This window comes from Chenopodium quinoa, unplaced genomic scaffold, assembly GCF_001683475.1.
Source record: "Chenopodium quinoa cultivar QQ74 unplaced genomic scaffold, ASM168347v1, whole genome shotgun sequence".
Lineage (NCBI taxonomy): Eukaryota > Viridiplantae > Streptophyta > Magnoliopsida > Caryophyllales > Amaranthaceae > Chenopodium > Chenopodium quinoa.
Window position 1 is genome coordinate 461,484 of NW_018743283.1, and position 71,695 is coordinate 533,178.

At 34.7% G+C, this 71,695-nt stretch overlaps 6 protein-coding genes and 1 long non-coding RNA gene across 9 annotated transcripts; 3 read left to right on the forward strand and 4 right to left on the reverse strand.

The window, feature by feature from the left end:
• The first annotated feature begins 345 nt into the window (after positions 1-345).
• LOC110735435 (zinc finger MYM-type protein 1-like) lies at positions 346-2,813 on the forward strand. The gene is made up of 2 exons (XM_021915627.1): positions 346-988; positions 1,141-2,813. The coding sequence occupies exons 1-2, from the start codon at positions 346-348 to the stop codon at positions 2,811-2,813; spliced, it is 2,316 nt and encodes a 771-aa protein (XP_021771319.1).
• A 5,212-nt stretch (positions 2,814-8,025) lies between these two features.
• On the forward strand, positions 8,026-13,027 carry LOC110735385 (ELL-associated factor 1-like). The gene is made up of 4 exons (XM_021915569.1): positions 8,026-8,344; positions 8,459-8,871; positions 11,907-11,949; positions 12,380-13,027. Exons 1-4 carry the CDS (start codon positions 8,224-8,226, stop codon positions 12,814-12,816), a joined length of 1,014 nt encoding a protein of 337 aa, XP_021771261.1. The 5' UTR covers positions 8,026-8,223; the 3' UTR covers positions 12,817-13,027.
• A 4,411-nt stretch (positions 13,028-17,438) lies between these two features.
• Positions 17,439-19,970, forward strand: LOC110735387 (33 kDa ribonucleoprotein, chloroplastic-like). Its single transcript, XM_021915571.1, has 4 exons — positions 17,439-17,969; positions 18,064-18,165; positions 19,175-19,483; positions 19,601-19,970. Exons 1-4 carry the CDS (start codon positions 17,520-17,522, stop codon positions 19,685-19,687), a joined length of 948 nt encoding a protein of 315 aa, XP_021771263.1. The 5' UTR covers positions 17,439-17,519; the 3' UTR covers positions 19,688-19,970.
• A 483-nt stretch (positions 19,971-20,453) lies between these two features.
• Positions 20,454-27,679, reverse strand: LOC110735386 (putative deoxyribonuclease TATDN1). The gene is made up of 12 exons (XM_021915570.1): positions 27,555-27,679; positions 27,447-27,467; positions 27,252-27,352; positions 27,005-27,062; positions 26,863-26,906; positions 26,644-26,724; positions 25,770-25,840; positions 25,534-25,644; positions 23,482-23,564; positions 22,518-22,734; positions 21,116-21,199; positions 20,454-20,912 (listed from the first exon to the last, which is right to left on the reverse strand). The coding sequence occupies exons 1-12, from the start codon at positions 27,580-27,582 to the stop codon at positions 20,846-20,848; spliced, it is 966 nt and encodes a 321-aa protein (XP_021771262.1). The 5' UTR covers positions 27,583-27,679; the 3' UTR covers positions 20,454-20,845.
• A 2,660-nt stretch (positions 27,680-30,339) lies between these two features.
• LOC110735437 lies at positions 30,340-32,402 on the reverse strand. The gene is made up of 3 exons (XM_021915628.1): positions 32,004-32,402; positions 31,728-31,881; positions 30,340-31,592 (listed from the first exon to the last, which is right to left on the reverse strand). The coding sequence occupies exons 1-3, from the start codon at positions 32,400-32,402 to the stop codon at positions 30,340-30,342; spliced, it is 1,806 nt and encodes a 601-aa protein (XP_021771320.1).
• Positions 32,403-43,441: 11,039 nt separating this feature from the next.
• LOC110735388 lies at positions 43,442-47,598 on the reverse strand. Of its 3 annotated transcripts, none has more exons than XR_002514090.1 (6): positions 47,274-47,598; positions 46,708-46,785; positions 44,332-44,395; positions 43,962-44,219; positions 43,738-43,866; positions 43,442-43,625 (listed from the first exon to the last, which is right to left on the reverse strand). It is a non-coding gene; the product is annotated as an uncharacterized LOC110735388 (long non-coding RNA). The 3 variants fall into 3 exon arrangements; XR_002514089.1 differs by having other exon boundaries at positions 46,708-46,753; positions 47,274-47,592; XR_002514088.1 differs by lacking the exon at positions 46,708-46,785 and having other exon boundaries at positions 47,274-47,507.
• Positions 47,599-58,545: 10,947 nt separating this feature from the next.
• On the reverse strand, positions 58,546-59,530 carry LOC110735438 (protein FAR1-RELATED SEQUENCE 5-like). Its single transcript, XM_021915629.1, has 2 exons — positions 58,993-59,530; positions 58,546-58,613 (listed from the first exon to the last, which is right to left on the reverse strand). Exons 1-2 carry the CDS (start codon positions 59,528-59,530, stop codon positions 58,546-58,548), a joined length of 606 nt encoding a protein of 201 aa, XP_021771321.1.
• Between the last annotated feature and the right edge of the window lie 12,165 nt (positions 59,531-71,695).

The window sequence follows — 71,695 nt, forward strand, 5'->3', positions numbered from 1 at the left end:
CAGGCGTCACTGGCTCGCTGCTCCACCGACCACCGCCTTGGCCCCTGGGTTCCTCACCACTCACTGAGTCGCTGCTAAACTTATGGTATGTCTTGCTAAGTTGCTAACCCTAATTCGAATTTCGAAATTCCCAATTTGTTAATTTGAAATCCCCAATTCACCAATTGTTAACCCTAATTTCCAGATTTTTGTTGAATTATTTTAATTTTAATTGCAATATTTGTTGAATTTTAATTTTAATTGCAATTTTAATGTTAGGTTTTATAGTATGCATTTATGCAATGATGTGAATTGTGGAAATTCCGAAATTGAATAATTGATATATATTTTTAATGTAATTAGGAAATGTCAAATGATTCACCTAATTCAAACAAATCCAAGGCTACTAGAAAACAACCCGATCTTCGACAATTCTTGTCTAAAAGAAAGAAACTCCATGAAAATGAGTCCAATAACTCCCCTTCATTAAGCCCCCCTCAAAGTCAAGAAGATGATATGGAAATGGGTGGTTCAAGTACTTGTAATGTACCATTGGAGGAAAATTTGGTATACGATGTTGAACTTCTTCCTCATGATCCGGGAAAAAGAATAAACATAATGGATTACCCCGCAAATGAACGAAATGCAGTTAGGAGGGGTTATATTCTTAAAAAACCTTTCCAACCAAAAACTCATGACTTTCCTCAAAGACAAGTGTCTGGTTTACGTCGCTTTAGTGTTCATTGGTTCAAGAAATGGGATTGGCTTGAGTATAGTATTGAAAAAGATGCTGCATTTTGTTTTGTATGTTACTTGTTCAAGAATGAAGTTGATAGTTATTCGGGGGGTGATGCATTTGTTGATGGAGGGTTTAGGGCATGGAATAAACCGGAAAGATTTGAGAAGCATGTTGGTGGAATTAACAGTGCTCATAATCTTGCTTATGAGAAATATGTGAATTTAAGAGATGGAAAAAAAAAATCAATCTTGAATGTGTTTGACAATGCAAGTGAGGTGATTAAAAGTGAATATTTTATCCGCTTGAATGCATCTTTAACTTGTTTAAGGTTTCTTTTGGGGCAAGGTTTGGCATTTCGTGGACATGATGAAAGCGGGGAGTCTAAAATAGGGGTAATTTCCTTGAGCTTTTGAAATGGTTAGGAGAAAAGGTTGAGGGAGTAAGACAACATACTCTTGAAAATGCACCTAAAAATTGTCAAATGATTTCCCCTTCTATTCAAAAGGACATTATTAATTGTTGTGCCAAAGAAACAACTAGGTGCATAATAGAAGAAGTTGGTGATGATTACTTTGCCATATTAGCCGATGAGTCAAGTGATGTGTCCCAAAAAGAACAACTAGCTCTTGTTTTGCGCTTTGTTAATAGAGATAGTGGAAAGGTAATGGAGCGATTTTTAGTCATTGTTCATGTTGGTAATACTACCGCTTTAACTCTTAAAGATGCAATCATGTCTTTACTTGTTGAACATTCATTGAGTCCATCTATGATAAGGGGGCAAGGGTACGATGGAGCTAGCAACATGAAAGGTGAAATAAATGGTCTTAAGACTTTGATTATGAATGATACTCCAAGTGCCTACTACGTACATTGTTTTGCTCATCAACTTCAACTAACACTAGTTGCCGTTGCTAAAAAGAATGATAGTTGTGGTTGGCTTTTTGAGATACTTGCAAATTTATTGAATGTGGTTGGAGTTTCTTGCAAGAGAAGAGAAATGATTCGACAAGATCAAGCTCAAGAAGTTGCTCGAGCATTGGATGTAGGGGATATTGTGAGTGGATCGGGTTTAAATCAAGAACTTGGTTTGAAAAGGCCCGGGGATACTCGTTGGAGTTCTCATTACAAGTCTATTTCAAACATCATCCTCTTATTTCCTACAATTGTTAAGGTACTTGTACACATTGGGAAGCATGGTGTATCGGAAGATAAGTTCAAAGCTCAAATTGTTTTAGGACAATTAGAGTCATTTGACTTTGTTTTTATTGCTCACTTGATGTTGACTATTTTTGGTTACACTAATGATTTGTGTGTTGCTTTGCAAAGAAAGGAGCAAGATATTGTAAATGCCATGGAACTTGTCACTTACACAAAATTGGTGTTGCAAAAAATGAGGGAGCAAGGATGGGATACTCTCTTAAACAAGGTAACTTCATTTTGTGCTAAACATGGTATTGTTGTTCCCACTATGGATTCTCCTTATGTTCCTCAAGGAAGATCAAGACGTTTTGTTGAAGAAGCAACAAATGAACATCATTTTCGGGTTGGAATTTTTGTAAGAGTGATTGATTTGCATCTTCAAGAACTTGATGATCGATTTAATGAGAGGAATATGGAGATACTAATATGTATGGCTTGTTTAAGTCCTAAAGATAACTTCTCATCCTTTGATAAAGATAAGGTACTTAAACTTGCCTCTTTTTATCCCGAAGAATTTTCAAGCTTTGATTTGATGGCTCTTGAATGTCAACTTGATATATTCATGGAGAATATGCTAAATGATGATAGATTTCAAGGTTTAAATGACCTTAACTCTCTTTCTATGATGCTTGTTAAAACTAATAAGCATAAGACTTTTCCTCTTATTCATTTGCTTATCAAGTTGATGTTGATTCTTCCGGTTGCCACGGCAAGTGTTGAAAGAGTCTTTTCCGCAATGACATGTGTCAAAAATAAGTTGCGAAATAGCATGGGTGATCAACTTATGAATGATTGTTTGGTCACTTTTATTGAGAAGGATGTCTTCCTAAGAGTTTCCGATGAAAAAATTGTTGATCGCTTCCAAAATATGAAGACTCGAAGGATGAAAGTGTAATTTTAATGTAATGTTTATGTAATTTTTTTCATCATTTGAATTGTATGACTAAGTATGTTTTTTATTTTGAAATTTTAATATTAAGTATTAACCAATTTGTGTGTTTGAGTTTTTTTTTGTTTTTATTTTTTGTTAAGCTTTTTGTAAGTTAAGCATTTTGTCCCCCCGAATTGAAAATCCTGGATCCGCCACTGGGCGAATTCAGTGTTGTTTGTAAGAGGTCAGGCTAGGGTTTCGTAAGGTTAGCTCACATCATCTGGGTTGAGGGCTCCAAAGTCAAAACATGAATTGCGTAACTCACTGTCTCAAACTCCGCCAAATTTTAAAGTGTTGCAAATGAGGATCGCAGGACCAAATTGATTTCTAGGAGCAAATGAGGATCGTGTTCTCAAATTCAACGGGGTGGGAAAGAGCATGTGATTTCTAGAAAACGGGGTGTTCAGACTTACCGTTAACCTTGTTCTAACGTTAAGTTAACTGCCATGTCAGCTACAACACATAAAAATATTAAAATAATTGAAGATGCTTCAAAATTGCGAAATTGCCATCAATATTGACAACTTTGTCAATATGGAATGTTAACTGGGGCGCGCTCATCACGATGTGATGATGGTTAAGTTTGCTTGGCACTAAATCCTGTAACGTACGATGTATGCAGCTTAGATATTAGTATCATACCAAGCATATAGCTTGATTTATTTTATACGTCTATCCTTTAACACATTTTGGGCACCACAACATCAATTTGTGCAAATCCCAAAAGGTTTCAAAAAACCAAAAACTTTGATACTCCGTATGTTTTTTGTTTTAACCCTATTATGTACTGTAAATCTTAGTTATTACCCAAGCAATTTCTAGTGTAAATCTTTAGTCAAGCAATTTGTAAAATGCATGTAATATAAAAGACAAATAAAATTAAAATAGAAGGAAAAATAAACCATTAACCAAACACCCTAACAAAAGGATTTGCTGATTTGGGCATCCATAGTACTTGAGTACTCACTCCGTCCCACAATGCTTGGGACGTCGGGGTGGACACGTAGTATAAGAAAATTACAAGTGGATCTATTTAAAATATTTATTTATTATATAAAAGATTTTCTTTTGTATTTTTATAATCTGTATTATAAGAAAACAACAAGTGAGGTGGGAGTGGGATAGGTGATGAGAGAGAAAATGTGGAAAAATATTTTTTTATTAGTGGTCCCATTCCATAGTAACATGTCAAGTTTTATGGGACGGATAAAAATAGAAATTGTGTCAAACATTATGAAACGAAGGGAGTAAGCAATGTTGACTTAAATTTTAGGTCAAATATCATCTATTAAGGTAGTTTTCAATTGATTTTCAATTGCATTTCAGAATTCAAGCATTTTCTAGAGTATCCGGTGAAAACTATTTTAACCTTTTGGATTACAAATTTACGATTCAAATTACATCTTTTGTATCTCAAATTCTACGATCAATCCTTGACTTTGCTTATATTTTTCCTCTTTTCTTTTATTCTGTAGAGTAAAAATGAGTATAACAAGTGCACACTCATTAGAAAAAAAAAATGTTATATATTTCCAATGCAAAAATTATAGGTTAATTTCACTTTTGCTACCACTCAAACACCCCTACTTCACTTTTGCTACTCATTAAACGTTTTATTTTATTTTGCTACCACACAAAATCACATAATTTTAATTTTGCTACCACTTAACACTTTCAGTTACAATTTCCGTTAGTGAGATCAACAACCCTCACTGCCACCCCTCCCTCTGCGAACACCCCTAACTGCCTCCCCGTCAGTCACCTTCAACCCACCATGAATTCTTTTTTTTTAGAAAAAAAACACCCAGCCACCATCGCTGCCCAGGAACCCCGGCCCCCTGTTGGCGCCGGCGACAGCCCACCCTCCTTATCCCCTTCTCGCTTCCCAAACCCCCAGCTCGAAACCAGAAAACAAACCCCTCCCTACCCCCCACCGGAATCGGCCCCCTTCCCCTTCCCTCACCCAAAACAGCCATCCCTAACCCATAAACACCAGCCCAAAACCACCATAAACGAAACCTAAATCCCGTTTAGGGTGGTTTCGGGCGGGTGTTTAAGGGTTAAGGGTGGTGATTTTGGGTGGGGGAAGGGGGGGATCGATCTAGGGTGGGGGAAGGGGAGGGGGGCCGATTCTGGTGGGGAGATGGGGAGGGGGTTGTTTTTCGGTTTCGGGGTGGGGGTTGGGGCAACGAGAAGGGGTAAGGGAGGGGTGGGCTGTGTAGGTGGAAGAGGGGGAGTGGAGTCATCGGCCGCCGATCGACGCTTTGGGCACCGTTCACCTGCAGGGGGGAAAGGGGAGGGTGGCTACCGGGAGGGGGCTGACTGTTGAAGGTGGTGGGATGGTGGCTGGGTTTTTCTTTATTTAAAAAAATTATTTTTTTTTTTAATTTTTTGAATAAACTTAATGGAACCTTAACGGATTCCGTTAAGTGGTAGCAATTTTTACCAAACTTGTTTTTGTATGGTAGTATAATAAAATTAAAATTTTCTTGTATTTATCTTTATATAACCCATATAATTAAAATTAAATTGTCGTTAACTTAATATAGCAATATAAGTGAGACGATAAGTTTTGAACCTAATGACATATTGATAGATTACTATCTATATTAAACAAAAGATAAAACTGATACAAGAACTAATCTAATGAGAAAACTAACAAGCGTTACGATATGAAAAATGACTTATGAATGATCTGATAGTGACAAAAATAAGTTAAAAACTCAATTATTACTCTGGTTTTAAAATGACCTTTTCTGAATATTGAATTTGGTCAACTTGACCCAAATTCATCCAAGTTGACCAATTTATCCAAACCTGAAAAGGATTTAAATTAGAATTGATCTAAAACTAAATTGGACTTAATCGAACTGAAATTAGCCAAATCAAAATCAACCTAACCCAAGGTCTTCCTACTCATAATTAACCCAATCAAATCCGTTTTGGACCCAATATGAATTTATTCAAACCGTATATAAAGTTGTCCTAATCCAAACGACACTAACGCAATAGATCTTGACCTAAAATTACCCAACTCAAACCGAGATAGATAGGTTAAAAGAGTAATCTTAACCAAACATGCATACCCGAATTAAACAGACTAGATTTGTCGTTGTCAACCCAAACTTCATATGGTTACTCAAATTGACACCCTATGAATATATTGTACTTCCTCCATTCTTTTTTTATTGCACCATGAGGGATTTCACGCTTGACAATGCATTATTTTAGCTGTTAATATCTTTAATTATACTTTTGTAAAAATTATAAACATTTGATATTTGAAAAGAAGATTTCAAGACGAATCTAACTAGATCCCACATGACTATATTTTTTCTAATGGATAAATCACAAATGATGGTCATAGAAGATTAAGTGAATAGTGTAAAAGTCTTAATGGTGCAATAAAATAAAAACGGAGGAAGTACTAGTTATTACTCCCTTCGTTTTTAAATGCTTGATCTATCTTTTGTGGGTACGTATGCTGATGCTAATTTTTGGTCAATAATATCTTTAATTATCAATAAGTATAAATTCTAACAATTGAAAATTAATAATCTATTCATTGAGATGAGTGAAACAAATACCCACAAGACTATATTTTTTCTTACTTATATATCACAAACTTTAGTCAAAGTAGCACAAATGAATAGTGCAAAAAATAGAAATGACAAGTATTTAAAAAAAGGAGGGAGTATATGTTTCATACAAAATAAAACAACCGTCGATGTACCCACAATGAATACAACCCAATATAACTGACGTGCCCGGACTAGGGGTGAGCAAAAAATCAGAGTACTCTGAATCTGAACCTAAACCTGTACAAGAAGATTTTGGTTTTGGTTTCGGTTTCAGGTAGCAAAATGAAGAACCTAATGCAACATGTTCCAATTCTCAATTTTTTGGAACCGGAATATGTAGGGTACCCTGTAACCTGATAAAAGTATCACTAAATTTCAAATTATACACCAATTCCAACAAACATCAAAATTACAATTATAAATATGTATTAAATTTGTTAGACAACTACTATTAGTTTGTTTTATTTGCGAGTTGTAAACATTATAAATTAGTGGTCAACCAATTTTTTTGTCAAAAAGATTTGCAAAAAATTAGTAAGTATATTACAAGTTAGGGTACCCTGAATCGGAACCGAAACCGGAACCTACATGGTTACATTGGTTCTGGTTCCCAATTTCTAAAAACTTGTTCAACAAGTTTCGATTTTAGGAATTTTAACGGGGTATCTTGTTATGCTCATAGCTAGCCCGGCCCTAAGGGCTTTTTCTGATTGACTGAATTGAGCTGAATAGAATTGAACTTATCAGAGCTGAATCGAACAAAATATTTTATGAGAGAAGGAAATCTATTAACTGTTACTAAAACAAAACATACTGACATCATTAGAGGACACTTGTCAATTTCTTATGAAATTTTTTCCCGCCAAATCTATTTTTGACATCGTCATTTTTTTCTCTATTTTTTTCTCCCAAGTTCTAAAACTAAATAATTACAATATGTCTTTCAAAATTAATAAATAAGATAATGATTACACTATATCGAATAAAGAATATTGACAACTATTTTAAACAAATAAAATCTATTTAAACCGTGCAACGCATGGAATTAATCTAGTTAAGAACTAAACTTAGGGCCTGTTCATATTTACTGAACTGAGTTGAACTGAACTGAACTGAACTGATTAGAACTGAACTGAAAAATTAAAATGCATAAAAATATATGAAAATGTTTATGAAAATTAATGATAATATATATAGTGGATTGTGAAAAATATAAAAGTGTTTTAAAAGAAACTCTGTATTTTAAATTATTATATTTTAAATTATTAAATTATTAAATTTTTGTGTATTATATTTTAAATATATATATATTTTAAATTATTATTATTATTATTATTTTATTATTATTATTGTTATTATTATTATTTTTATTATTATTATTATTATTATTATTGTTGTTATTATTATCATTATTATTATTATTATTATTATTATTATTGTCGTTGTTGTAATATGCTAAAACATCTAAATCAAAAAAATTAAGAACAGAACTGAACTGAACTGAAAATAAGTAAATATGAACAAGCTCTTAAATTATTGGAGTTGAATTGAACTAAACTGAAATTATTAAAACTGAACTGAATTAAACTGAAAATTAGATGAAGAGTCTTTCAGAAAAAAAAAAAAAAAAAAAATTAGATGAAGAGAACATGTCCTAACTCAAAACCGCTGAATTCTGTAGCAGCTCAGCTCTATTTCCACTCCAAGCAATTTCTGCAAATCTCAAACAAATAAAATTATCAAGAACTTGTACTAAAATCGCAAAAATTATTGGTTGAAATAATTAAAATTCAATGTCGATGAACAAAATAGAAGAACCAAGCACAGCCCCAAATCCAGATCAATGGTATACGTTAACCCTAGGTTCTTCCTTCAAAGATCAACAACCTTCTTCCAAATTCTGCACTTTACGATGTAATCTTCTTCTTCTTCAATTTTCTCTCTCTTCAATTTTTATTCTGCAATTTTATTCTTCAAATTTCATTTTCCATTACTGATTCAATCAAATTAATTTGTTTGATTTTTCAGATGACTTTAAGCCGGCATCGATCGATAAAACTCAACCAGGAGCATTGCACAAGACGAAGGACAACAAAGTTAGTGTAGAATTCAACAACAATCAACCTGGTAAACCTAAGGTTACCTTCGAAGGTAATGCTGGCGAAGATTACAAGGAAAACGACGGCGTTTTGTTCTTTGACGGTCATAGTTTCCGCCTTGAACGCCTTCATCATGCTGTCCAGCGTTTGCGCCATAATCGCTTGCCTGGCGAATCCTCCGCCGCGTCGTTGGCCGCATCTTCCGCCGCGGACGGTGGTTCGTCGCCGGTAGTTAGAGGAGGTAAACCTCAGGCTCAGCCTCAGCCTCAGCATCAGCCTCAAGCGTATAATAGCCGGCCTGCGTTTACGCCTCCTCGGCCGCCTCCGGCACCGCCTGTTGCGGTCAGTTTTCTGTCTCATAACATCCATTTTCAGCTTAATTATGTTGTGAATTATTATAAAGTGAATTATTATATTGTGTGTGGTGATAATGTGTTTAATTAGCGCGAATATGATGGTGGAGGCGTATGCATAGTGCTTGTTGGGGGATATGTATGGTTAATTGATAATTGCATTGTATAAAAGAATGCCAGTTATATTTTAATTAGCTTCATCCATCAAGGAATGGTGTTTAGTGATTAGTAATGTAGAGGATGATAATGTTGAGTACAAGTATGATGGTGGAGGCATATGCAAAGTGCTTGTTGGGGGATAATTATGGTTAATTGATAATTGCAGTGTATAAAAGAATGCCAACTCTATTTTAATCAGCTTTATTCACCAAGGAATGGTGTTTAGTGCTTAGTATTTCAGAAGTTACTCTTATGCAGTAATTTAGAGGATGATTTATATACTGAATCATAAGGCTTTATGAGCATGTTTGATTGGGGTATGTATTTGAAGTGCACTTTCAATTAGGTGCTGGTTTTGGTTCTTCTCATTTTGGAGTAATTTGTATGGGACTTTGCAAGTTTAGTAATGCTGATAGCCCAAACACCTTTCTTGCCATTTGCTGATTGATTAGTGGTTGTTTGATGTGTTACATTGGTGAATTGCTGCTGATCATACGTTGCTGGAGATAATGACTTATTAACTATAAAGTGCACTTAGGATCAATTTCTAAGGACATGCATTAGTAATTTAGTATAATTGGTAGCTTCCAGACATTTATACGCCAAAATTATTGTTAAATTACTATGGTACTAGTTAGTAATCAAGGTTAAGTGGAACCAATGGAGGATTCCGGATTATCAATTGTCAAACGTTGTTGCCCTTGTATGATCATTCCGTCCTCGTCAAACTATTTTCCTAGGAGGCAACCATAATCCTTTTATTCACCAGAATACTATGTTATTTTCCATTCTAATTCATAGCTACCACATTTCCAAAACATTGTAGGACAAATATGGTACTCCATAGAGTGAAGTTCCTCCCTTAGGATGTATTGGTGTTAATACATTACAGATGTAAATAAGGTTGTGGGATGTAACACTCATAATTTTGAAGCATCAACTGATTAAGTGGAAGGGTATTAGCATATCCCCCCCCCCCCCCCCCCCCCCCGGTACACCTCCTTCTCCTGAAGGCCATGATAAGGGAAGAAAATTTCTCTGATTCATTTCTCTCTAATTTAGTGACTACTATATGTTAATTATGGCTTTATTGTATGATAAACCTCAACAACACTAGAATTATCCTATCAATCATCAATAATATCCCATTGAATTGAAATCTTAAAAAACAATAGGGCTGCATAACCAAGCTGCAAATTTCATTTTTTTGAATAAAAACTGCAATTTTTTTTTATGAACCCAAACATAGCATAGATGATGCAACCATGGCGGATTGACCTAAAGAATAGAAGCAGTAAGGAAGTATACTGATCTACTTGTATGGGAAAAAGTTTTATTCTGTATCTGTGTTCATCGGTCTCGTGCATAAAAAATTATTCCTGATGGGAAAAAACCTCTATGTTATCACTATATTAATGTTGCTGACACCCTTCCATTCTTCCCTGTATCCTGGGTGAGAGCCTCTTTTAGGTAGTTGGGCTAGTGCCTGTAGAATTGTTGTCGAAACATTTCTAGGTCATGCCTGATCCATTTCCTCTGTCTGTTGGCTATCATGTTGTCTACCTTTCTTTCCCATTCATGGCTAGGATTTGAAGGGAGATGGGGACTAAGGGTCTGTTTGGCCTAGCTTTTAGAAAACAGTTTCTGTTTCTTTGAAATAGTTTTCTAGAAACTGGTTTTTTGGAGAAACACTTCTGAGAAATAAAATTGTTTGGCCACATAATCTAGAAGTGATTCTGAATAATAGAAATTAGAAACCTTGTTTGGCCCATTTTTGTTAATAGCAATTTTACTTTTTCGCCTATTTTTTATTCTTTTTAATATCTTTGCACTTGAAATCTTCATTTACAATCCCCTCAAAAAAACAAAAAACAAAAAATGGTTCATTCACTATTGAAGGAACCCAGCCATGACGCCATTACCACTTCCGTCTCTCTCCTCCAACAATGTTCTGCCATCGACAATCTTGATCTATTACAACGCTGAATACATGCATGACCACCAAAAGGAGTTTAATCAAATATCTAGCTTGTAATTCAATTAAATTGCTTGTGGCTTTACCAAAGAGCGGTTTCTTTCGGTGAATGATAAAGACTGTAGATCTGTGTTTCCTTCTCTTATGTTTAATTTGGTTTTGGGTTAGCAAGTCTGTGCTTTTGTGAATTTAGTGAGTTTTCCTTTTTCTTATCACTAAAAGAAGTAATTGGGAATTTGGGAGTGTTTACACTTGAGGAAGAAGATGAGAGAGGACATGGGGTGATTGTAATTTGGGCAATTGAGGATTTCATGAATTGTTTGAGGGTAGAATTGACCCTGTAAAAGTTTCATTAAATGAGCAAAACTGCTCCCTGGGAATTTGTTTTGAGAAGCTCCAATTTGGAGCTTCTACTTCTAAGCCTCCTAGAAACTATTTTGAGTTTCTGAACAAGTAGAAACTACCTCCCTAAAACATGGTGTTTGGCCTAGTTTTAGCTTTTGGGTCCTAGAAACTGCCTTAGAAGCTTGGTCAAACACCCTGAGGATTGGGCTTTCAGGAGTCATTGATTTAGTGGGTGTTCTTTTGGCTGCATTGTGAAAAGGAGTTTGCTGCTGTAGTGGCCATAGACCCATAGTGAACTACATAACAGTTTTTATGTCTAGGGTCATAAGCTCCTGATATTTGGTAATGTCTCTGCAAAGATAGGCTCTGCTTGAGGATTACCTAGAGTTTATAAAATTATTCTTTCACTATACGAAGTGTTTTTATATTATCTACAATTATTTAAAATTTCACAAAAAGATTTAAGTGTTCATCTTTCTGCATTTATGAATGCCTTTAAGAGGTTCTGACTTCTTCTTTTATGTGTTTGTCTATCAATGCTTCAGGTTGAAGTTGAGCGAATTGATATTGGTGATGCTGGAAATTCAGGTAAGAAGAAATAGTCTCTCTCTCTCTTTCTCTCTCTTCCTACCATCTTTCTCTACTACTTACCTCCATTTTTTTTAGTTGACGTGTATTCCCTTTTAGGAAGTTTTTTTTAGTTGACGTGTAGTCCCTTTTAGGAAGTTTTTTTTAGTTGACACATTTCCTTTTTGGGTAAGTTTTATACCTTGCATTTACTAGCTACCCCACTTGCTTTATCATGCTCTCACTCCCTCTCCTCTCCTTAATATGTGTGTCTAAATTGAACGTGTCAACTAAATTGAAATAGAAGTATTGTACAAAACTGAAATTAGGGCATCAAAGTTTAGATGCATTGCAGGCTTTTCCCAGCTTCACTTTTCTGTGCATTGGGACACGTGTATGCTACATTTTTGCCAATGTCCAACCATATGTATTTTCTGGTGTCTTGGTGCAGGGGGAAAACCTGGAGTTGACAAGTCAGCCACTACCCCTCCTCAACAATCAAATGTTATGGCATCGCCGGACTCAAAGGACTTTGATCTGGAAGAGCATTTAGACATAATGAATGATGATGATGACGATGATGCATTAGGGCCTGTCAAAGATAGTGCTGAAGAAAAAGCAGTACCCCATACTGGCATTGATATCAACATCCCGCAGCAAAGTGACATGGATGTCGAGATTGCTGATGTGGACGTCAATGATGACGACGGGGTAGATGCTGCTGCGGTCTTAAGAGCCCAAGTAAATGCAGTGGAAAGGGTAGACCACACCTCCAGCTCAAGTGGCAGCAGTGGGAGTGGTAGTAGCGGAAGCAGCAGTGGAAGTGGTAGCGGCAGTAGCAGCAGTGAAAGTGATAGCAGTGATGGTGACTCGGTCAATTCTATCTGAGATCTGCATTGCGGAATTGGTTATGTAACTATGGACGGTGCACAAAATGTGGTGCTTCTCCTATTGTTATGAGAGATGAGGGAATTTAATGTATTTTTAAATTTTTTTGCTTATTTGACAGGAATCTGAAATGTATAATAGTTACAGAGTATTTGTTAAGCTCTAATACAGTAATACCACTAATACTACGGGAGTAATAGAGTTTTTTTTTTTTTTTTTTTTTTTCTTTGAGCTGAAATTCAATTATACTTTGTAATTTCTTACGTTCTCAATATTTTTTTTAGCCACTTATATCAGGGTGTGTATTAATAGCATGTTTGTTTGTAGGGATTATTGATGGGATAAGGATTTAAAATCTCTAATGTCCCATTATCCCTTTTTTGTTTGAGGGGATACAAGTTATTCCATAGAAAAAGGAATGGGGATTAAATAGAGGTTTATCCCTCTATTTCTATAACAAGGGGGGCAAGTATAAGGGTTGGGGATAAAAATTAAACGGTAAAAGACAATTGTACCCCTAATGAAGGGGAAGGAAAAGGAGAGAGGAGAAAAGTTTGTAAGGATAGTTAAGTAAATTTGCTACTTATTCCAATTTAATTCCCAACTCATTCCAAACAATGGATAGCATAGTTTTTATTCTTATCCCACCTAATAATTCCTTATCTCACCTAATAATTCCTTATCCTTATCCTACCATCTTATTCTCATTATCCCTATCCCTGTTGCCAAACGTCCCGTAAGTTTTTATGCACCCAACTTAAGCTCCTATTTTAAATTAGAGTTTAAAACATTAATGTCAAGGCCTATTTTATTCACCTTATTTTCACTTATAAGTCTAATAAGTTTAAAATACAACTAAAATAAATTTTAATAAGCTTATATAAGTTTTGATAAGTGAAAATCAATCAAATATTATAGTGATAAAATATATATAACCGTTCGAGGTGAAAACTTAAAACTAAAATTTGAGGATCAAATAATCCATTTATCTACAATTCGAAACTCAAAACTTAGGCAGTGTTAACAAGTATATATGTTGATTTCCGGAATATAAATGAATCCCACATCGGCTAGGAAAATAAGATGGAGAAGTTGTCAGACTATAAAAAAAGAAGTGAACAATTGTAGAAAGCATACCTTTCTCGGCCTTTTGGCTAAGATCAAGTGTAGTATCTGTTCTTATCAGTTTAATATCTGATACGTGGGCCAATGGCCCACAACGATATTAAATTTATTTTTTAAGGGGGTAGTCCCATCACAATAGCTTGCTATTGGGGTCTTCGAGCGTTGCCCATGCGTTGCACTACTGTACGGGCCTGGCGCACCCCACCAATCCTCAGTTAAGTTTATGTTAATCAAGCTTGAAAAGAACTTAACAATAGCTTAATTGTTAACTTAGGTTTTAAAGAGGTACTCTAACAAATAGTGAAAATCATTATCCATGGCAAATATGTGGTTGGCCGCACTGTATGACAGGCGTTACTTACGTTAATCGGTTAGGTATTACATAAGTTACTCAGTCAATTTTTATATGTGGTTGGCCACACCGTATGACAGACATTAATCAAGTTAATCGGTTAGGTGTTACATAAGTTACTCAGTCAGGGGTTACTCAAGATCTCCGATTTAGGATTACTAGAATTTTTTTTTTTTGGTCAGAGGTTACTTGGGGGGTATGATCAGGGGTTGCTCGAGGGGTATGGTTAGGGGTTACACAATCAGGGTTACTCAAGGGTTGAGGGTTTACTCGGTCAGGGGTAATTTGAGATTTACTCAGTCAGGGGTTACTCGAGTTACTCGGCCAGGGGTTATTCGAGTTATTCGGTCAGGGGCTACTTGAGTTACTCAGTTATGGGTTACTCGGTCAGGATGTGGCCAACAACACACGATGGTAATAACTCGTAATCGAGTACTCGAGTAACCATGGTTATACGATGTGGCCAACAACATAAAAAAAAAATCCCCTTTTACCTCTAAGTAATAGTAATTGTTACCTAAACCTTCTAACCAAACACTTAATAATGGTTATGTTTTGATTGAAAACATTTCCACCTTAAAAAATACTCAAACCACACATGCTCTTAGATTATACTAACTGTGGCAAATAACAATGACTTAAGTCATTCAGATTGATTTTGGATATGATCAATTTGGGTCAGGTCATTTTCTAACAAGATGTTCAGTTTAGGCTGGGTCGTGTAATTTTCCATTTAATTACCAATACAACGCTTATTTTATTGAAACAATCATAATTAAATTTTTTTTATTATCAAGCCGAATTTGATAGTTTAAATTGAACTAGATGTAAGCCCGTGTGATGCACGGTTTTTAAATATTTGTATATTTTTTTTTGTTTTTATTTGCTATTCTATTATTTTAACATTAATTTAAGGTAAAATATTTTGTTAAGTTTCAAATTTAACGTATATAGAACTTGAAGTTATAAATTGAAACAAATATTATCTCATTCATCGGATAGTTAGATAAAATCATTAAATCAAAAAATATTTTTTAATTTCTAATTATTTGTTAAAATAATATAAATCCTAATGTAAAAGATTATATAAAAGATAATTTTTGTTTTTTTTTTCATAATTTAAATCTTAAATTACTATTTTTTGTTTTCAATTCTCAAATTTCATTTGTTATTTTTTTCTTAAATGGCAACTGAAAATTAAAATTCTAAATTAATATATAAATCTAATTTTTCATTGGTCGAAATATTACTTTTTCTTATGTAGCGTGCGATGCACAAATTTTTATATACGTTTTGTATATAATTTTTTTTTTTTTTGTGATCTCTTAATTTTTTTCTTGCATTATAAGTTTTAAAATTTTGTATGAAAGTATCATATCATCAGATATTTACATAAAACCATTAACATCAAATGATAATTTATATTTTTTAAATATCAAAATATAATTTTTAGTTTTTTAAATAATATAAATCCTAATATCTAAAGATATTTTTTAGTTTTGTAACAAATAAAAATGATAAAATTTAGTGTTCTTAAATAATTAAAATCCTAATAAATTAATATTCGTCGTTTTTACCTACGTGGCAAAAATTTAAAATTTCATTCGTCGCTTTTGTTTAGGTGGCGAGTGATATTTTTAATTCTAAAATAAAATAGAATTCTAATTTTTAATTGGTCGAAAATATACATTTTCTTATATGGCGCTCTCAATGCTCTCCAAAATGTCTACTTTATTTATATATATTAGATTAGATGATTTCAAGTTTAATGATGAATATTTGAAATTTGATATGAGTTTGCTTTTCTAGGTCTATAAATTAGTAAATCACAAATTTTTATATGTGGCATGTTGTATTGTGCGGTAGGGGTTATTTGAGCTTCTCTGTCAGGGCTTACTTGAGTTTAATGGGGTTACTTGTTTTCTCAGTAAGGGGTTACTCAAGTTTTCGGGGTTACTTGAGTTTCTCGGTCAGGGTTATTTGAGTATAGTTTCCCGGTCACGGCTTACTCGAGTTTCTCGTTCAGGGGTTACTCAAGTCACAATACCTAACTGAGAACATCGAGTAACCCCTAACTGAGAAACTCGATTAAACCTTGACTGAGTAACCCTTAACCGAGTGAACCCCTCGAGTAACCCCTGTCCAATCATCTCAAGTAATCCACTAACCCCTGACCGAATAACCCCTGACTGAAAAACTCAGGTAATCCCTGATTGAAAAACTCAGGTAACCCCTAGTAAAAAAAACCAAGTTAACCCCTCGTGCATGATGTGACTTGCTGCATGAAAAAGTTGCTGTTAGTAAATGGAGTTATCTCTCTTATTTGTAATAGAATTAACTCCATGAAACTACTTCAATCCTCTATTGTTTCCTCTGTAACCACATTAAATTTTAAATGACTAAAATTGATAAGAAACAAAAGTTATGATATGACTAAGGCTGACAATTTCACCCGAACTCATGGATAACAAAACCACTCGATCTGATTAAATGGATGATAACCGATAAAACACAAATTTTATACGGATGGTGGATGGACCGGGTGACAGATGAGGTCGGATTCGGGTGGAGTGTCATCCTCCTGACCCATCCATTCATCCGCTTATAATTTTTAAAATTTTACAAATATTTTTTTTACCTATTTATAATTCTACATTAACATATACTTTATATATAGTAGTAATATTACTTAAACTTTGTATAATAAAGTGAATAATGGAAAATTTAAAGACTTTGTCAACTATATATATCAAAATTCTTAGTTTATGTATATTAGTATTATAAATAAACGATTGTGTATTTTATTTCACCCATTATTCACCCGTTTCACCCGATTCATCCGCGGATGATGGAAGGGTTGGATGTGGATGAAAAGTTAAACGGTGATAGATGGGTTGGATGACGAATGAATCGTTGGCGGATCCCTATCCACCTCCAATCCATTGCCAGCTCTATGTGTGACCATATGAGACAGTGTTTAACGAACACCTCTATATTATAAATGAAGCAAATAAGACCCCATTCTTTTGAGGTTCTAGGCAAAACAGAGTAATAGAACAGATTTGAGAAGAGTAGCTCAAAAGAACAGGGCCTAAATAGGAAGGAAAGGAGTAATTGTTAAATGAAGAGCATATATGAACAACCTTATCCATAAACAAAACAAAAGTTGGGAGGGAAACAATCACAACCAACAGCCAATTTCTCAAGCCACTTCCCCTGCATAGCAATGGCGGCAGCAGCATCTCTTTCCACCATTGTAACACCTGCAACCTCCTCTTCTTCTGTCTCTTTCATCCCTTCTGAAAACTCCTTCACCTATTTTTCACCTAAACCAAAACTTCTCCACAAAACCCTCACTCTTAAATCCCAGAATTTCACTCTATCTCCTCTCCCTCTTCTCTTTCCTCTCCACTTCTGCCACTCTTCCTCCGCTTTCAACGATACCGAAGACTCCATAACTGATGAATCAGAAGAGAACCCAATTGAACTAGAGCAAGAACAAGAGCTACAACAAATTCAAGAGCAAGATGAATTAGAAGAAATTATAAATTCAGAAAATAAAGGGGTTGATTCAGTTGACGATTGCAGGCTATTTGTTGGAAATTTGCCTTATTCTATGACTTCTGATCAATTGTCTGAAGTTTTTGCTGAAGCCGGTCAAGTACGGTTCATTGAGGTATAATAATCTCTTTCTAATTTTTATTTTTATTTTTAAAATTTTTGGAAAATCTGATTTTTAAATTATTTTTTGTCATTGCACAAATTTTCAGATAATATATGATAAGGTAACTGATAGGAGCAGAGGGTTTGGATTTGTAACCATGGGAAGCGTTGACGAGGCGAAAGAGGCCATTCGATTGTTTGATGGTTCTGTAAGTTCTTCTATATGTTCTCTTTTGTGGCGCCTATATTTTACAAGTTTCTGTCTGTTAATTAGCTTGCTAATAGAGTTACACAGAACTCAAAGTTTTTCGCAATTTATATTATACACTCGGGAGAATATGTATTTGTCTGTTTAATTGTCGAACTACTTCACTAGAAGGCTTAGCTTTGAACTATTACACCTTGATACACAGTTTTCGAATTAGTCTAAGGATATTAGGGCCTGTTCTGATTGACTAAATGAAACTGAATTGAACTTATCTCATTGGAGCTGAACGGAAGGAAATTAAGAACTGAACTGAACTTATTGGAGCTGAACTGAAGAGAACAGGCCGTAAGACAAACCAAACTTCCTGAAAACAATCATATCCAATCAATCCTTGAATTCACACCTGTTCTCGTGGTCTATGTTCTAGAGCCTGGTAGCACTAACACAGCTGTAAAACAGATTATCCTAATTGAAAGTCTGCGTATTCAGAATGAATATTTGAGACAGGGCAAACTGGTTATCTAGATTAGTACAGTATATGATCCTTATCATATGCTCTGTGAAGTTTGTTTGTTCTCAATAACTGATTTTATGCAAAGTGCTTGATGATTTTGAAATATAAATTGATAGTGCTGATTTGGAAACAATTAGAACTGATTTAGGTGAGACTGGAGACTGACCGAGGACCATCACATAAGTTAAGCCAACTATGGCTTCTTCTTGGTCTTCATGAGTATCGGAACCTCTTCTGTTGTGATGATCTTAATGTTGGCCGACAACTTCTGAATCATAACTGATGAACTAAGCATTGGCTTGGTGTATTGGCTAAGAGGTTGCAAAACTAGATTTGCAGATGCTAAGTTTACAAAAAATGTATAGATTAGTCCAATCATCAATCTGTAAACTGTACTAAGGCTTCAGTCAAATGAGCTATACCTTGTTTTAATGGAAGTACAAAATTAACATATGTGATTAATTTTCCCGCTGAGTAATTGAGAAATATTTGGCAGCAAGTTGGAGGCCGAACTGTGAGGGTGAACTTTCCAGAAGTGCCAAGAGGTGGTGAGAGGAAAGTAATGGGGCCAAAACTTCAAAGCAGCAACGTAGGTTATGTGGATACTCCTCACAAGCTCTATGCTGGTAATCTCGGATGGGGCGTTACATCACAAGGACTACGAGAAGCCTTTGCAAACCAAGAAGGTTTTCTTAGTGCTAAGGTGATATATGAGAGAGCAAGTGGAAGATCTCGAGGTTTTGGCTTTATCACTTTCTCAACTGCTGAGGCTGCAGAGTCTGCTCTCACTACTATGAATGGAGTGGTAAGAACTCTTTGAAATTGTCTTTCGGATCCTTGATATTAATATCATGAATTTGAAACGTACAATTTATTAGTTTTCAGTTGGGTATGCTCTGATTTTGCATCTTTTTTGCTCTAGGAACTGGAAGGACGACCTTTACGATTGAATATGGCATCTGACAGAGCTCGCTCTAATACTGAAGCTTATGCTGAGCAGAGTGCATAAATTTCATCTGTTATCCCTTAAAAAAAAAAAAAAAAGAGTAATGCTGAAATGCTATTTGACTGATTTACCACAATTATAAAGAGGAATAATTTCTAGAGGAATTACTCAATCAGGCTTCTTCCATTTTGATCTCATTAAGTTGTAGTTCATATATTCTTGTACGCCGTAGAGTATGGTCCTAAGGTGTAAATGCAGCTAAATTTTTTTCGTGTAATACTTATTGTACTTTGTATAATTGTATGATTCAAATTCTCAAGATTAATGTATATCCAGTTTACTGTTATCCGATTGAGCTTTATAATAAGGAAAATTTACAAATTGTAGCCATTAAAAAAATAATTGCAAATTGCAGCCCAAAAGTTGTTATAAATTGCAACCTAATTAAATTGTTTCATCGGTTTACGTGTCGAAAAATATTCGGTTAAGGTTTTAACGGTCATTTTAGTTCTTTAGGGTCCAAATTGAGCTCGAAATTGACAAAAAAAATTAACGCAAGTGTCTAGATTTTACAGCAAAAAAAAAAAAATTGCCCACAAATCAATATATGTTTGGTACGCAAAACGAGACACTTATGTTATTTTTTTGCTAATTTCGAGCTCAATTCGAGCCCTTACGAGCTAAAATGGCCCCTAGAATCTAAACTGAATATTTTTCGACACTGAAAGCGATAAAAAAAATTGAATTGAGTTGTAATTTACGATTTATAAGAAGTTTTGGGTTGCAATTTACAATTTTTTTTAAATGGCTGTAATTTACAAAATAAAAATTTTAAATGGTGCAGTTAGCAAATTTTCCTTATCATATTTTTGAATGTACAAGTCCACAATGCCCTTGTTTTTACAGCACATACAATTTTTTTTTTTTTTTTTTTTTTTTTTGTGCATGGCAAAATGCTGATTCCTTTTCCAAATTTATTGCAAATAAAAAGATATATTGGAGCGTTTAACAACAAAGGAATTTTAACTTCCAAGATCCAATATGACCATCAAAATAACAATCTTGGTTTCACTACTTAAGCAATAAGCCCCAGAGTTTGATTCATGGTGTGAAACCTTCAGTCATAAGCCCACACGGATTTGCTTCTTCATATGCAGCAAGAAGGTTAATCCTCGATGCCAACATGCCACTTGGTATGTTAAGTGGGTCGATCAAGGTTCTTCACTGGCTCTTGTAACCAGTGAGTAGGGCATCAGCAGCAGAGTCTAAATCATGAGGAAAAAAGACCCTGTACCATACAGTAGAGCAGATTTAGTACTACAGTATAATACTATAATGCATCTACAAGTAGGGTATCCGCACTGTTATGTGTAATAATGCATATGGTCTTGTGGAAGATGATAGATTTAATCATGAATGCAACATAGTGTTGATTTAAATTGTTGCCATAAAAGAAGCACAAATATATAATTCAACGCCCACAAAATTTACCTGCAAGTGTTGTGGTACACATTCTGACTCAGCTGATTTATGTCGGCAATACCCTTGCAGCCAGCAACCACCTCGAGGACTTGCCTACGATACAGGTGGATCACACTTATAGACCGACAACAATATCAAGAAAAAAAGCCACAATAAAGAACAATAATCATAAGCAAAAAAAGAATGATTTCAAATATATGATCCATCACAAGTGCAGAGTACAATAAGAGAGTCCCCGAAACTGATGCTTAAACAGCCCTGAGAATTCAAACATAAATTTGTGATAGACCCAACTGGTGCACCCAAACAATCACTAAAGGTGTATGAGAGAAGAAGAAAGGGGAAAGCAGGGAGTGTCCAAAGGGAAGGGAGCAAATACCAGCCATCAAGTGGGAGCATGGCAGAAACAGACAAAACAAATTAATGTTCCACTATAGCATTGAGCAATTGTGAATGGGACAAGCTGATTCTCTGATGTAGTAGAAGAAAAAGTTTATTAAGTCCAGTTTATTGTAGTAGCTTAAGTATAAATAGCTAATAGAACAGTAGTAGCATGTTATGTGAGAATTTGAATGTTATTGACGAGAGAATTGTAGCCTCAAGCTGCTAAGAGAGACAGCCTCAAGCTACTAAAGCCTTTGTCTTCTAAATTTCTTGCATTACCGAACTTACAATCTAACAAACTCCAGTCCATAACAAAATTCTACAGAACTCACTCAGCAAAGGGTGCTAATAAGAAACACATATAACAAACTTGAAAGCTAGGATGTTTCCAAGATGCATAGAAAGCAACCAGACAAATAATAATATAAAATATAGAAGCAGTATCTGGACACTGAAACAGCATTAAACTAGTGCTACATGCTGCTTTAGATTAATTTTCTTGTGAGTGATAATAGAAGAGAAGAAAATTCTAACACTAGAATTATGTTTACATTACAAGCCAGGGTTACCTGATTATCTAACTATACAACCAACACTCTTTCCTATTTTGCGATTGGCAGCTAGATCATATTTGCAACATGCTAATAATAGCTCAGGACACATCAACATGCTACTGTTTATCTACACAATTTTATCTTACGAAATACGAACACCTATGATTAAGAAAACAAAAAACTGCACGACAATAATGTATCAACAGCACATCATTACATTGTACAAACCAGTCTGAAGCAAGAGTTGCTTGAGAGCAATTGAAAAAAAGTGCATAAAAATCTATCTAGATAACCAATATAGCAAACACCAAAGACAAAGAACTAGGTATGTTTTAATAAAAATTAAAATTGAGATACTGAATAAAAGGATATTGAATGCTTGTAACAAATTCAGCATAGTGAACATAGATCACTCAAAGTAAAACGCAGCACGACCACCTGAAATTGTAACTTAAGAATTGAATTACACTAACCGAACCAAGCAGGGTTCATTTCGCCCTTTGACAAGGCACTCCGAATCATATTTCTCTTTCTTTTTCGATGGCCATGTCGACTTAATCATTTTAATTCCTGCATGAGTGTTCTTAATATCACAGTATGGCGAGTCAGTCTCAATCATCATTCTCTCAACAGGTATTCCCTTCACCACCTCCAGATTCTCAGTTGTCTTCAGTGAGCAACCATTGACCCCTGTTTGTAAATGTCAAAAGTGAAGAATCACAGGTCAAGTTTTGATACTGCTTGAAGCAACAGTCATGCATGAAAGGAACTGACAATATTCATTAGCAAAGTCTGACTTTCATATTAAACAACATATGAATTTTTAAGCAATATTTACAATAATTTCCATAGCTTCAAGATGTTCTAAAAATTAAGCAACTTCAACCACATTACATGAAGATAGTAACAGGAAATGGATTTTGGATTTCAAACACAAACAATGGAAAAAGAAAACTAGCTTTGGAACTTTGGGAAAGCAAAGTGGACAATACAGGAGAAACAATGCAGAATCCTTCACTGCAAGGGAAATGTTAAGTACAAGTTTGGGTTAGCCTACTTAGTGTTTCCGTAGTTGAGAGTCAGTTAGGTGTAGAAGTACTAGAGGCCTTATCAATTATTCTCCCATTCCCCAACAGGCTACCCCTAAAGTTATCAAGAGTCAATTAATATTCTTCAAGAAACTAGAATGCGCATGAGTGTACAGGATTTCCTGAAAAGGCCCAAAAGATATAAAATATAAACTGCCATGCCTTATTTAATTTTCCAAATTGGTCAATAACTGCAAATCCACAATGTATGTCAAATTTTCAATTATCAATTACTTTTCTCACTGTGTATTAATATACTATTGATCAAATCTAAAGTTTGCTCAACTAGTGTCTAAAACCCAAAGAATGAAACATAGTAGAAGCTTGCTCTGGAAGTTAGTGTATTCACCAATGTACAAATTACTGAAAGAAAGTAGTTTATCACGATCTTCTGCACTTCCAGTGAAAGAATGAGCAACTCCAGATAAGAACCTACAAGCAAAAAAGGTGACAATGACATCAAATTCTGCATCTATAGAGAGTATACACAGCCGAAATCCATCAGTAACTAAATACAAGTTGCATGCTATATTTCATAAACATTTCAATACAGAAAACAACAAATCCCCTGCCAGCATCTTATCATTCGTGCAAGTATTCTTCTCTCAACTATATGACTCGTAATCAAGTTTCAGCAACACTTACAATCAAGAATCAGTAAGATTGATGTTATCCAGTTTAGGATATGAATTGTCACAAGTATATAGACATCTTGTAAGTTGTAATATTACAAATTTTTTTTATCACCGGGTTGATGATTACAGCCAAAGAAAGTTTGTAAGTACTCAGTAAGAGTGCAAACCAGCTGACTTGAGTATTATTGCTGTATTGACATGTTCAGGTTCACATACTGAATATTGTTCTCAACTTAGACAAAATCTTAACTAGCTTTACCACTCTGTATTCAGCTCAATTTATAGATTATAGTGAACTAGATTTCTCTTACAAATTCGACTAATAATTCCAAACCATAATATAGAAATGGAAAGTCTGAACTGCAAACAATAGGAACTAAAGCATAAAATCCATATATCATCTGCTGAGAGCATCACAGGGGCAACTAACATCTTGAGTTTATAGGACAAGAGCTACACATAAAGACACATGTATTCCAACTTCTTTAGATCTTTTCCACAATTGTCATTTATATTTTGATCATCATTACTTCCACAGCCCATTTGATCAATATATGAATGTGGAAGTACTCATATCTTAGTTATAAAAGGCGCAAGGTCGCACCAAGGCGCAAATGATCCTTGCAGCCTAGGCGCGAGGCGAAGGCGAAGGAGCGCACCTTTTGTATGCAAGTCGGCAAAGGTGCATGTATTTATATATTTATTTCAAATTATTTTTTACTTTGATTGTACATAATACCAATTAAAAAGATTCATAATAAATTAAATAATGATATATGTAAAGCTAAGGTAGTCTGAATTTGAAAAAATGTCGATCATTCTTCAATTTATAACTTAAATCTTAGTTATTTTCCTTGAGGCGCAAAGGCGCGCCTTACCAAAGGCGCTTTGAGGCGCGCAACTTTTGTAGGTGACTGAGCCTCGCCTAGCTAAAGCCCATTTTCCAGGAAGCGAGGCGCCCTTTTTAAAACCAAGACTCATATATTAGTAATGAGAGTTGAATGACAATGTCTATAGTAATGCTTGTCTACCCTGAAGTTTTGATTTTTCATCATAAAATTTTATTACTATATTATAACCCCTCTAAAGGGCAGTGGCTGAGACCTTTCACACAAAATTACATACAGATTCATTACCATTGTTAGGAAGATAAAGTATTTAGATTAATGTCTTTAATTTTCATACTCGGGAGATATTTTCTCATAGACTCATAGTTAATTAATAATTATATCAGAATCTTTTAAAATGATTATATTTGCGGTGATGCATAATCTTGGATGTTCTTTATCACTGAATTTTATCCCTTGAAATTTACTATAAAGTTCTTAGTTTAGTTTAATCTTCCTTTTGTTAATTTTTGGCACTTGATTGAGTCATATAATTGGAGTCATATAACTGGTTTAATTCATTGGTCTATCGGGATTCGACCCTTACTTTCCCATCTATATAGTAGAAGGTCCACTAAGGTTATTTTTGTTAGGAACGTGAGATGCATATTAACCATTGCCACCAAATTAATAATATTGCCTTTCAAACGGGGTGTCAAAGTTCAGGTATTCCCTTATAATACTTCACTTACGGTTGACGAGTGCGGTCCGGGAACACTTTGGGGTGACTTACGGTTCTCAGGATCATAAATAATTGTGGCTTATACTAGGTCCAGCACAACAATCACTTATATGTTACGGGTTTATAAGATAGATGTAATAACATTAAGTAAGATCATACTCTAATAAGACAACAAAGACACAAAGATAATAATGTACCTGCTTTTATTGCGATCAAGAATATCACAGAAATCTGCTGCAGCTTCACGCATATGCAGGAACATTGGCAGCTTCATAGCATTTGCCAATTCGAATTGTTTCTCAAAATACCTAGGACCAACCAAAGAAAAATAAATAACTAGCTCATTTTCACATGACAAAAAGTAAGCAGTTAGAACACACACCCAAAGAAAGAAAAAAAAAAAGCCACCAAGGATTATATAGAAGTAACATACTTCTTTTGGATATCAGCTTGACAAAACTGAAGTCTGTCATAGTCCAGTCCACATTCACCTATCGCCACAACCTTAAATAGTAAATCATAAATATCAAGCACAAAATCAATACAAGTCAATAAAAGAACCATCATCATTCATCCCCAAGTATCTAAGGGAAGAAGAATAAAGTATAAATTAATCAAGGCCCAAATTGAATTCAAAGTTTCTAACACAACATACTCTCCTTAAGAGATCCATGTGGCAGCAGATGGATGCAAACAGTCTTAATTGTCACTGAAATCACCCCCCTCCCCCACGCCACCCCAACAAAAAAAGGGAAAAACCTCTAGCCAGTTTACATAGCAAAGAAAGTGATGCTCCAACAGTCTAATGTGAAAAACAGACAATGAGTAAGATAAATTACAAAGTCACAAAATGGAGGTTAGAGAGAATATATGGTACACAATAACTTTGAATAAAATGGAGCAATTTTACACAATTAAGTCAAACAAGCAGTTTTACGATTATATAGAAGTACACATGATGAAACTTGATCGATTGAGTTATATGTTTCAGATTAGTAAGCTTTCATATATTACTGACTACTGGCATCAAGAGTTCAAGACAAAAAAGAAAGCTTTGTTTACATTAGATGAGATTCTTCAACATAAATAATGATCAGATTGCTTTTGAGAGGACTGGTGAAAAATAGCATTATTATGTGGACAGAATGATATAGTTACGCACAATTTGAATGCTGATAAAAAAGCAAACATAGTGTGCCCCAAAAAACTTAGCAAGTCCCAGTAAGATAAGCACATAATCAAGCTCCAAAATCATATACTCGCCACTAACCCAAATGAAATTTCAGTTGAAAAGAATTTGTCCCTACCTTTCCCTTCTCCACTCCCTCCTTAGCTAGGGATAGAAGTGCTTGAAAATGTTTTTCAGGATCACCACTTTCTTCGAATTCCTAAAATTAACATGACATTTCACCCAAGAAAATCACTCAAAATAAACTCAAGCAAGCATAATCATCTAAACTATCATCATATTGTAAGTTACAATAGTTAAATCAATTGAAAGCCATGCGAAACAAACAATGACATACATTGCATCTAGTTGGGTGCACACCAACAGTACAAAATAGCCTTCCTGAAAAGATCAACATCATAAATTACCAAATTTTATTTACCAATCCAAACTTAATACAATGTGTTCAATACAAGAAAGTAATGAAAATAGATCAAAACCATCAGTTTCTGCAATTGCTAGAGCTTTCTTTGACTCTTCAAGGGATCCTCCTGTCACCTAAACCCAATAAAAACTGAAATTATTTCCACAAAAAAAATCATTAATTTCATGGTAATTACAGCACAATTGATTAATATACAAAAACCCCAGATAAGAATTGGAGACAAATTATAGATTTCAATGGAAAACAGAAAATGGGTATCCCACAAAAATTAGAAAGAAAAAAAAAAAAAAAAGATGAATTACAATGATTCGATCAACTCCAGCGCTCCAAGCTCTGCTCAAAACAGTTTGAATATCCGGGACATGACAATGCTTGCCATGATAGATTCCCTTAAACATGCCATCTAAAAAATTACAGAAAATTGACCAAATTAATATAGATATAAAATGGGGAAGAAGAATGAAAATGAATACCAAGTGTTTGATAAAATGCCTGACCTGTGAAATTAACTGCTATATCTGTTGAAAGAGAGAATGATGATTAGGATATATAGTGTTGGTAGTTTAGCTAAGAATTACATGAAGAGAGTATAATTCATTACTTGCCTATCATCCGTAGTGCAGGAGCTGCCATTGGCAGTGCCGAAATTCAACTACTTTGAACTATGAAGAGCCAGATTATTCAACTCTCTCTTTAATTGGGTTTATGTTTATCTCCCCAAATCCTAATCAATTTAGTAATTTTATTATTTTTAGTAATAGTAGTTAATTATGTAGGAAAAGAAAATACACAAAAATTAAAAGATGATGTCATAAATGGCATGAAAGTTCAAGTTAGTGAAATGACTATGAATTTGTGATGATGTCATATGCCTAATCTACTTATCAATTTATTTTATTTTTTTTGACATAAGCTTAAGCAAATTACATATAAATATTAAAGGACGAAAGACTATTGCTGGCTATAGTAGCTAAGTCATGAGCTTTCTGGACCATGTCTCGGTGAACCTATGGATGCAGCACCAATCAAAACAAGTGCTCAGCTGTCGAATTCGATTTGTCGTTCAACGAAGACCAATATCACTTACATGTGTATTTCTCAGTAGTAGAATCATAGACGTAGAGTCCGTGTATATAGTTACCGCTGGCAATGACTTTGTTGCCGCCCAGTGTAGACCTTGCAGGCAGGCGTTCATCTCCGCACGTAGAGCCGATTAGGCCAAACCACTGCTAGCTCCTCCTAGCAGTTGCCCTTTATCCCCCGGATCACCACTCTCTGGGCACCAACCCATTCCTGATCTATGAGTGTACTTTGCTTATGCAAAGAACCATCAACTAGAATAACCATTGGCATCACAGTCATCCCACTATTATGAAGGACAACACGCATAAAACCAGGTGGGTAATCCATCTCTGGCGGGTGTAAAGATCTCAGACTATCCTCAAGTTTCTTGACGAACAAACCCTGTTGCCGCAATCCCTCAAATATTATTGTCGGCGTTGACTGGTTAGCCGTCGTAGAGGATCTAAAAACCCTGTTATTCCGTGCTATCCACAAACCCCACAAGGTTGCAATAAAAAAGTAGTCCTATAACCATTGTGACCATCCTGACCTAGAAATAGGCGGATATAATACAGAACCCAATCCTGAAAAGACTGGTCTGCGTTAACTTCTGAGTGGATCTGCAAGATTCCACCCCTCCAAACATCCCGAGAAACTATGTAAAACTTGAACAGATGTTGTAAATCTTCCTCCTGCGACCCACAAAGGTCACAATCCATAGAAATCTGAAGCCCCTTCTCCCTAAATTACTTTTAGTAGCTATTCCATTCCAGAGAAGTTTCCATATAAAAAGTTTCCACTTAGGAAGAATGTTGAGGGACCAAAGAACCTTAAAAATATCCTCTTGTCTAACATCCCTCGAGCCCACGACATAACGTTTAAGGAATGCATACCCCGTTTTTACTGTGAATCTTCCTGACTTGTGAAACTTCCAGAACATGTAGTCTTCCTCTGCTTGCTCTGGTAATTCCAAGCTAGCAATAACCGAAGCATCCTTGGGTTCAAAGGTAGAGATAAGGCGCGCCTGGTTTCAGTCATGAGTTTGAGGGTCCAAAAAATGACTCACCCTCCAAGTTTTAGCTTGACGGAGCGTGATATTGTTGGAATTAAAAATCGGAACCTTACCTTCCATCCACCTGTCCTTACCCGCCAATATGGAGTTTCCATTCCTTACCTTCCATCCACAACCCCTAAGAAGGTTATTCCCGGCTCTAGCAAGACCCCGCATGCCCCAAGATAGGTTCTTGTTTGTCACCCTAACCTGAGTCCCTTTTAAGAGCGGAGATTGAAACCTTGCTGAACATACCTTAGCCAGTAATAATTGGGGATTGTGAAATAATCTCCACGTCTATTTCATAAGTAAAGCCTCGTTGAAGCAACCCAAGCTTCGGACCCCTAAATCACCCATTCCCTTCGGAAGGTTGACTTTATCTTTACTTACCCAGTGCACCCCCTTATGGTCTCTGTTTACCCAAAGGAACCCAGCTAGCAGAGAGTTAACTTTGTTTGAAATACTAGTAGGCATCTCAAAACAACTTAGCACATGGGAAGCAATAGCAATGAGAACGGAATTGATCAAGATGATTTTCTGAGGTTGGGATAGAGGGACCGCGTTCCACCTCGAGATTCTTTTCCTAATGTTATCAATGATGAACTGAAAGGACACCCCTTTACGACCCATCAGGCCATCAAGTCAATAGGTACCCCCCAAATGGACACCAAATTGATTAAACTGATCCATCTCCAAACATGATCTAAATCCATTCTGTATTTGAACCGGGGTATTTGGACTGACCTTGAAATGTGAATTTGCAAGGTTGAGCTGCTGACTTGAGACCATGCAAAACCTCTTGAGAATGCCAGAAATGGCCATACAACTTCGATCTAACTCTTTGAAAAATAAGAGGGCATCATCTGCTAAAACAAATGTGAAATAGAAGGGCCCCTCTTTCCTAATTTAATACTGTCAAAAGTCTCATTTCACAACCTTGTTGAAGCATCCTAGAGAGTACATCCATATAAAACAAAAAAAGATAAGGTGACAACGGATCTCCTTGGCATAGACCACAAGAAGGTCGGAATTGGTCACTCGTCTCCCAATTCAGTAGAACTTTGTAAGAAACCGTCGAGATACACTGTCTGATCATCTGAATCCATGTTACTGGGAACCCGTAGTGTTGTAGTACCCTCTCCAGAAAAACCCAATTAACCCTATCATAGGCCTTACTCATGTCGATCTTCATTGCCGCCAAATAATCCCTACCTGACACCTTTCTATTTATTTTATCCATCACCTCGTGAATCAAAAGAATATTATCAGTCATTTTGTCATCCTGTTATAAAAGCATGTTGAGACTGTGAAATGAGATCCGGCAAAGCTTTCTTCAAACGATTAACTAAACATTTAGAGACGTATTTGTAGACCGTATTGCAAAGATTGATTGGTCTAAGATTCGCTGTGACCTCTGGAATTTCAACCTTTGGTATCATAACTAAAATTGAGTGGTTCCACTCCCTAAGTATAAACCCTATGTTGAAGAAACTCTGCACTGCAAGAATTACTGACTTTCCCAATGTATCCCAATGTTTCTGGAAAAAGGCCGCCGTGAAACCATCTGGACCCGGACATTTATCCCCATTTAAACTAAACATTGCCCTAAGGATCTCATCTGCAGAAAAGGGTCTGGTTAAGATAGCAACCTGTCTGTCACTCATAGTTGGAATATCTAACTCCCTTAATAGTGCATCAGTGTGAGCAGCAGAATTTGTCCCTTGTTGGGGACACAAGACCTTTGTCATTGAATCAACCACCAGATCCCTAACCTGTTGTCGATCCTCAATCCATGTGCCCGAATCATCCTTAAGAGTCAAAACTTGATTCCCGCATTGGCGCATCTTAACCCTTGAATAAAGTAAGGATGTTGGAATGTCCCCCGTTGCCTCCCATGTTTCCTCCATCCTTTGCTTCCAATATGTCACATTTAAGGCAGCAGTAGTTAAGGCCTCCTCAACATGATTAAGGTACGAATGAGCAAGGGGAATATTTGTGGCGGCCAAGCTGTCTAGCTCTAACTCAGAAGTCAAAACCTTCCAATTGACTCCCCAAAGTTTGGTGTTTTTCAAACACCAGTGCCGCAAACGTCCCCTTAAAGCAACTAACTTCCTAGTTAGATAGTACATAGGTGACCCTGCAATTGGCTTCTTCCATTTCTCTTCGATAATGGTTCGAATATCTTGAAAATGAAGACACCAATTTTCCACTTGATATGGTCGTTTTGCTATCCTTGTGAAAGCATCATTGTCAAAAACAATAGCTGCATGATCAGAAGCAACTAATGGTTGGTTTATAATCCGACTTGCCGGAAAGTTGTAAAACCAATCATTTGACATATAACCCATATCTAAACGCTCCAAAATAAGACCTTGAGTGAGCCTTTTGTTAGTCCAAGTATATCGTGGCTCTGAGAATGGAACATCTAATAGGTGATTCTGTAACTTCCAGTTAGAAAAAACATCACTACCCCTTATACTTGATGTGCCACCTAACTTATCCTCAAGTAGTTCAAGTTGATTAAAATCACCTAATAATAGGCAATTAGGGAGTTAGTGTAGATTAAGTAACAGATTGCTCCAAAACTCAAACCTATCTTTAAAAGTCGGCGGTCCGTACACAAAAAACACATTCCATGTCATTCCGTTGCCCTTCTCAATTTTACAGTGTACAAAATTAGGAGTCTTACTAACACAAGAGATAGCTAAACCACCCCAACCTAAAACAACAAGGCCCCCACTTTGGCCTTCAGCATCTATTCCAGTCACAAAAGAAGGCGTTGTAGTCTGAAATAAACTTGCTACTGTATTAACAGCACACTTAGTTTCAGACAAGAACAAGAACATAGGTTTATGTATATTTAAAAGCCACATAATATATGGTAGCTTTGTAGTGTCGGAGGTATTTAGACCCCGACAATTCCATGCTATGGTCTTTATACTAAAGAAGGGGAACTATTCCCCGCATCCGTTTTAGGCCTAAGTTCAAGACTTCCTCCATTTGAAACCCCAATAGTGAACTCCCATTTTGCATCCCAGATATCAATCCTAAGCTTCCTTCTTTTATGCCTCCAATCAAAAGAGCAAAACCTTGCATTTGATGAACTATAGGAGTATCCTTGGTCAATCTCAAAGCCTAATGGGCGTATCCTTTTTCGAGGCCAAGAGCTAGGTACCAAGTGCACATGTGTTATATCCAACAATGAAGCTGAATTAGGAGGTCTAGCTACCTCCATATCAGAAGAATAAAATCGAGAAATAGTTCCCTTTAGCAGAACATTTGGAGGTGCGCATGAGTGAACTTTTCCCCTGTATCTCATTGAAGGTAGAGAATTCTTCATTCGTCGGACCAATCGTGGAATATAGACATTATGACACACAAACCTTTGCATAGGATTTGACTCAGGTTGGAAAAGTGATATGTCTATTTTATATAGTATTTTACCCCCGTTCCTTGGTAATAATTAGTAGTGTTTTTGGCTCTTTTGAGCCACTTTTATTACTAATTGGTGTTTTCTAGTGTTTTCGTAGATTTGATTTACTTTTGTAGGGATTTGCACTTTTGGAGCATTTTCTCGAGATTTTATGGAGCAATTACGAGCATTAGAGAAACACGACCAGTTTCTATAGCCCAGGGCCGGTTAGAGCCCTCGAACCGGTGATACCGGGGCATTTGGATCGAGTATTCAAGACCCGAAGTGGAAATCCAGATTGGCCCCAACAATTGAAGCCCAATAAAAGTCCAAATAGTGGCCCAAGAGTGCTGCCCGGCCAAAGAAGCTGGCGCCCGAAGGCGCGCCCGGCCGGGCAAGGGAAGTAACTCGGCGCCCGAACTCGCGCTCGGCCGGGCGCGAGAAATGTAGCTGATGGAGAAAAGGCACGCCCGATCGGGCGGTGCCTCGCCCGATCGGGCGCGTGTTATTATTAGGAGTTAATTTTCGACGTTTAAGTTTGTTTTAGTTTAGGATTCTTGCTTAGTATAAATACTTTTCCGTTAAGCGAGTTTACGATCTTTTTTTTACTCTTTCTTAATTCTTTCTTAGATTTTCTCTCTCTACTTAACTTTTAGATTAGTTTCTCTCTCTTATACTTTTTTCTTGACTTTATTCTTAATTCCAGATTTCTTTGGTAACGATTTCTTTTCTCTTAATCTTAGTTATTTATTTTATTACTTTGATTAGTTTAGTTTTAATTATGTGTGATAGTGTTATTTCTAGGGTTTGTGGGGATCCATAAATAATATGAAGGGGTAATTTATTGTTGTTAATTGTCAATGCTAGATTAGTTTCCTATTGATTGATTTAATGTTCTGTGACTAGATTTGCGCAGATCTTTTATGCATGAGTTTGACAATATTGATTTGAGATTCGAGAGATGAGAATTGATGTTTAGGTCTAGTTTCAATAGGCAGGTTAATTTTTAAATGGTTAAGTCGAGATTCGAGAGATGAGATTTAATACCGGTAGATTAATTCTGTGATTGTAATACGTAGCGAAAGCCCTTTATGATCCGATTAATTATGCATTGATGATTGATTATTATGTTTTACCCTGGAATGTTATTTATTGGGAACCTATGCCCTAGGCCTTTTATTCATTGTTTTCTCCTTATTCTTAGTCTTTGTAGTTTAGTTCCCTTCGATTATAATACTTTGGTTACTTTATAATCTAGATTATATTAATTAATTAGGAATAGAAAGACTTGTTTTTCTGTGGATTCGACCCTACTTCCCTATCTATTTTAGTTAGTGGTTTTAGGAATTACTTTTGATTAGGTGATACGACTTTTGCCCGTCAAAATTTGGCGCCGTTGCCGGGGAGACGGTTTTATTTTTATTTCGATTATTTTTGTAGTCTAGGTTATTTCTTTTTGTCTCAAAGAACGTTAGTTCTTAATGGCAAGTCTCATATTTGCTTTTAGTTTTTTTTTGTTTATGCTCAGGTTTTCCATATCAGGTTACATCCCATTCGATCTTGAGATCGAACGATCCTTCCATAGACAGAAGAATATTTACAAGCAAATTCTTGCAGATTCTGGTGATAATAATAATCACCGAGATCCTCCAACTGATTTTAGCGATTCAGAGGTATCTTAGATCCAGAATCAGAGATGACAGCTCCAAAGAAGCTTAGTGATTATTCACAACCAAAGCTTACATATTTTCCACACCTCACTCCCACTCCAGCTCTTGATGGGGTACAGTTTGAGATTAAACCCCAATTTATAACGATGATAGAAAGGAAGCAATTTAGTGGAGCTAAGGGTGAAGACCCAAATCTTCATATTGCAGACTACTGTCAGTACTGTAATACCGTCAGGCAAGCTGGGGTCACACAAGACCAAATCAGGGAGATTTTCTTTCCTTTCTCTTTAACCGGAAAAGCCAAATTATGGTTTAATGGTTTAAATAGAACTGCGCTTGGTATAACTGACTGGGAAACTCTTGTTTTGAATTTTTATAACAAATATTATCCTGCACAGAGAACAGTTGTACTACAGAGTGCAATTCAGAACTTTTCCCAAGAAGCCGATGAAAATTTATATGAGGCTTAGGAAAGGTTCAAGGACCTACAAAGAGAATGCCCCCACCATAATTTGGCACAATGACAGTTAATCCAAGCCTTTTACAATGACATTGGAAATTCATCTATAATAATATTAGATTCTGCAGCTAGTGGGAGGTTTATGAACCTTAATGTTGATGATGCAGGTCAAGTTATCGAAGATATGACGATACATAATTCCCAATATGGGAACCCTAGAGGCTTTGCTAACAAGGGGAAGCATAATGTTGATTTTATATCCTTTTTTCAAGCTCAATTAACCTCTATCTACCAGAAATTAGATAATCTTATCACTGCTAATGTAGCTAATGTTTTTGCAATTAATAATAATGCTAATGAGGCTTTCTGTGAAAATTGTGGAATTTTAGGTCATTGTGAACAAGATTTCAGGAGTTCCGTGGAGCAAGTCAATGCCTTTCAAGCTTATAGGCAGAATAACCCATACTCCAACACCTACAATCCTGGGTACCGGAATCATCCATATCTTTCCTATCGGAGTACCAATGTTCAAAATCCACCACCACCACAAGAACCACATGTGCCACAACAACAACAGCAGAAATATTACCACCCCAATGTTGGCCAGAAGAACCAACCACAACATTCCTCCTCATCTTCCGACCCTGCTTTGGTAGAAATTAGAGCGATGTTGGTTAATATGCAGAAGCACATGAAGAGTAGAGATGCCCAAATTAATTGATTCGATCCTAGCACACAATAAAATTGTAGATAATCAAATTGCCCAACTTTCCGCTACTCTACAAGTCCGTCAACAAGGAACCCTGCCAGCACAGCCAACCAGGCCTATGGATCAAGCCTATGCAATTACTCTAAGGAGTGGTTCAAACTATGAAGGGCCCCCTATGCCCAGAGATGATGAACCTGTTTTAATAAATAATGCTAATCTTGATTCCGTTAAACCTGACAATGTAGCAAATAGCCCTGCAGGGCTAAAGAATAGTACTAATATATCTGATTGTACATTGCAGGGTACGACCCCAGGGAAGGTAGCCACTCCAGATAAGAGCAATAATGCTCTAAAGTCAGTTATCAAACTTCCATTCCCCAATCGTCACTTGAAAATAAATTTGGATAAGCAGTTTGGTAAGTTTCTGGAGATGGTAAAAGATTTGAAGGTAAAAGTTCCCTTCACTGAATTAATTACACAAACTCCTGCATATGCAAAATTCATGAAGGAAATATTGACAATAAAAAGATCTTTTAGTGAGGTAGAGACAGTAGCTTTCACTGTAGAGTGTAGTGCCGTACTTCAAAATAAATCTCCACCTAAATTAAAAGATCCGGGTAGTTTTTCTATCCCTTGTCATATTGGCAATCTAGTGATTGATAATGCATTGTGTGATTTGGGTGCTAGCGTTAGTGTTATGACATTATTTGTATGTTCCAAGTTAAATATGGGTAAATTAAAAGCTACCAATATTACTCTACAAATGGCCGACCGTTCTTTTAAATACCCCTTAGGTGTTCTAGAGGATGTTCCTGTTAGAGTAGGAAAATTTTATATACCTGTTGATTTTGTTGTTCTTGATATGGCTGAGGATATGTAAACCCCAATTATTTTGGGTAGACCATTCCTTAACACTGCAGGAGCAATTATAGATGTGAGAAGTGGAAAATTAACACTATCAGTAGGGGAGGATAAAGTTATTTTTAATCTTAATAATACCCCAAAAAGCCCCATGACAGAGGAGAAGTGCTTTAGTGTTAATGTGGTTCAAAGTTATTCTAACAAGCCCCAAGCTCTTGTAAAAGATCCCTTGGAGGAGATATCTTGTGTTGCATCCCTTTCAGATGAGATAGAAAAATGGCAGAAGGAAGTTGATTCAATAGAAAGAGCCCTCTACACTGTCGGTCTTGGCTTCGAGGATGAGAAGGTGGAATCAAACAAGCAAGTTGTGGAAACTGAGCCCACGGTGAGTGTTCCGCCAGATCGAGTTGCAAGTGCCAAATGCAGTGACAATATTAAGCAACCATCGATCGAAGAGGGATCCTTATGCATAACATTGAAGAACCCACATTCCAAGTCAAAGAAGATCCACTAGATGAAGTGTATTGGCGTCCCACAGGGTATGTCAGGAAACTGCGTCGTGGCCTAAACACCGCTCGACCGGGTGAGAAACCACCCGAACAAGCGTTAGGACAAGGGTCCTAGTTCTTGTACTTGGTAAGAAGGTCGTGCGGGACCTAGATAAACCAGCGCTTTGCGGGAGGCAACCCGTATTTTAATTCTTTTTAGACTAGTTTTTCTTTCTTTTTCTTATGCGAGGAGAGATGAGGGAATTTTTATGAGTTTTATGAGATTTTGTACAGGTTTGAAGGAAAAGAGTTAGCCAAAAATTGAAGAAAAGAAGAAAATAAGAAAATCGTCCAATTAGCCTCAGGCCCGACCGGGCGAAGCTCGCCCGATCGGGCGCGAGAGCAAGGTTAGAAAATCGGGTGTTTTCGCCCGGTCGGGCGAATGCCGCCTGACCGGGCGTGAACCTTGACGTATACGGACATACTAGATCGCCCGACCGGGCGCGAGAGAAGAACAATTTCTGGGCGTTAGATCGCCCAATCGGGCGAAGGGAGCCCGACCGGGCGCGAGAGGAGACGAAAAAAGGGAATTAGATTGCCCGATCGGGCGATAGACCACCCGACCGGGTGCGAGAGCTACACATGAAAAAAATTAGATCGCCCGATCGAGCGATAGACCGCCCGACCGGGCGCGACACCACTGTCCCCTTTATTCTTCTTCTTCCTTCTTCTTTCTTTCTTCATTTCTCTTTTCCTCCATAACTTTCTCTCTCTAAAACTCTATTTTTCTCTACCTTCTCTCTAAATTCTCTTCTCCATTTCTTACCCAAATCCAAATATTTTTATATATTCTTAATCCTCTCTTCATTCTCTACAATCCTACACAAAAATCTTCAAGTTCCATTCAAATTATTTTTATACCCATTTTCAAACACTCTCAAAAATGGCGGCAAAGAGGGCAAGAACACTTCTAGGGGGAAGCTCAAGCCAGCAATACGACCCGGCGTTGAAACTACCACATTGGCCGACAATTAAGATAGCAACCCCGGAGCAGAAGGAAAATCTTGAGCAGCTCTACGGGCGTGAGGTAATTCCTTCACTGTGGTTACACCGCTCTACTCTAGAAGCATTAGGACTATATGACTATGTTAGGAGATTTTTGAACGATATTGGTATGAGGAAATTTATTGATATGCATTATGCCACTTATCATGAATTAACCTGTGAATTTCTTTCTTCTTTTCATGTTCATAGCCATAAAACTGGGCCAAAATTGATATTTAGGTTAAATAATAGAAATATTACTTTAACTTTTGCTGATTTTTGTAAATTATTTGATTTGGAATCTGATTTGCCTCACCAATGGCATGCTGAATATAAAATGGATGATATTTATACTGCTTTGACTGGTTTGCCGGCGCCTAACGCCTAACATGCTAGTGCTAAACCAATCCATCACCCTGTTCCTAAAATATGGCAAAGATTTGCGGGAGATAGCTTTTTAGGTAGGAACGAGCCCTATAACTATCAGACCAATGAACTTGTTGTTATTAGCCATTATGTGTACGGGTTCGGGAAGCTTAACATAGCTAGGTATATCATCCATCACTTAGCTAGGCATGCCACGGCTAGTAACGTTGCTAGTACCCCAATCCGTCTAGGTGGCCTTATCACCAGGATAGCTATTAAGAACGCCGGTTTTGTAGAGACTAGACCCCACCAGATGACTAACTGTGGACCATATACCTACTTGAACACCTAGTACCCCCATCCGTCTAGGTGGCCTTATCACCAGGATAGCTATTAAGAAGGTCGGTTTTGTAGAGACTAGACTCCACCAGATGACTAACTGTGGACCATATACATACTTGACCACTAGGTACCTAGAGGAGTTGGGTTGGGTACGATCGGATGGTGAGCAGACACCCTACTGGTGTATTAGGACTGGGACCGAGCAGCCATTGCCCATCTTTTCCCTACCTAGTCCTGATTTGACCGCCTTTCCCCCCGGACTAGCGTCCTACACGTACGACCTTTTAGTTGCCAACGCTAGGGGGCAAGCACCGCCAGTACCACCACCAGTTCCACCACCCTAGCCTGAGCCTGAGGTGGCGTTTTCTCCACCTTGCATGTCTCATTCCGTCCCCCATGTTGACTCTGACCCAGTTTGGGACCTTCAGAGTATCAGGCTTTAGGCCGTATCGAGCATTCTTACACTAACCTTAGGAGGATGGTAGGCTCCATTGACCATAGGTTAGGGTACCTTGAGAGGAACCAGGGTAGAGCTCTCTACCCTATGTATGATGATTATGCTTGTCGGGGCAACATTCCTAACGATGCTATTTACCCTGACTGGTTTCAGCCTCCACCCTAGGGATACGATAGGGATCCCACTGCCCATGGTATTTATACTGACTATTCTGTCTTCCATGGGTACGGCCAGGACATTCCTTTCGGGGGACCGGCGGGGGGGGGGGGGAGTTTTCACGCTGATTATTTTGGTGGTAGTTCTTCTGGTGCAGGTGGCAGGGGAGGTGGAGGTTTCGGCTCCATGAATGAGGATGATGAGGACTAGCTATGCTGGGCTAGTTCCCGAGCCAATGAGGACATTGTCTGATTCTGGCTTGGGGAAGATTTTGGATTTGGTATCTTTCTTTTTTTCTTTTCTTTTGTTTTTGGTGTGTTTTCTTAGTTTTATTGCTTTCTAGGTTAGTTTTATTGCTTTCTTATATATGAAAAACAAAAAAAAAAAATTTAAAAAATAAAAAATACAAAAATACGTTCCAATGAATTATAAACCATGCTTCCCTGTGCCCTTTGATGAAATTTTTTCGAAATTGTGTTGATTCTTGGTTATTGATGATAAATATTGTGGATTAGTTGATCATGATTTGATATTTGATTGCCTTGAAACCTTAACATGAGTCAATTTTGTCCAACTACTTGTGAATATAGTGCTTGACTAGTTGATTTGGTTAGAAATGTGTGATAGTTCCTGGTATGTCAATGAATTTGAGTATTGATTTGCAACTATGAGTAATGTCTGTATGATTCACTATTATGCACATTGTGGAGGACGAAGGCATTTGTTCTTTTAGGTAGCCTTCAGATGATTTTAGATACATTTGTTCCCTTCTTGCTACCCATGTTGTTGCTTGTGCCCTTTTATTGTTTATTTAGCCATATTACAAGTTGATTTTCCCCATTGGTTACTAGTCCCAAGCTTGGCTTGGGGGAGCTATTAGTGAGTGAGGTGAGAGAGTTTGTAGTGTGCTTATTATTTGCACAATTTGGGTGGGTTTTGAGAAGTTATTTTGTTCTTGATCATGTTTATTTTTGATGAGTTTAAAAGTTATATCTTCTTGAGAAAAAATAAAGTATGGTGTTATGATAAAAAAAAAAGAAAAAAAAAAGAGAAGTTAAAAAAAAAAAAAAGTGAACTTCAAAAGATAAAAAATTTTCAATGTTCAAATGTTCTAGTTGGAGGTTGATCAAAAGGAAGAAAAAAATTGAGTTTCAATGAAAAATTCAAGTTTGGAAAAAAAAGTTTGTTTATTCAATTCAGTTTTTAATTATTATATCTTATGAGTGAAATTGTAAGATTTGGGATTGTTTATATTGTTTGGAGTATATTTGGTGGATTTTTGTTAGAGTTGGTTGTGTAGGAGATGTTGATCATTATTTATTTTGATCATGGGTTTTACTAGGATTTACTCCCTTAAGCATAGCTTTTCTCTCACTTGTTCCCAAATGATTGCTACCCTTTACCCTAGCCTTACATTACAAGCTTTAAATACATTCCGACCTTTGTGTATTAGAGTTGTATGAATGTGAAAGTGTTGTTTATCAATGCAAGTTATGATTCGACATATTTCGAGTCGACTAGTAGATTGAGCGTACATCTTTTTATACACATGAGAGTGTGAGTTGGGAGAGCATTGTTCACATTAAAGGGGTTGGTTGGAGAGCGATCGAGTACATCTTTTACTCGCAACATAAATGAGAGTTGAGTGTGTGAGCACTAGTCTTGAATTCTATATGCTCTTGTGGTTTGCTCTATTTGACAATTGTTAGGGAGGAAGGGTAATTGGACGGATTTGATTGGTTGGCTTTGAAGCATGTTTATTGGATTTACCTTGAATTGTTTGTGCTTGATTTTTACTTTTTGGGGTGAAGCATATTTATTTATTCATTGATGAGATCTTTTCTTAGGGACAATTAAAGGTTTAGCTTGGGGGAGTTTGATATGTCTATTTTATATATTATTTTACCCCCGTCCCTTTGTCGTAATTAGTAGTGTTTTTGGCTCTTTTGAGCCACTTTTATTACTAATTGGTGTTTTCTAGTGTTTTCGTAGATTTGATTGACTTTTGTAGGGATTTGCACTTTTGGAGCATTTTCTCGAGATTTTATGGAGCAATTACGAGCATTGGAGAAACACGACTAGTTTCTATAGCCCAGGGCCGGTTAGAGCCATCGAACCGGTGATTAAGGGCTCGGTATATGTGATACCGGGGCATTTGGACCGAGTATTCAAGACCCGAAGTGGAATTCCAGATTGGCCGAAGAATTGAAGCCCAAATAGTGGCCCAAGAGTGCCGCCCGGCCAAAGAAGCTGGCGCCCGAAGGCGCGCCCGGCCGGGCGAGGGAAGTAACTCGGCGCCAGAACTTGCGCCCGACCAGGCGCGAGAAATGTAGCTGATGGAGAAAAGGCGCGCCCGATCGGGCGCGTTTTATTATTAGGAGTTAATTTTCGATGTTTAAGTTTGTTTTAGTTTAGGATTCTTGCTTAGTATAAAAACTTTTCCGTTAAGCGAGTTTAGGATCTTTTTTTTACTCTTTCTTAATTCTTTCTTAGATTTTCTCTCTCTACTTAGCTTTTAGATTAGTTTCTCTCTCTTATACTTTGTTCTTGACTTTATTCTTAATTCCAAATTTCTTTGGTAACGATTTCTTTTCTCTTAATCTTAGTTATTTATTTTATTCCTTTGATCATGTCATGTTTTATTACTTTGATTAGTTTAGTTTTAATTATGTGTGAGTAGTTTTATTTCTAGGGTTTGTGGGGATCCATAAATAATATGAAGGGGTAATTTATTGTTGTTAATTGTCAATGCTAGATTAGTTTCCTATTGATTGATTTAATGTTCTGTGACTAGATTTGCGCAGATCTTTTATGCATGAGTTTGACAATATTGATTCGAGATTCGAGAGATGAGAATTGATGTTTAGGTCTAGTTTCAATAGGCAGGTTAATTTTTAAATGGTTAAGTCGAGATTTGAGAGATGAGATTTAATACCGGTAGATTAATTCTGTGATTGTAATACGTAGTGAAAGCCCTTTATGATCCGATTAATTATGCATTAATGATTGATTATTATGTTTTACCCTGGAATGTTATTTATTGGTGAACCTATGCCCTAAGCCTTTTATTCATTGTTTTCTCCTTATTCTTAATCTTCGTAGTTTAGTTCCCTTCGATTGTAATATTTTGGTTACTTTATAATCTAGATTATATTAATTAATTAGGAATAGAAAGACTCGTTTCTTTGTGGATTCGACCCTACTTCCCTATTTTTAGTTAGTGATTTTAGGAATTACTTTTGATTAGGTGATACGACTTTAGCCTGTCAAAAAGATCAGGTATATTTTGTGGCAATTAATTGAGCATAGTGTTTTGCTCTGAATTAGCCTTTGTAAGACTAGAGGAAGCTGAAAGTGTTGTAGCAACCTTAGGAATTAAGTAGTCCTCTTGCTCCGAAATATAGGAGTTTCCCGAATCAAAACTTGGTAGATTTATTTTTATAGTCAAACCCTGAGAAAGAGGATTGGCTTCACACAAGAAACCCGAGTTAGTGACCTCTTCAATCACGGGATTATCTTAATCATAATCACCTGAAAGGTGATCTTATGTATGGTAGAAGTCGTCGGCAATGTCACAATTAAAATTACCCCCATCCTCATAGAGGTCCTTATAAATTTTGCCATCAGTATTATCATCACCTCCACTACAACCTAGAGCATCATTAGTGTCATCTCCATTATGAGCAATGCCAGAGGAAGCAACAAAAGTAGATGGATCATAATCATAAACTAGCAGGTTCACCCTTGTGTATTAATAGAAAAAGTGCTATTTGTAACTGGCGAAATTGACTTTTTGTAACTGGCATTGTTGGTTGCGATGCCACCGTTACAACTAGTGAAAATTATTTGTAACCGACTAATATTAGTTACAAATAATGTACTATTTGTAGCTGGCTTACCCTAATGCCAGTTGCAAAAAGTCTATTTTCCAAGGTAGAAAGCATACTATTTGTAACTGGCATTAAGTTACGCTAGTTACAATTAGGGTATTATTAGTAACTGACAAATCTTAACGCCTGTTACGAATAATTTTTTTTATTTTTTAAAAAAAATATTATTAGTAACTAGCATTAGATTATGCCAGTTACTAATAAATAAATAATTTTTTTTAATAAATATTTGATTCGAATACAAGAATGGTAATATATCCTACCAAACGTCCCATCGTCAAATGAATTACAACCAGTTACAATTCAACCAACAAAACACGTACTCCAAATACTTCCATATAACTTAAATTCACCCACAACATACAATACAAACACCCCAAATGATTCCACAGATGTATTATTTATCCACAACAATACAGTGCAAAAAAATTAACTATACTTTCCAAAAAATAATTAAAACTTGAATAAAAAAAAAAAGAACATTGATTTATAATTTTGAACTGTAATAACAATAATCAATAGGCTAAATAAGTAGATAGATAGAAAAGTATTATATTGTTTTATTAAGCTAAACACAACTAATCATAACATTGATTAATAAGATAACTAGTCTTTCAACAAAAAAATAAGCCTAAAAAACTTAGCCCATTGTTCTCAAATCTCATCTAATTCTACATCGTTGTAGGCTGCAAGTCTTGCCAAATACTCCTGCAAATATTAAAAAAAATACGTGTCTATAATACTTTATAAAAATAAAACATCAACTAAAACTCGTATAAAGCATTTTAGCTTGCAAAGAAGAGGTAAATTAATCACTAACCTCTTTCAAATTTCCCTTGCAATCGCTATGAAAGGTACTATCTCATACATATACATCTCATTACATAATAAGCACATTCAGTCCGCAACTATTAGCTTTCTCTTTGGTTTGCACCAACTCATTCTCCGCCTTTTTTGACAAAGTTATAACATTCAAGAAAAGATAAATATTAATATAATTATGTTACAAATATCTTAGATCATTACGTGCGATCAATGTATTACCTCATCAGTAAGGAAGACTAAATTTGCAGGCCACCCCAAATCACAATCCAAGAAAGTTTCTAGTAATGCATATTCAAATACAAAACAACATCTGGAAAGGAGCATCAAGATTCGCTGCTGGTAGAGTAACATGTCTGACTATGGTATCAAGCAAATCCGACATATTCTTAACTTCTTCAGCGGGGCTCTTGGTGTACTCTGATGATGCCCATCCTTCTTTTGCAGAAGCATAGAGAACAGGAAAATCCAACTGTTCCTCTGCAAGAGCATTAAAAATTATGTCACGCACTATTAATTTGTAGAGATGGCATAAATCATAAATAAAGTAGCTAGCATTCATCAAGCGGCCATTCTCATTTAGATTACAAACCTGTAGCACCAAGATTTGCAAATAGATCAAACACCAGGCTTTCCACTTCACTACATCTCTCTTACTGCATAAGCATCATTTAAGCACAAAGATTAACAAATGATCACTGAATGCTTCACATATACAAATGAAAATAAAAACACACTTATATGAAAATTCTAGTACTGTATAGAACCCTTCAATTAAAATACAAACAAAACTAATAAGTTAAACAAGCTACACATATAGCAAATAGCTAGCTACAACTATATAAAGTATGGACAATAAGAAGTCATCGGTCCCCTGAGTCAAGATTAATAGCTTAACCTTGTCCAATCAATATAAATATGAGGCCCATGTCCTGAGCTTTCTGGTATATATCAAGTAGTTTTGATGCTAGGACTTACCATTTGACCCAGCCATTCCCGTGATGATACAACCTGACCAAAATATGGGTCAACCCTGAAAGGGAGTATATGGACTCTACGTTACACCTCCTAACCTTAGATTAAATTTGGAGTATATATATAGCGAAACGCACATGAAAATTAGAAAGAAAAACGCACAATCACCCCTATATGACCTACTGCACTACTTATTTCATGCATACTTATCAGCGGGAGCAGCAGATAAAAGGATATCAACTTGTGGCTGATAAACAGATTGCCTTTATATTGTTTAGTCCTTTTTTCTTTCACCTTTGTTCTCTCTTTCATGTATTCATTACAATAAGATGTATCAAGTACTTAATAGAACGTGTTCCGTGAATCATAACAACCACATTTATTAATAAAGGGATTCAAATTTATGAATTTCAGTTCTAAGCTTCAGTTCTGAATTTCAGACTAATTTCAGTTCTGAATCTCAGTTCTAAGCTTCAATTCTGAATTTTAGTTCTAAGCTTCAATTTTGAATTTCAGACTAATTTTAGTTATGAATTTCAGTTCTAAGCTTTAATTCTGAATTTCAGACTGATTTCAGTTCTGAAATTCAGTTCTGAGTTTCAGACTTATCTCAGTTTCAAATTTCGGTTTTGAGCTTCAGTTCTGAATTTTAGACTGATTTCAAATGAGCAAAAAAAAAAGTCTTATCTTCAAGTATAATTTCATGTTTTCATAACATATGTTCTGTATACTAGCAGATAACATGCAAATGTGCGGGAGGAGGAGATGAACATGCGACAACAATGGCACTTCTCAGCTTGCTGTCAAGCTATTCATGGGATGCAAAGGTAGCCATAGCTCTAACGGCACTAGCAATAGCCTATGGAGAGTTTAGGTTGGTGGTCCAGCTCTTCTCTAGTCACCCTCTCGCCAAGTCTGTTGCTGTCCTTAAGCAACTACCTACAAAGAGGATTATTGTGTTCAGGCAGCTGCCTCAGCAGTACATCTTAGCTGAGCAGCCGCCTTTATCTGTTTCTATGACACACATTCCTACTGTTGCTTATTGGACTATCAGGAGTGTTGTGGCCTGTGCCACACAGATTTTCAGTCTTATTGGCATGAGCTACGAGTGAGTTACTCTTAATCAAAACAATCTAATCTATTCATTACTTTATTTTCTATAGGTATCTGAGGAAGTAAGTTATGCACTCCATGCATCACCCTCAAGTCTAATTGATTCTGAGATAGAATTTTTCTTCTTTTCCCTGTACTTTTAGCCAGCTCACAGTCTCACACTAAAGGTAGCTTAAACAAAGTTGCAATATTGGAGCAAGTTGTCCCCAATAAAGGAACACACCATGACAGCACACAAATTTCTAATCTTAAACATCTATATTCACAATATAGGAACAGATCTCCAAAAGGAAAGAATAGCTATCATCTCAAACATCGGTAATCAAAATTCAAGACTAAGAACAACGACAACACACAAACTGATAACAACAATGACCTGCTCAACAGGACATAAAAATAAGCTCAAGATCGCACATAAAAATAAGCTCTGAATTAAGTTTTGAAAGTCAGCTTTGAATTCAGTTTTGATTTTCAATTCTGAATTCAATTCTGATTTTCAACAGTTCTGATTTTTAGTTCCGAATTCAGTTGTGATTTTCAGTTCCGAATTCAGTTATAATTTTCAGTTCTGATTTTCAGGTCCACTTCACATAAGCCAATATATGTAAAGACCATATATTACATTGAGAAAGATTAAACGTTCATGTAATTATTTTTTTCAATAGTGGAAAATATAGATAGCATAACATCCTAGGCCGAGGGATTCTAATGGATAGAATATTACTATTAAATGACAACTCGTTACATCATAAACTAGCAGAAACCCATGACTGCTCCATGACAATAAGATGGAATACATTTAGAAGACAAATATAAATTAATCATAATAAATTCTACATAATATTTTACAACACATATAGAGACAAGTCAGGTAACTGACCATCACATCTCATTTTAACATTGATGATCTGTTGGCAGAAATACACCTGTGCAAAACTCTGTTCATCAGGCTACAAAACTGATATTATAGCAATTTAGTATTAGACAAAGCTCTTTGACAGTCATGAGTCAATTCAAGTTTTCCTTTACAAATAAACATAGAAATAATGACCTTTGAATATCCACTTCCTCCCCTTCCCTTCCCCAACCCAAGGCCGACATCCAATTCCTCCCATCCTACTCCCCAATGGTGACCGGACATCCAATTCCTTCCCCTCCCGCTCCCCAATACAGCCAATAGAAAGGCCGAACATTCGTAATTTTGCCACCCTTTCAACAATAGAACGACATAAATGAAAATAAGCTATCAAACCCAAAAAATCAATGATTGACTACCAAAATCGAAATATTAAAAGAATTTTGCCAAACTTAGGGTTCATAATTCGAATCAAAGCGCACACCTATAATAATCAAAATACATTACATTCACAGAATCATATATTCACAAATGAATGAAATCACAATTTCAATTAACAATTAAAAAAAATAGCTTAATTAAAACTAAACCTGAAGATTGGAGTTTTGCTTCGTCGAAGAGAGAGAACTCAGAGAAGGTTAAAGGCAAGCAGGCGAACACCGGTCGGCCGTCGTCGGAGTGCGGCCAACGTCGATTTGAGAGCAGCGCCGGTCCTTGAATGAGAGTGAGGGGAAAGGAAGTTAGTAAGAAGTTAGGGTTCTTCAATGTTTTCTTTCTGTAAAATTGGGATATGTAAAGACCAAAAAAAAAAAAAAAGTAAATAAAGGTGTGTAGGCAAAAGAAGCGCAGACTAGTAGGCAAGTGCAGTACCAACTTTTTTTTTTTCGTTTTCCTAAATAAAACTAATTTTTTTGTTTAAAATTTAAAAAAAAAAATACAAGTGAAGTGTGAGTGGTGGGCGCTAATATTAGTAACCGGCCTTAAGAAAGCCCCTTACAATTAATAAGGTCTATAAAGTTTGACTTATTATTTGTAACTGACATTTTTTATGCCCCTTACTAAAAGTTGGTCACCCTATCATTGACCTACTATTTGTAACTGACCTTTGTTATGCTAGTTACTAATACTAGTTTATTTGTAACCCAATTATCTATGTTAGTTACTAATACTCTTTTTGTAACTCTCCTCAAAAAAAAAATACTCTTTTTGTAACTAACATAATTTAAGTCAGTTACTAGTAGGGTGTTACAAATAGCACTTTTTCTACTAGTATGTTACGATGGTTCGATCATGTTAGAGTAAAAAGGCCGGGAAGGGGGGCCATATAAAACATTGTAACCTTCCAAATCAAACTTCTTATAACGCGCTAATATTTTTTTCTTTGCATCATAAGTAGTGTAAAAACAATGACAAGTACAATGACCCTCCCCTCCATATATCTTGCAGAATTTAAAAATTCCTTCATACCTAAAATTAACTTAAACGGTATTACCCGTTGAGGTAGGAAGAAAACAACCTGGGATAATCGGGCGAGAAAGATTGAAGAGCATTTGAATTCTAATATTTGGCTTTGAAGGAACATCATCATTTAGGAAATCCATTGATTGAATAGATCCTACATGACGAAGAGCTTCCACCCCCCATTCATGGTGGAGATGACTCAGAGGAAGACCTTGTACACGTACCTAAGCTTGTCCATGGGATGTTTCTACTATGGTCATCTTAAATATGACTATAGTTATACTTAAATGTCATTGGTTGATTTTAGATATATTTTTTTAGCTTGGTCAAACCTTATTTAAGGGTAATTAAGGTATTTTGCTTCTTTAATTCATTTTCTTATTTTTCAAATTTCAATTAATGAATTTCTGAAAATATTATTTTAATTTTCGAATTTATTTTATCTAAATCTAATTTTAATAAAATCTAAAATTAAGATTAAAAAAAATTAAAAATAAAAATTTTTGTTCTTCGAACTTCATCGATGTTCATCGTTGTTCTTCGTAGTTCTTCAAAAAAAATTCATCAAATAATGAAATCAACCACGAATTTATGTTCCATGTACCTTAATTTCAATCGCGCATCAATGGAAATCGAAAAATAGGCTAGATTTATACAGCCATTGCGCAATTTTCTAGTTCACATAATCGGTTTCTATCATCTTCTCGCAAGGGATTCTTAATCTTTGAATAACATATTTTAATTGTATAAAGTCAAGCATCGGGTTCGAAAATAGCGATTTAAGGTATAAGAAATCAAAAATTTTAATTTTTTCGGTAATATATGTTCGTCATGAAAATCTGAGAAGAAACCGTAACACATTTTTTTTCACAACTTTTTTTGATCCAAAAAATCGAAGGTCGAATTATAAACACTGTTTGTGATATAGGTATTGACCCAAATACAAATATGACATAACCTTAACTGAATTTTATTAATTATAAAAAGATAATGACCAAACGTAACATTGGACATTTCCAATTAGTATAATAGAATTTACTTCGATGGCAATTTATAGTACGATGAACCTGGACAATGATTCGAACTAATCAATAAATAAAAATTATGGAATCGATATATTTTAAGTATAGAAATTGCATTTTAACATTGGAAATCACTTATTCAAATCATGATATTTTCCTAAATTTCTATTTTTTAAATTTTGAATAGATTATATATTGGAATCAGTTATTCTAAATAGGATATTTTCCTAATTTATTATCTTTAAAATGTAAATGATTTTTATCTTTTAAATTTTAAAAAATCTTTACAAACAACAACGTTAGGGTTCTTTGCTTCACATCTTTATCATCCTCGCATACTCTTTTCAACCGAATTTGTTTCACAGTTTGCACAATTATTTTTGGTATTCAAATCATGGTTAAAAAAGCAAAACCCAATGTAAGTATACTCGAAATTGAATTTGTTTTTTTGCTATGTATTTTTACCAATATTTAAAATTAAATTCAATTTTATTTTTATGCGTTTGTAATTGGTTCAAAGATGAACAACTTTTTATCTTTGAACATTGATTTCGTCTATATAGGGTTTATGTTTTAAGCAAATTAAATTCATTCATAATGGTTTAATTCCATTTTTAAATCACTCATGATCTCTGGAATCGATTTATGGTTGCAGAAAAGTAAGGCAATGGAGAAAAAAATAAATGATATTCGCTGCAAACTGTCAAACATAGAGTCGACATTGGCTAAACTCGTTGCCGATGTTGCTGCTAGTATATCACAGAGTTCAACCAAGGTTCCAGAATCAACTAATTGTAGGACTGACGGAGAAGCAGACACTGTTGGTAAAACTCCGCATGGAAATCGTTCGTATTCTCCTTTCCTAAGCCCTAATGGCGAGTTGATGGTTAGCTCACATGTCTCGACAACTAAGCGAAAGCTACAGGTTAATGACACTGGCGACGAAGGCGAAGAAGTAGAGGAAAAACACTTTGCTGGCTTCGATGTTGACTCATTCGACATTAGAAATATCCGTTTTACTGAGCCTCAATTTCCACCGGGTTTGGAAACACTCCAAGATCTTAAAGAGGATGAAGAAAAAGCGAAGGAGAAAAAGACAAAAGATAAAGTTAGAAGCCCTGATATCAAAGTGTTGACTCCAAAGTCAAAAGCAATAACAACCACTGATAACGGTGAACCACAAACGAATTCAGAGAAGAGGCCTCTTAGGAGGCCAAGACTAAGGCAATTGAGTCAGATTGATGATAACAGTAATGTGAATATGAAAAAGGTAAATATGTAATCACTAAATCAAATATTGGTCATTACATTACTGATTTTTAACGACTGACCTATTAACTATTCCTCCCCATTTATAGACACAGGAATCATCATCATCAAAGCCAAAAAAGGGGAATAAAAGCAATTCAAAGGCCCAAGGTGCACAGGCAATTTCATCATATTTTCACTGCATACCATTTTGTGTGCCGACTACAAACAAAATGGTTTTCAGTAATATAATTAATTGTAATTACATATTAAATTATTACATATTAAATTATTATAGGCCCAATTATGCAAATAAAAAATGCGGAAGGAATGCACTTCTAATGCAATACCTGAAGAGGATCATACTAGTGATGACGATGAGGATGTGTTACGGTTTAATGAAGAACATTCAACACAATTTTTATTTCTTGAATATGTATCACATTTGGACTCCTTGGAGAAACAAATATGTGTGAATGTTCACAAAGATAAGAACAGTGAGGAATTTTATTGTGCCAAAAATAAATCAATTATCAGGTTGACTGTGGGTGAATCTTGGTGTTTGTATCTGGATAATGTGATTACTAATCAGGTATACTATTATTACTAATTTCAAATCGAATTTTTTTTCTGGGACATTATTTGTTTTGTGGAACATGACATGACACTTTTATTTTAACTATTTTAATTGCAGCTTATAAATGTCTATTTGTATGATATACAAATGGGGTTACATGACCCAACTAAACTGATATTGCCAGCAGCATTCCAGGTACATTGGCTTTTACATAAAATGGGAATAAAAGTTTTATTTGCTAAACTCATAAATTATAAATTATACATGATGCGTGTAGACATTAGTACTGAAGTCAGACAAAAGGTGCTCGCATTACATGACTCCATCTATTCTCAATTACTGTTTCAAAGTGTTTGAACCATTTATACCGTCTGGGGATCTCAACAAGATTGAACAGGTTTGAGATATTTAGCATATACTACAAGTTTTGTCTAAGTGAGCCACAAAATGTTGTTTGATGATCTTTGATGATAAGTGAGCCACAAAATGTTGTTTGTTCATCAGATATTCATACCCGTTATGGAAATAGAAGAAAACCATTGGTTCCTATTGGTGTTTCATGTCAAAATAAAAAAGGTGTGGGTAGTTGATTCACTACTGGTTACAGACAATAGATACAATCTTGCTACGGATATGGTAATTACTTGACTATATGGCAGTACTTTTATTGTTACCGATTGTGTGATTAACATGGTTGATAAAATTGTGATTAGATTAAGTGTGCCTGCAATGCAATGCGGAGAAATCCATTGGGTCAATTTTTTAAAGATTTCAATAGTATTACAATTGACGTTTTATCTTTTTTAACACAGTCAAACAGGTATATCCAACAACATTCCTTTTACTAGATTGTTTTCATTGCTCTAATTTAAATAATCCTAATTTAAATAATTTTTGGTATATAGTCATGATGGTGGAATGTTTGTTTTGAAATACATCGAGTGTGGTGATATCAACGCCATGAAGGACATTACTTACAGAGTACGGATCAAATTTTATTCTTTGTGAAACTTATATATCATTTGTGGCACAATTAATAACTCTCATTTGTGTCATTGATCAGACAAATGACATGCGTGTTGAACGATTAAAGTACCTAGCAAGACTTCTGCTTAGCAAGAACAATGATGAAAGTAACATCGAGAGGTTTATTGATGCTAAATCCAGCTGAATTTCATGCCAATGTATCTTTTAGTTTTGGAATTGTTTTACAAGTATTTACCTTTATTAACTATGGACAACATAAATAAAAGTTCAAGCCTTACAAATTTCATTAGTGTTTACAAAGTGTTTTTTTTTTTTACTTTATTCATATGCAAGTTGTGTAAACTACTTCTATCTTTCCATTAGTAATGAGTGATGTCAAATAATAATTATACATATTACCCAAATAAAATTGAAGCAATTTTGCAAACAGTTTTATACCACGATCAATAATTTTTTACTGCTAAAAAAAAAAATTGAACACGGTACTTTCGTACTTTTACTTTGTTAAACTTTAATAACATATAATACGTATATACCATTCACTTATGTAATGACCAACCTTTATTCTTGCCATAACACAAATATTTTTTAATTCCAACAACATTGTAAGAGTTGTAACTTGTAACAATTAACCAAGTTCTTTGTATCTTTCTTTCTTCTTTTTTTTTTTTTTTAATTGTTTTCCTTTTTTTAACAAAGTTCATTGAAATTATTTCTTGGGTCCAAAGCGTTTCTGTAAACAACTTTAGAGATCTATAGTAACATGTAGTCAATTGAATAGGTTTTTACCTAATGCGATTAATGATATTGCAAAAATAGTCGTTTCCCCAATGTACCTATTTGAGTAATCAATATTCTAAATGAGTCACAAACACATGTAATGGACAACTTTTATTCTGGCCAAATCATGTGCTTCATTTTTACAGATATTAATAAAACCTATTCATATAAAAAGGGTATGTGATTAATGATAATGCAAAAATAGACTTTTCCCTAATTGTAAAATACATTGATAATTGAGTACTTTACAATGGCTTTAATGATAATACATTGATTAATGATAATGCAATAATAGGATTTTCCCTATTTGTTAATTATGAAAAAATAGGTTTTTACCTAATATGATTAATGATAATGCAAAAATAGGCTTTTTCTGAATCAGTATTCAAAATGAGTCAGAAACATTATGTAATGGCCAACTTTTATTCTGGCCAAAACATGTACTCCATATTTTTAAGTAAGTTAAATGTTTTTGTGAACTACCATCAAATAAAATTCTAAACATATTTATAAAACACCATCTAAATGTATTCTATTACAAATAATACTTTATATTAAAATTATAAACTAAGTACTACTACCTTGTTCATGTCAGCATATTAAATAACAAACTTGTCCAAAATATTATACGAAATAACACATAAGAAATACTAAATAGGTAATGTTCAGAAATAGGATTTGTCAATGCCATCACATATCAGCCTCATGGTCCTTGTTTTCTGTGGTTGAGGACCCACCTTCAGGTTGAAGCTCACTTGCGTTGCCCACATTTGCAGTAGGGTCTTCAGGCACACCCTCATTTGTAGTTGGGTTCACATCCACAGCATCAACAGCAGCTTCAGGAGTTGGTTTTTCCTCCGCTCCATCAGCAGGAATATCAAGACTTGGTTTTTCAACCTCAGCAGCAACAGGAGATTTAGGTGTTGATTCTTCAACATCAGGAACAACTCCCAGATCCTTTTTTTCAGCACCAGCAGCAGCTTCTGGAGTTGGTTCTTCAACCCCAATTTGATGCTTGAATCAACGTCCTCCATGACCTTGTTCTCACTGTCACTACCGTCTTTTTCACTCTCTCCCTCTCCCTCCCCACTACCATCCTCTTTCTCACTTTCTGTTTTTTCTTCACTCACAATTTGCTTTTTCTTTCCTTTGTTTTTTTTTGGTTGAAACTTCTGTTTCAACTGCTTTGTCCTTTGCCTTTTTTTTTTCAACTGACATAATTTCAACGTCCTTCTCTTTCAACCCCTTCTGTTTTTTCTTTGGTTCCTTTTCACCTTCTTCAAAAATGATCTTCTTCTTCACCGTACCTTTCTTTTGGTTCACATCTTCTTCTTCTTCTTGTTTATTTTCTTCCACCACTTTCTTTTGTTTTGTTTTTTTGGGTTTGACCTCTTCTTCATCACTGTCTGCATAATCACCAGTACCAGAGTCCTTTTCATCTTCATAATCACTGGTCTCATCCTCATCCTCTTCTTCTTCTTCAGATTTTGCTCTCCTCTTTTTCCTCCTACCTTCTCCAACATCGTCTTCGCTAGTTCCTGGAGTAAGGTCTGCCAAAAAATTAGATATCAGCCTCCACATCTGATTCACGGCTGCACCCCACCTGTCAATCTTATCGTTTATGCGATCAAAGGCTCTCTCAACCATCTCAACATGTGGTTGTGGAGCCTTTCCTACAATAATCGCTTTCTCCTTGTCAATTACCCCCATCATCTGAAAGAAAAACAAATATCCGTTCATACAAGTAAGAGAAAATATGCCTAAAAAAACACATACATGTTTTGGACTCACCTTGCTTGTGAAGTAGCCATATTTTAACTTGTTGATCAATTCATGCAAATTCTTCGTGTTCACATCATTCCAGTCCCTAATCCTTGGCAGATCATACTTCCAAATGTTGCGTAGTCCATCCTTAGGGGAATACTCACAAAATATTCCCTGCATACAGACCCACAAACTAATTCTTATATACAGGCATACAATTAAATAGATTCTGCCATATACAGGTAATTACCTAATATGATTCAGGACAGAGACAAATCTATAATTATTTTTCGGTAATGATTTACATAAACATTTGTCTTTACCTACATATACTGAAAACACACCAACAGGCTGCTAAAAAATACTCTGCCATATACAGGTAATTACCTATATACAAAGATGTCAACACACACATACATAGGACACTCAGGATAATAAACAGTATATATTAGGAATCACCAACATCACTCTTTGTTAATACTTTATCTGATTGAGGACATACACAATTTTTCATCTTTTTGGTAATGATTTACATAAACATATGTCATTACCTACATATATTGAAAATACAGTACATAATAGCAAAGTCAACACATATGATTTATATAAACATAGGTCATTACCTACATATGTTGTAAATACACCAATAGGGCCACATTAAGACATGTACTAATCCTAAAGATACTCTGCCATGTACAGGTAATCACAAATATACAAATATGTCAAAACAAACCGACACAGGGCATTCAGCATCATAAATAGCATATATTAGTAATCACCTATATTTGTTTTTGTTAATACATAAAGAATCAGAAGGCAAAAAACATAACAAATATTGTTCATCTGTAATTACTTTCTTAATTACTTGTAATGACATAATAATAAAAACGCTTAAACAAAAGCTTACCATTAGAAGCAGAGTACATCCTCCCAAATGTGTAGGATTGGTCTTGGACTTGAAAACTTTAATGGCATCAACGAGACTATCCAACACAAATTTTGCAAAATTCCAATGTTTTACACAATCATCTTCAATAAAAAGATGTAGCCATGCTTTTTCTGGCTTTTCATCTATGTTTGGACAGATTAGGGCAGTCATAACAAATATTGTAAACATGCGTATAAAAAGAGGATTATCATGTGTTGTCCTCTTTAGTTCAGCCACCATTCCTTGAACTTTAAGTGTCGTAAACTTCCACAGTTTTTTATCTAACACATCTTCATTATCTAACTCTGAACTGTCAATCTCAAATCCATGGTCACTAAACCCCAAAAGGTTCTCAACATCCCTAGTTGTAATCTCAATTTTGTCCCCATAAGCCCCTAGTGTTCTAATAGCCGGATCAAAATGATCAATGACCCACTTGCACATTGTTTTTCTAGTGGTTTTAGTGTTGTAAAGTAACAAAAAACCAAATCCCATTTCCTCTAGCTTATCTTTTTTTTCTCTTGGAAATCCCTTAACTAGTGAAACAAATTCTTCAAGTTGACATAAAGGTTTCCACTGCGCCTACACAACACAAATTTGCAAATATTTCTAATTAATAAATGAGTGAAGTGCATGTGTAAGAACAATATGAGTAACAAGTACAAAAATTCAATTTACCGTGGTGGTGGTTGAACTTCTAGAAGGGAATGGTTGCAGTTTCGGTTTCTTTTCTGATGGTGCACTACTACTAGTGCTTACTGTTTTCCTTTTTCGTGTAGTCATAATTCACTATATATAAAAAACAAAAAAAACAATTGACATTTCAATTTTGACAGTCTAAATCGAATAAATAGTCATGCAACTTCAAATTAACTCACAATTTTGACAGTCTAAATGGAAGAAATAGTCATGGTACTTCAAAATTAACTCACTAACATCAGAAAATTTAACTCACTAACATCAGAACATAACCCACAAACATCAGAATAATAAACCAATTCTCATGCAACTTCAATTCTCATGTCATTGCTCCCATATTTTTTAATTGAGAAAATAAAAAAACATCACAACAATAAACCAAAAAATCACAAGTTTGTTTCAAGAATTAAATAACAATTAAGACAAATTCGTAATTAAAAAAATCAGAATTTCAATTTTAAAATAGTCAAGCATATTATAACAATATCGACTTTATAAACTCGAAATTAAAGACAATTAGTCAAGTACACTTACAACGTATGTTTAACCTCCTTTGTAGTTGCTAGGGCCGCTGTCGTCACCGTCGTATGCACCGTCTTGAGCGTGATTTGGTGTAGAGAAATGTATAATAGAAGATGAAGAGAAGGATGAATGAAGTTAGAGAGAGAAATTTAGAAGAGTAGAGAGAGAGAGAGTGAATAGTGAATAGTTTCGATTGCCGTGAAAGTAAAAGTAACCGCCATTAATTTGGTAAAAAATCAAGTGGTTGAGATTGCTTGTTTTTTAAACACTTTTTTAATTTTTTTTTAAAAAAATAGTTACAAAACACAACTCCTTAAAACACGTAAACCAAATCCGTGCAATTCGGTAATTTTATTTAATAAAAGAAACAATTTTATTTTTTTCTCAAAAGGAAAAAACAAGATATCAAAAATGGAATCAATATAATCTTATGATGTATATCATAACCATAAGATTATATTCTTATGATATTAATAAACTTTATAAAAGATTATTTTTAATAGTTTTTTTTAAGGATAAACATTATAAAAGATTATTTTTTATAGTTTGTTTTATTTTTCTCTTTTAAACATTACCTAAAAAAATTAATTCATCAAAACAAAAATTAAAAAAAATAATTAAAAAAATTCAAGAATTAATACTAAAATTTTGTCACAATACAGAATTAATAGTCACAAAATAAAAGTTCAAAACATGAAAAGCTTATAAGATTAAAATAAATAAATAAATAAATAAATATTTAAAACATGAAAATCTTATAAGATAAACATGTGTCGAAGGTATTTTATTCAGTTCAAAACTTAGGTAATCACCAAAACTAAAACAGGTAAACTCCAAACAAAAAATCTTCAATAATCCGAATTAAGATTTATATTAAAACTAATAATCAGTGTTCGGATCCCAATCGAATATGGTTGGCACTTTCTCGAATTTACTGACTTCATAGCTATCTGTAGCAGTAGCTGCATCTCCAACATTGTATGTCCTTGGCATGAACTTTTTCAAAAGGTCAACAAAACCACCACGTTTGATGACTGGTGGAGCAGCTCCTTGGGATCCAACTTGGCAATGCGTACCCTGATTGGTAATGTCATGAACAGACTGGCCAATATCATGAACCATTGTGTCGACATTTACATTCCCAGTAGTCTTAACATTCTGTTTAGGTTTACCCCTGCCCTTTTTTTTCTTTTGCTCTCTTATGATATCCTTCTCCTTAGGATTTTTCTTCTCCTTCTCTATTTCCAGGATCATTTTTGCTAATTTGTCTCTTAGCCAAATAGATCGATCATAAGATGTAGACACCATTCTAGAAAGTTGTGTACTTAGACCACTGAGGAAAGTATAACGCCCATTTGCCGATGCCTAATCATTTCTTTTTTGAAGTTCTTGCTGCTTCAATGAATTTGATATATTGCTCTTCGCTTTTATTGTCCACCTTCGGAGAATGAAACTTTGTGGTAGTTCAACCATACCTCTATATTTCATGACTGCAAACATATGTCGACAAGGTAAACCAACTGCATTGTATTTCATACAGCAACAAACCAGTTGTTTTAGCTTGTCATTGTAGCACACAATGTAATTACAATCTTTCACTACACAATCATTTAACACGTAGGTAGTTGACGACTCGTCACGATGCCCTTTTTCTTCTTTCACCTTTGTCACAATGTGTCTTGATTCAAACTCAAGCTCCTTACAAAACACTTCGTACACATTCCTTGTGTAGGTTCGGGCTGCTTGAGTTTTTATTTCAGTCAACACACCAGTTATAACGGGAAATGTGTGAGTGGATCTGTAATCATCTTTGTCTTCTTCAAATCGGATATATTCAAGCACTTGGTCATACAGCTCCACAAAACGATACAACATTATTTAGATGTTATAACCGTTTTGAGTGTGCTATTCATAGACTCACATCTTTGAGTGCTTCTCATACCTGCACATAACATAGGTAATGACTAATATAACTACAACTCAACACATATTACTTTTCAAAAAACTCTAACTTAATCATGTACTAATGTATAATAATGTGTAATGATGTATATATATGCATATTATTACAAAAAAACTATTGGTAATGACATATAACTATGTTTAGCATTGCATATAAATATGTTTAGCATTTCATATAAAGTAAACACAATTTTTCAGCTAAGGGACTTTTTTCCTAACATTGGTAGCCATCTATATACGAATGTGTCATTACACCTAGAATAAAATAGTAGGATCAAATATATAGGTCAGCCCCAAAACAATAAAGGTAATGATTTATAAAGTTATTGGTCATTGCGTATATACAATAATGTATTTACCTGCATAAAATTGTCCAACCATAAAAGCCTTAGCCCATTTTTCTTTGTCATTATACAGATCTTGTGCCCACTTTTTATCTCTCACTTCATCATATGCCTTCATTAAGTCTTCCCATGCTTGTTCAAACTCAAACGGTGTCCGAGCGCCGTCTACACATTTCATGATTCCACTGCAAAATCGTCTGTTTGTATGACCCTTGATGTTGCGCATAAGATGCCATAGACATCGCCTATGGTGAGCATGTGGGAACACTTCTTCAATAGCGGTTGCCATAGACTTATCCCCATCCGTGACAACAGTGTAAGGAGCAACGTTGCCTCCCGCCTCAAGTAATTGTCTAAGCACCCATATGTACGTGTCTATTTTTTCATTTGCGATCAAAGCGACACCTAACGGCACGGTCTTCCTGTGGTGGTTTACACCTACAATCACCACAAATGGTTTGTTGTACGCGTTGACTTTATAAGTCGTGTCGAATGCAATTACAGATCCGAAAGACTTGTAATCCGCTTGGCATATCCCATCACACCAAAACATTTTATCAATCCCATCATAATCATCATGTGTGTACCTAAAAAAAAGGATGAACCGTATTAACCCAAGGGGTGAACCGGGTGGAACACCAAAAAAAAAAAAAAAATCAATCACGTGTGTACCTTAAAAAAAAAGAAGGGTCAGAGGCTTTTTTTCCAAGTAAGTAAGCTAACACGGTTTCTGTGTCTCCATCCTTTATCTCCTGTTTTTTGAACTTCTCACACGTATTATACAAGTCTTTTGTTAAGAACCCAACTTCACGAATTCCCCCTGCTGTTAGTGCTAAATTCCTCATAGTGATGGATGGTTTCACTCCGAACTCAATTAAGGACTTAATTCAAAGCTCATCGGTTTCGCTGACTTTTCTATGGCTCCTGTCATGTATTTTAATAAAATAATATTATTTAACGAATGTAATATCTAATTAAGTATAATGTATATGACATAAAGTGCAAACCAACCTTTCAAAATAGACTTGTTTCATGGGAACTAAATCATGGCCATTGTGCTCAGTCACAAATTCTTTCACGTACCATGAATCATCCCGATGATCCCACTTGAAACTTATGAATGCTTTGCAACCACATCGTGTTATCGGTCTCTCTTTACGCTTTTTATCAGGTCTTTTAAAGTGTTTCGTTTCTCAAAATCCTTCTCTGTTACGCCAAATCTTTTGAGAAGTCGGATGACCATCAATTTTGCTCGTTGTTGCATGCTTTAAACGGATTCCAAAACCTTTAACCTTGGCATACATCTTATAAAATTTAATACAAGTATGAAGGCTTTTGAAAGACAGTTGTTGCATATCTTGAAAAGTGAAGTCTTCTATCTTCTTCCCAATTTTTTCCCACATGTCAGCAAATGAATCAAGAATATCATCATCATCGGTGTCTGATACAATATCAATCTCATCTCCATCGTCACTATCCTGTATAACCTCTGGATTTTGCATATCACCCTGAGTTGGATCCTGATGTTCAAACATGTTGATGTACCCATAAACATTTATCGTTAATAAAGTATGAATTAATCAAAAATAAACAAACCACAATTAATTTTTTTTAATTTCACCTACCTCAACTTCGTGATCATCAGCTTGATTGCGTTCATTAGCATGCATATGTGAGCATTCTTCTCCATCAACCCATATTAACCTAAACAGACCACAGACCCGTGTGGAATTTGAATTTCAAAGTTTGAAAGTTTGAAATGTGCATGTAAATAACCACTACAAAGGATAATAATGAATCTTCCCTTTTTTGGTTAACTGATAATTACAAATCTTTTACGTTATTATTATATTTTACTAATAATTATTTACCATAACTGATAATTTTTTGTTTTACTTATTTATTTATATCAGTATTTTTAAAACATATTTTTTATTTATTGATGACAAACTCAAGCTAGGGGAATAGGTGTTATGGAAGGTAAATCTTTTCAACCTTATTTTATTATAGATTGTCGTTGCTGTATGTAACCAGTCTAATAATTGGTATTGACAAATTTATATTTTGGTTAATACAATTCACAACCGAAATGAAATATATTTTGGTTGATACAATACATTCACAACATTAATGAAATATTTATTTCTCTATATTTCTATTTATTGCACTTGTTTTGGATTGAAATAAATTTTATTTCCCCTTTTTCATTTTCCTATGAATAAATTGATATGTAAGACTTGAGTTATAATTTGATTAATGAAAGAAATATATAGAACTATTTTATTAAAGGAAATGACCTTTTTGTTTATATGTTAAACCCTTTTTCTCGATTTCTGAAATGAATTAATATATCAAACCCTTTTCTTGTTACAAGATTATACACTAATTACTATGTTGTTTTAATACTCCCCTATGAATTTGAATTTTATTAATTTAATAAATAATACATAAGGTAACCGAGAATGTATACCAACAATTTTACTAATATTGTAAAGAATATATATTACGATTTTTTATATATTTTTTGGTAACATATCTTTACACACACACACACATGATTTTATCCTATATGTAAATACTAAAAATATACTAATATAACATCTGTATAAAATTGTTACCATAATTGAAATAAATAAATTAATTAATAAATGAATATGCAGTACTACTTTTAATAACTGCGTATTACCAGCAAATTTTGGCTACTAACATAAATAACGCTTAATTAACGTGGTTATGATATTGGGTGTAATGGTTTTAATTACCATAAACTAAACAGTTTACCATAACTAATTATTCCATATTAAGTGCCTATAATTATGGTGCAAATTATTTCATTACTCTTTGGCGTACTTTAGTGGTTATCCCTTCCCTTTTTTAATTGTGTGAAGATATATCATTACTTTTTTTTTTGACAAGAGATATATCATTACTTGATTTAGTGATTTTCGAATATTATTTTATTTTTTTGTACGGTGCACATTTTAATTTAAGTATTGTTTTTTTTTTTTTTGAAAAGTATAATAACTTAAGTAAGTATAAACTTTCTCTCCAAACAAAATATAAACTACGAAATCATCTATGCATAATATATAGCAACAACAATAAAACAAAGAAATTACTTTTTATTGAATATAATGATAATGACAAATAAATATAAAAAAATATAAAATAAAGCAAAAACCCTAATGGTTTTATTCGAAATTAACTATACTCGTCATCAAATTAAAAACATAATAATATAAACGTTACTTAATATAATTAAAAACATCTAATCATCCAACGTAAGATCAATATAATCAATAAATACGGTTATCTTGGGAACTTTTTCAGTACGTTTGGTGAACCAATTTGGAGTCCATGTTTCTTCATTTAAAACAATATCATAAAGCGTCTCCGCAATCTCAAGAATACGCTTTCCATTCTCATTCAACGGCAACTAGTTGAACATGTATTTCTCTTTGTAGTAGGAGTTCAGCTCGAGCCGAAAGATGTTTTTAAGAAACTCTGACACGGTTACATCATCAATCAAAGACTCGGCTTGTGTTACACCACAAACGATGATTAGTATTTTCATAGATATGCGTATTTCGATTAAATCTTTTGCATGACTTACATCATCACCTAACATTCCGGGAAGAGGCCCATCATCCGGGTTGTCATCGTAGGGCAATTCGTTAAACATACGATACACTGTAACTTCATCGGAAATAACCATTTCAATCGTAGGTAATTGCCCACAAGCATGCAGTATGTCGCATACCTTTTTTTCCCCAATACAATAAAGTAAATGAGTTATAAATAACCTAAATTCACATATGTCAAACTCATGATCAAATACTGCTTCTGGACTAGGAGGCATTTCAGAAGAAATAGAAATTAAGAAGAAAAATTTAGAGTATTCACTACTAGAGTAAATGATTGCGAGTGAATAACTGTGATGCTTTCAATCGGTGATTTAGCTACGAACATAAAGCATAAAATTGGCGCCAAAAGGGTTGATTTTCCCACCAAAAGGTGGCGCCAAAATGTGCATACCGATATCCCTTTAGAGATTATATATTTCAATATTAAATTGTATTTTTTTGAACAGGAATAAATCCTTGCAGATTCTATATCAAAAGATAAATCTTAGTAAAGTCAATCTAATCTTAAAATAACCTTTTTTTTTACCCCCAAATCTTAAAATAACCTTACATAAGATTATTAATCATATTTCCGACTGTAATATAAATTCGTAAGACTAAAAATAATTGATAAAAACCAATAAAGTTTTCAAGCTAACCCAAGAAACACTTAAACATGTTTAATAAGTCATGTCATATAATGTAGTTGGCCATGGCATATTATGTCCAATACAACATTGGTTTTCAATTGTTAATAGATTCGATTGGTTTTGAATAATTAATTGATTCCATTGTTATTATTTGCAACTGATACACAAATTGTTAGAGTATAAATATCCACACACTGTACATGAACACATACATGAATAATTTAAGGGGTATAACATTATGTGTAACATGTAATTTATTTTACTACATCTGATTTCTACCTAATCATAGTTATATCTAGTTTATGGTAGCCCCAAATGGTTAGGTACAAGATTATTAGTTTTTACTTTTTAAATTTTGCTTTGGTTGATTTAAAATTAATAGCAAATAATTAGGTATAGTATAAGTAAAGCTTTAAAATATGACTATAGGTGTTGATTGCTTAATTTTAAGAGCAATTTAAATCTTTGTTACCATACAACTTTAATTGGTATGATAATTTAATTTATTTTTTGGAAATTTGTTATAATATGATATGTCAATTCATATCATACATTTTGTTAACATTTACAATATTATTTTCATAATATAATCTATGGCCTTGTTTGTAAATAGATCTTTCTGAATTGGTTATGAATAGTGATTGCTTAATTTTAAACAGATATTGTATTGTACAGTGATTGCTTAATTTTAGGAGAAATGGAAAAAGATATATACACAATATCTTTTCTTAAAAAAAACAAAAAGGAAACAAAATATATACAAAATATCTCCTGATGATAGGTACTGTACTGGATTGTGATTGCTTAATTTTAGGAGAAATGATAGAAATTGTTACAATAAGATATGTCCATAGCTAATTAGCGATTATAATGTATCTCATTACAAATTCTAATTCTTGTTTCGGTTTATTTCTCTCATTACAAAATATATAGTTTAGTTTTGATATTAAGAGTGGATATAGATGTATGCAAAATTCATTACGAAATAACGTTACCTCGTAAGCATTTAATATTTAAGATGTATCAACAAGGTATTGTTCTATCCATATGTGGGGGAATTCCTCTGTATCAAACTAAAAAACGAAGCTTCACTAAGATTTAAAAAATTAATAAATGAAAGATAAATATGTATATACATTAAGTCACACCATAAATGTCATCATTACCCCATACCATATCAACCTCTACACTCAATCTCTCCCATCCATTTATTCACCTCGGTTAATGTAGCTTCGTTTAAAAAAAAATTTAAACAAAATTCACAATTACTCTCCATTAAGTAAACAAAGTATATCATTAAAAAATATAAAAAAAATAAATAAAAAACAATAAAAAAAAAAACAAAACTGTTTTATTGAACCGTCAAAATGGTTAAAGTTAAAAAATAGATTTTTTTTTTGTAAAACCGCCTTTACCTTTCACAACCCTCCCCCATTTTTCAAAAACCACCATTCTCCACAGACACCTCTCAAAATTGGATTCTTCTCTCTTGACAAAAACCTCCATCGACTTCAAACCCGAAACAAAGGTATGTACTTTTTAAGAAATTTGCTTTAATTACATTTTTTTTGGGTTTAATTATTATAAACTTTGAGTTTATGCTAAGATCACAACAACTTCCGAATGTAATGTTGTGTTAATTGCCTATAATTTTTTTCAATTGTTCCGATTTTTCTTCAATTTTTTTGGGAATTTTCACTCATGATTGTGCTTTTTCCTTTCTTCTTCATGCTTTCTTCCATTATTCGTACAATTCTCATGTTTTTTCGAATCGTCGAGTTCGTGTGTATAGTATGTTTTGTCAGTTATTTTTTTTGCTATGAATTTATATACGATAATAAAGGTTTAACATTTAGACCTAATTGCATATAATATTTGTAATTCACTCCTAAATTTCACAAGTTTCTCTAATTGTTGTTAGTTTATCGATTATTAGAAAACTTATTTAATTTGAAAAACTTTATTTGTTACTATATCTAATGTGAATTTTGCAGTTACAAGAGCAATGTATAATAAAGTATTACTTACAAGTGTTGGTTTCTAGGCTAGTTGACTATATTGTATCAAAAACTGTTTTACTTTATGAATTTTTTCCTTTTTTTGTCGTTGATCTGGATTGGCATTGTTAAAAAAAGTGAATAACCCTTTTGTTTTTATTGGCAATGATCAGTTATTATTTTGGTCAGCACATGTTTGCCCTTAACAGTCAATGATTTTCTGCTTGTAATGTTGGTTATGACCATATAATAATTTGGTCTATACCTATTTGTCTCTGATTGCCTTGACCTGCTCTCTTAGGTAATGGCCCTTTGTTATTTTAATCTATACCTGTTGTCCTTTGGAAGTAAATGCCTTGTTCTGTTCTCTTAGGTAATGGCCCTTTGTAGTTTTAATCTATGCCTGGTATCCTTTGAAAGTAAATTCCTTGTGATGTTTTCCTTTGCTAATGATCATTTATTATTCTGGTGTACATCATTTTGCCTTTAAAAGAATATGCCATGTTTTGTTTTTCATATGTAATGACCCTCTATAGTTTAAGTCAATGCATGTTTTTCTATGACAGTAAATGCCTTATTCTGGTAACCTTTGGTAATGATATTTTATTCCATTGGTGTATACATGTATGCATTTGAAAGTGAATGGAATATTCAACTTGTCATTGGTTTTATGATTACTCTATTTGGTTGAATCATTTATCTTTAAAATCTACACCAATATCTTACAAGACTTTATGCTTCCTTTTTTTTCAGAAAAATGGTTAAAGTAAAGCAACAAGCAACGCGAGCGAACAAGCGACCAAGAAAAGGGGCTCCCATGGTTGGGTTGGAAGAAACTTCCCCTCCTGCAAAAAGAAAAACAAGGCAAACTGCATCCACTCCTACAAGACCTTCTCATGCTGCAGCAAGTGTTGACACTGACCAAGCACCAGAAGCTGATGAATGGTTCCGGTCCAACCTGTACCAAGAGTTGTTCTACAAGACATTCAGTAATCGGGCAATTTGTGATGGGCGACATGTAGACTTTGAATCCCTCGGCGAAGCCCATGATGGTTTTATACATCAGTGGTTAAAACTCCAAGGATGGGAGAAGTTGCTAACAGAACATCATCCTATATACCCTGACCTTGTTCGCCAATTCTACACTCACTTTGATCATGCTAACAAAACGAATGGAGTAATATACACTTGGGTAAAGGGAAAAGAGATTAAGTTGGATGAAAGTGTATTGGCTAGAATCTTGAAAATCCCGCGACTTGGGGTGCACGCCGCTCTGCCGGGTAAGAAATGGAGTACTCTTGAGGCATTTGATCTACAAAAATGTCTCAATCTTGTGCTAATGGAAGAGGACGCTGGTAGAGAAAAGAAACCAGAAATAATGATCTGCCACTGCCTACTCGTCTGCTGCATTTGATTCTTTTCTATATGTTCAATTGCCGCAATGGTAGACTGTCTTCCTTAACATATCTTGACATGTTGGTCATGTACTTTATACTTGCCGGCGTGAAGATGAATATGCCAAGGATGATGATTGACTACATGGTTGCAACTCAAAAGGGAACAAAGAAAGGTTTATTCCTTCCTTATGGGATGTGGTTAATTAAAGTTTTTGAGCATTTTGGTGTGGATTTTTCTGATGAAGTAGTGCAATCTGGACCAAAAACACCATTCAACAAAAAGACGGTTAGTAATGCATTGGGTTACAGGTATGATGAGAAGGCAAAACAATGGGTATATAAAGAGGTTAAGCGTGCTCGAGTTCGAGAGCGAGTTGATGAAGAAAATGAGGATGATATCGGTGAGGTAAAAGGGCATGGAAACCTCAAAGCTGTCATGTTTGAGAGCATTGTTGTACAAGAAATGCTTAAGCGCATTAGGCCGGAGATCTTCACTGATGACGTTATGAATGAGATTCAAGAGATAGCAAAGTCTAGAATGGACGATCAAGGTGTTGATTCTGGTGATTATAATTGCTTTCTTGACCTTAAACTCATAACTGTCCATATTTGTAATGACCTAATATGTTTTTTTTACATTACCATTGTTGTCTTGAATCATGTGCTCTGTTTTTATAATTTGTAACATTTGTTATCTGTTTTATAATTGGCATTCAATTATCATGTTTTTGGCTATTACCTATTTTTGTTTTTTATTGAATAAGTAAAATCAACCGATGTTATATTTGTTATCTGTTTAATAATTGGTATTCAACTATCATATATTTGGTTATTACCTATTTCAGTTTTTATGAATTCAGTGGAACTTATAGGTATTCTATTTGCTATCTGTTTTATAATTGGTAATCAATAATCATGTTTATGGTAATTACCTATTGTTTCTTTTTTTTTTAATTGTTCTTTATTAATTGAGTAAAACTAACTGGTGTTATATATTGTTGTGAATATAAAGATGGCAGTGATGATAATTTGGATGCAACCTCTAGCGGAAAACCAAGTGCTGGTGGTGGTGAAGATCCATCTGGTGATGATGAACCATCTGGTGATGATGATGATGATTCTGGAATGCTTGATTTTAACCAAGATTAGGGATCCTGCTTTTGGTGTAAAACTAACTGGTGTTATATTTTGTTTTTTGTTGATGAAGACGACAGTGCTTTTAAGGAACTTTTTGTTGTACTCTAGGTTAGCCCTTTAATTTGTGGCAAAACTTTTATGGTGGCATGTCACCTTTCAAGTCCTTTATGGCAAAACATTAACTTTCTAGTTAAATTAACTTATGATAAGTTAGCTTGGATTAGTCAAGACCATTTGAAGTTTTTTTTCTCTTGCTTAATATATATATTCAATTGTTAAGTTGATTACTATATTTACTGTATTAATTTCTTTAATTAAAAATTATCATATAAAAAAAATGACGTAAACAAATAATAATTAGCAATAACAACTTTATTAATAAGTGATTCAATTGTACTGTGTATTTTATTCAATTATGTTTAGCATCAACTAAAAAATTCAAAAATAATTGAACATAAAAAACCCAACCCATGACATAAGTAACACTGGCAAAATCACTGTTGTGTAAGCAATATGTTTGTTCTTCTCCATAGTTGATTGACATAATTGGCCTTTCAAGTCACCAATTTGCACCTCAAATTGTGATTTTTTAACCTTCAATTTGTCTAGCTTCGTAGTTAGAGATTGAACTTCTTTCTCGATTTCATCCAACCTCTTTGACATCATCTCACACTCGACGCATCCACCGACATCATCATACAACCATTTGAAAAAACCACAGTCAGCCTCCTGCAATTTGCAAGTATTTTAAAAACCCTAATTGGTTTTCCAAAAATAAATAATAATACATAAATAAACTAATTGGTAATTGGAACCCTAATAAAAATTTATGCCGTTAATTTATATTTATTGAAATTAGAGCTATTAAAAAGTGAGTATCGCCATTTTTTAATTTTGATATGATAAATATATGAAAGCAAGTTATGTTCCTTTGGTCACAAATTAAGCACAAGGATTTAAAAAATTTACCGGATATTTACCACAACCACGAAATTTTCTACCCCTGTTGTGGTTACGCTTGTTCACAGTTCGTATCTTAGAGGGAACACCACATCCACATTTCACCATGAATCTCCCAAAACTAGAAGATGAACCTCCGGAATTTAGTGAATCCCCCATTTTATTTTTTTTGTAATTTTTAAGATAGAGAAGGGTGAGAGTTGGACAAGGATATAAATTGAAGTTTAGCAACTGACAAGCGAAAAATAAGGGCGGTCATTTAAAAAAATTTAAATTTACTTTGGAAATGCAATGCAGTATTAAATATACTAAAGCAATTAGTTAAAAAAATTAATTGACTAAGCTTTTACATATACTTATATCCGGTTTTACCCTGCTAATACTTATGTCATTACCTATTCGGAAGGTAATTGTGCAAACTGTGAAACAAATTCGGTTGAAAAGAGTATGCGAGGATGATAAGCATGTGAAGCAAAAAAACCCTAACTTTGTTGTTTGTAAAATATTTTTAAAATTTAAAAGATAAAAATCATTTAACTTTTAAAGATAATAAATTAGGGAAACATCCTATTCTAATTTCCAATATATATCTATTTAAAATTTAAAAAGATAGAAAATTAGGAAAAGATCCTAATTAGAATAAGTGATTTCCAATATTAAATGCAATTTCTAAACTTAAAAGATATCGATTCCATAATTCCAAATAATTGATTAATTCAAATCATTGTCCAGGTTCATCGTATTGTAAATTTCCATCGAAGTAAATTCTATTATACTAATTGGAAATGTCCAATATAGTGCATGGTCATTATCTGTTTAAAATTAATAAAATTCAGTTAAGGCTATGTCATATTTATATTCTGGTCAATACCTTAATCACAAACAAGTTTTATATTTCGATCTTCGATTTTTCGGATCAAAGAAGGTTGTGAAAAAATGTGATACCGTTTCTTCTCAGATTTTCATGACGAACATATATTACCGAAAAACTTAAAATTTTTGATTTCTTATGCATAAAATCGCTATTTTCGCATTCGATGCTTGACTTTGTACAATTAAAATCTATAATTCAAAGATTAAGAATCCCTTGCGAGAAGATGATAGAAACCGATTATGTGAACTAGAAAATTGCGCAATGGCTGTATAAATCTAGCCTATTTTTCGATTTCCATTGATACGCGATTGAAATTAAGGTACATGGAACATAAATTCGTGGTTGATTTCATTATTTGATGAATTTTTTTTTGAAGAACTACGAAGAACAACGATGAACATCGATGAAGTTCGAAGAACAAAATTTTTGATTTTTAATTGTTATATTTAATTAGAATTTTGGATTTTATTAAAATTATAATTAGATAAAATAATTTCGAAATTAAAATAAGAATTTCAGAAAACAATTAATTGAATTATGGAAAATAAGATAATGAAATAAAGAAAGGAAAATACCTTAAATACCCTTAATGAATGTTTGACCAAGCTAAAAAAATAAATCTAAAATCAACCAATGAAAATTGAGTATAGTGATGGTCATTGTGAGAGTGACCATACTAGAATTTCTTTTGTCCATGTTGAAATTGAGATCATCAAGTACTAGACCCATATATCCCTTGCGAAAAGTAATAACCCTCCCCTCCATGATTGCAGTATGGTGCTGAAGTATAGCGAGAACATCCTTGTCATTTGAGCAGAGGAAATCATAATACTTACCAATGTTTTTCACCTGGATTGGTCCTCGTTTGACCCACCTATGATTAACAAGATCTTGTACTACAGGTAACGATGGGGGGAAGAACCAAAGAAACAACCAATAGTAGAGCAATCCCAATTAATATGCTCACCGAGCCTACCAGGGCTGGACTGTTTCCCAAAATACCTATGTTTAAATTATGCCAAGCACTATTATAGTCGTAATCCATACTATAGAAAAGGGGAGCTTTGATGAAAGTACTATGTTTTAGGGTGAGTCGGTGCTGTGCTTAGAGAAAGTACTTAAACTTTCGTTTAAATACCAAGAAAGACGAAGTTTGTGTTTGGCTAATACTTCAAAAAAAAGCAAGAACAGAGACCACTTACCACTCTCTATCCTAGTAAAAAGGATAGCGCACTAGTTCGGTAAAGACCTAAGTAGAATAGGACACCTGCTTAGCTTGCTTGCCGCTTCGCACCGGCTTGCTTGCCGCCTCGCCGTCGCAAAGGAAGTAAATAGGGGAATGATAACTATTGTGAGAAAGCTTGTACGAAGAAGGAGGAAACCAAACCCCTTTAATGAACAACAGAGAAGGTGAATTAATGGGGATGGATGTTGTAGACTGAAAGTAAATTTGTTGAATAAAAAGAAGAACCCTAGAAACTCACTGATCGTGAGAGAAGAACTCTAAATTTAGAGAGAAAAAACCAGCTGCTTGCTTAAACTTGTGTGTTTACAATCTACTTATCATAGAGTCATAGACTATAGGCGCAAATTCTATGCTACTCCTGGAGTACCGTGGTGCATGGTGTTTCGGGGTTTTCTGATGTCCTGCGGGAGAGTTACAATTCCGAGACTGGAACCGGACGCCTGTACCTGCAAAATAACGGAGACTCCTGAGAGCTCCGCCTCCAACGGTCAAGTTAGTACCTGATTAAGGAGTAATCAATACAGAAAGTAAAGTAATGAGATCTCTCTAGGTGAGAGTGCTTAGTGTTGGTAATCTGCGTCGTTAGCGAGATTAGCCGGTTGTTAATAAGTCTGTTCTTCTCTGCTTGATCTCTTAATTATTCGGTTCTGTGATTAATGAGGATTAATCGAGTATTTATAGCCTTGGGAAGCGTGCAGCTCTCTAGGTTTAAGGTAAACCTAGGGCTGATCGGGCCTCTAGACTGAATTGGGCCTTGATGGCCGGTTGTCCCACTTGGCATGGGTGGACACGTGGCGTGTCTTAAGTGGTCCGTGGAGGACGTATCTGTGACTG

Excerpts from the sequence above, each read along its gene's own strand:
- LOC110735435 (XM_021915627.1), top strand. The coding sequence starts at position 346 with ATGTCAAATGATTCACCTAATTCAAACAAATCCAAGGCTACTAGAAAA. Across the intron at positions 989-1,140 it reads GAATGTGTTTGACAATGCAA|GAGAAAAGGTTGAGGGAGTA; the intron begins GTGAGGTGATTA and ends TGAAATGGTTAG.
- LOC110735385 (XM_021915569.1), top strand. The coding sequence starts at position 8,224 with ATGTCGATGAACAAAATAGAAGAACCAAGCACAGCCCCAAATCCAGAT. Across the intron at positions 8,345-8,458 it reads CAAATTCTGCACTTTACGAT|ATGACTTTAAGCCGGCATCG; the intron begins GTAATCTTCTTC and ends TTGATTTTTCAG. Across the intron at positions 11,950-12,379 it reads TGGTGATGCTGGAAATTCAG|GGGGAAAACCTGGAGTTGAC; the intron begins GTAAGAAGAAAT and ends GTCTTGGTGCAG.
- LOC110735387 (XM_021915571.1), top strand. The coding sequence starts at position 17,520 with ATGGCGGCAGCAGCATCTCTTTCCACCATTGTAACACCTGCAACCTCC. Across the intron at positions 17,970-18,063 it reads GTCAAGTACGGTTCATTGAG|ATAATATATGATAAGGTAAC; the intron begins GTATAATAATCT and ends ACAAATTTTCAG. Across the intron at positions 18,166-19,174 it reads TTCGATTGTTTGATGGTTCT|CAAGTTGGAGGCCGAACTGT; the intron begins GTAAGTTCTTCT and ends AATATTTGGCAG.
- LOC110735386 (XM_021915570.1), bottom strand. The coding sequence starts at position 27,582 with ATGGCAGCTCCTGCACTACGGATGATAG. Across the intron at positions 25,841-26,643 it reads AGGGAGTGGAGAAGGGAAAG|GTTGTGGCGATAGGTGAATG; the intron begins GTAGGGACAAAT and ends TTACTATTTAAG. Across the intron at positions 20,913-21,115 it reads GTGTACCACAACACTTGCAG|GGTCTTTTTTCCTCATGATT; the intron begins GTAAATTTTGTG and ends TGTATGGTACAG.
- LOC110735437 (XM_021915628.1), bottom strand. The coding sequence starts at position 32,402 with ATGAAGAATTCTCTACCTTCAATGAGATACAGGGGAAAAGTTCACTCA. Across the intron at positions 31,882-32,003 it reads GGAATAGTTCCCCTTCTTTA|TGTGCTGTTAATACAGTAGC; the intron begins GTATAAAGACCA and ends TCTGAAACTAAG. Across the intron at positions 31,593-31,727 it reads GACTCCTAATTTTGTACACT|GTGATTTTAATCAACTTGAA; the intron begins GTAAAATTGAGA and ends GCCTATTATTAG.
- LOC110735438 (XM_021915629.1), bottom strand. The coding sequence starts at position 59,530 with ATGTTTTGGTGTGATGGGATATGCCAAGCGGATTACAAGTCTTTCGGA. Across the intron at positions 58,614-58,992 it reads GGTTGGACAATTTTATGCAG|GTATGAGAAGCACTCAAAGA; the intron begins GTAAATACATTA and ends TGTTATGTGCAG.